We start from the raw sequence: 72,089 nt of genomic DNA, 5'->3' as shown, positions 1-72,089 counted from the left end.
AAACTGATGATGAGGATATGCCTCAGTGCTTTAAGTGTAAAGGTTTTGGTCATTTTGCAAATGAGTCTCCAAATCGGAAGAAATACATTGGGAACAAAGGTCTTGCTGCAACTCTTAATGAAATGTCTGACAACTATGATTCTAATGAAGACGAAAAATCAAGTGTTGCACTTCTTTGTGAAAATATTGATTTTGATAATTGTAGAAATACATATATCAATCTTGATATTCTTTATTGACTTTTCTATTGGAAACTCTCTGTCTAAATTTTTCAGGATCTACCTTGTGTCTAGCCGCTTGCACATCTCGGATTCTTGAATCATATTCTAGGTTGACATGTTCATATTTTTCACTCAAGGGGCATGAACTTTCAAAGTGTTACAAGTACAAACACAAATTGAGACATGTCCAAAAACTTCAACGAAGAGCAAATCGATTAGCAAGCAAGCTTAAAGTTGTTCAAACGACCGCTGAGGTATGTAAGATTTTATCTTCGTCAAATAAGTTAGTTTCCAAGAATTAGAAAGAAATTTTTGGTCTAAACACTATGAGAAACAAGGTTCTATGAATTCCAATCGAAAAGGATAAAATGGACAGCTTATTGTTCATCCCAGCACAACTTAAATCGTGTTGGATAGTGCATCTTATCTCATGTGCCTGTTAAAAGAGACAAGATTTTGCACATCTCAGGCTTTAGAAAAGAAAAAGATTTAGTTGTTTTGATTTTATTTTGTTTGATTTTTCTCTAAGAGCATTGTAAAGTCTGGAATTCATGTCGTTTTTCATATCTAATTGATTTTGGAAAGGTCTTCCCTGGTGAATCTATAAAAAAGAGGGTTTAAATTGACAATTCTGCCTTTTATAGAGTATGAGTTGTGCGTACGTGAATCATTTGAGTGTATAAAGGTTCTGTAACCCTACATTCCTTTTTCCTTCCATGAAACTCTTTCTAACTTAAGACTGCTTGTTGAAGTTAAATTTTGTTTTTTTCTCACAAATCCGTACGCTTATGGATACTCCAAGCATCATGTCTTCTGATGGAAAAGATGTTAATATGATTTTTAATCCATCAATCAAGAAGGAAATAAAGATCTTCGTTACCTCCAACTTTGAAAAGAAAAAGAAGGAATGTGAGGAAGCCAAGGGAAGTTCCTTCAAATTCTCAGAAGTTTTCTGATGTTCTTGAAGAGTTGAAAGAAACAAGGAAGGAGATTCAACAAATAAAGGCTTGTGTTTTGAGAACTCTTGAAATTCAGAAGGCCCTGGTTGGACATCTTTAGCCTAGAAGGTTTGTTGGAATTGACTTCTTTATTCACGAATCATATGCTCCTATGGCTGTTGACGACAAGGAGTTCGGGGACGATAAAGAATTTTTCAGAGGTCTCAATGTCTAGAAAACTTATTATGAGAATTTTATTCTTTTGTTTTTAAGAAGAATAACTAGAGTTTGGAATAGCCATTATTGTTGATTACATATAGCTATGTCCAACGATTTTCATCTTCAATGTTTTTAGATTTATTTATTTAAATTCTAAAGTTTGTTATGAAGATGATTTTGCAGTCTTTATGGTTTTATATATTGCAATATATTATGGGATATGTGTGTTTGCGTCCGTGAACTATGACTGTCCCATATATGGTCAAAAGTTATCTCTATTATGTCGATATGAAAGTATTGATAAAAGATAGAATGAACTTTTGACATTACAAAAGTTAAAGCCTTTTATGTCATTATTTGATGGAAGAAAGGATAAAACTTTTGTTTACAAGGATTATGTGTATTGTATGTCATTGTGCAAATAGTGATGGAAAATAAAATGAATCCTTGTTTATTCCACAGTATTGATCTTCCCTGATCCATATTTTTTATGTATATATTGTGCGGCTCCGTAAGTTTTCTTATGTTACGCATTTCCGATTAAAATAATCATGGGTTCTCTTGTGGTTAATTTAATTGAGTATTTTGGATACAAATTCATAATCTTATATGATTTGTGTTTTCCAAAGAAATCCTTCTTTTCTTGTGAAAGTAAGGTCGCTCTTGTTGTTCTTTCGGTAATGACATTTTACGGGGGAGAGTTCTTAATTGAACCTGTGCTTAATTTCCAAATATTTGTGGGGAGTGCAGTTGTGGAATATTATAGGGGTTATCTTGTATCTTTATAAACTCCTTGATAAATGCATTTAGCTTCGGCTATATGATTGCATCTAAAAAAATTGATATGTGCTTTCTTGTGGTAATGAAGTGTCCCTATGGAAATTTCATTAGGCTCCCACTAGTTTTCGTACCTTTGCCAATTTTACTGACAAAAAGGGGGAGAATTAATGTGTAGTTCACACTACAAATACATATGGTTTTCGGATCAACATGTAAGGGGGAGTGGTTTTCATGTGAGATGAAGTATTGACTAAGGGGTATTGATACATATCACCATAGTATTGTTGTCGAATTTGTGATACAATTGAACTTTGATGATGTGTAATAATACTATGATATTGTGTAACAATGATTGAAAGCTTTTGTTTTCTCATAGTTATGGCTATGGATTTTCAACAACGATGGTGATAAATTTACAACCTTTGGAATCATTGGAGTACTTGGAAGTGACGAAGATTTCGAGTAATGTTGAAGAACCAAGGAGATCATGCATGTGGAAGAGAAGCTGCACAGTTTATTTATTTTTTATTCCATATGTGTTGATAGTTTTGTCACTAAAACTGACAAAGGGGGAGATTTTTAGAGCACTGCTCGGTCGAACTCGTAAGCGTTGCAATCTCAATCTTATTTTTCAAGTTTAGTTGCCAAAACTATAAGTCTTGATTTCTAGTATAATTATAGCTAAGTCTCAGACTAGGATAGAAAATGTAGTTGAGCTCTAGACTCGACGGCGATCATCATACAAAGACGAAGAACTACTCAAAGAACTGGTGGAACTTCATCGACTAAAAGGTATATGGAGACTTGAACTTATATATCCCTCAAAATTCTATATACTCTATCTCCTATCTTGATACAAAAGTCGTATTGCGATATAGACTTCGATTATACACATTTGTTATTTCGAGCCGAGTTTATCTCGCTTATCTATTTCTCGAAATATGTGTTGGTAAGCTTTCGCTTTGGCCAAGTTCATCTTTACAAGTGAAGAAAGTCATGTTGATTATTTCAATATCTTGAAAATCGCTTTGATGAAGAATAGTGCGTGAGTAACCTCTATTTAACATCCTTTAAGAATGTTTCAATGATTGAGATGAGAGTTTAGAATATATAACCTTGAATGGATATAAACATTTTATGAGAACTCATACGTGTGTAAGTACAAAAACCTTGAACCAAAGTATGCGTACTTTGCTGCTTAGGATAGCCGGAACTAAAGTCCACGTCCCTGTACGCGTATTGTCGGAAGTTCATGTCCCGTGAATTTCTGCTGGAGTTTCTGAACTGAAAACAAACTTAATCTGGGTACTTAAGTATGTGTATCGATATGCATACTTGAGTAGGTTATTTTCTAAAAACGGTTTATTAGTGAACTTAAACTTATATAAACTAAGGAATGCAAATTAGCAAACCGTGGCTATAAAGTTCATGAATTGATTCGAGTGAATCAAAATCGTTTTCGCTTCGATTGTGTCTTGTATACTGATTTTATTTTTAATTGTCGTTGTAGTAAATAGGATTCGAACTCTAAGACTTGTAAAGATTAAATTTAAAGGTTTAATGAAAATAATAAAAGAGAGAGTTACTGGGATTAGGAGCGCACCGAATTCATATCATAAGGTTCAATTATTTATTCTTCGGCAATTATAGCTCAATAAATAAAATATACTAACTCTTATTTTTGCCAAGGTAGATTCTCACAATATTAGTTATAAATCGTAAGCATGGGACATCAAACATTTAAGCAAGTATGATCCATCGAATAAAATAATAACTAATTAATTCAAATCATAAATCAATTTAAAATAAGTGAAAAAGTCATATAGAGAGTAAAATAGTTTTACATTGTATGAAATTCGGCTTCCTCCGTCGTCCCAGTGATGGGGTTTAGCTTCTCATGATGAAAACACACTCAAAATTTATTTTTTATTGCTCAAATGGTGTTTACAAAGAAGAGAAAAGGATAAAAATTAAACGCAACTATTTTGCTCTTCTTAAACTCCCCCTTCTTCGGATGCCTGTTTGGTCTTATTAGCACCCTATGTATACACAACAACCCATTACTCAAACATCTTTTCAAGATAATCTTCCATAACTCTATTTTCTAGAATAAAATCCTGGGGATATTATCTTTTTTTATTTATAAATAAAACCACAGATTTTCTTTCTCCTTTTCAATTAAAACAAACTCATCAATATATTATCTCTTTTAACTTCAAGATATGAAAACTTCATGTATAATAGACAAGAAGATATATTTTCCTTAAATCTTTGAGATCTCTCATAAATTATGTGAATATGTTTCAAATGAATAAGAAGAGTGTGCCTCTATCCATTTGTTGGGTTCCCGTATTTGAAATGATGGGTGCCTTTATCAGTTCCTCTGGTTGCCTTTAACACTTTTTCGAGTTATTTTTCCAAAAGAGCTTATTTCCTTGAAAATACTTAAAACAAGATTATTAGTGATAAAATGAGTCACAGCTAATGTATTTATGGGTGAAAATGCTTCGCACTTTCGTGCTCATCATATACTAGTTCTTTTGAGTCATTTTAACTAGTTATGGTGAAGATGAATATGGTTGATATGAAAGTGCTCATTTGGCTAACCATTTGGTTAACTACTGTGGAACCAACTAGGTGTACACGTTTAGGTACGGTTACACAAACCTAAATGAACGTACATTTCGTTTGTGTATAATAAGCTAAGTTCGATCTAACAGTTGAAAGATATTATCTTGAAGCTAATTTGGTTTTCATCTAACGGTGAATATTGAATGCTTTGCTACCAAGGTAACTTAGATTTCAAACCCTGATTTGGAAGATTATATAAAGGAGAACTCTAACAACTGGGAAACCTAATCCCCACACCTCATGTATGATACTAGTTGTATAATCTAGAGTCGATTCTCCTTTAACCTTAGGTTTCTACCAGGACCTTGTAGGTTAACGACTTGAAGACTTCATTGGGATTGTGAAGCCAGGCCCAACTATTTTATCTGTAGTTCCATGATCTGATCTTACTGTTTCTATCATATTGAGTACAATTTTAAAATTGGCTCGAGATTAATTTCTTCGATAGGCAAGATAGAAAAGTAGTCACAAACATCTTCATCTCATAGTTTGTGATTCCACAATATCTTGTTTCGCTAGTCGATTAAGATTATTGTGAGGTGATTGATAATTCTAGGTTGTTCTTCGGGGATATAACTCGTAGGCTGTTCTAGTCTGTTCAAATGGGTTATTAATTGGTTCCTGTTCACCTTGATTTATCAAAAGACGGAACAAAACTCGTAGGTATTTCTGTGGGAGACAGATTTATCTATTCATATAGACTTTTCTGTGTGATACAGATTTGTTTAATAAAGTCTTCGACTTTGGGTCGTAGCAACTCTTAGTTGTGGGTGAGATCAGTTAAGGGAATCAAGTGTGTAGTATCCTGCTGGGATCAGAGACGTAAGGAGCACAACTGTACCTTGGATCGGTGTGAGATTGATTGGGGTTCAACTACAGTCCAGACCAAAGTTAGTTTGTAGTAGGCTAGTGTCTGTAGCGGCTTAATACAGTGTGTGTTCAATCTGGACTAGGTCCCGGGGTTTTTCTGCATTTACGGTTTCCTCGTTAACAAAACTTCTGGTGTCTGTGTTATGTCTTTTTCGCATTATGTATTGTAATATAATTGAAATATCACAGGTTTTGCGTTGAATCAATCAATTGGGAAATACGACCTTTGGTTGTTGATTGAAATTGATTGATCCTTGAACATTGGTCTTTGGTACCGTTCAAGTTAATTTGTCTTGTATTCAATTAGACTCACGGATTTCTATTTGCTTGAGTAAGTATTGAATCGAGAAATTGAGATATAACTCTTTGATATACTTTTTATTAAGATTGAGTCTGACTGTCTAGTTGATTCTCTAGAAAGTATATTGGAGTTAGTCCATACAGATTGCTAAGCAAATTATTGGGTGAGGTTGTTGTACCCCTACTTTTTCAGGTAGGAAATAAATTGCAATATACAAAGTCTAGAAAACCTCAAAATCCGGTCTTATGACTCCCGAAGAGCAACCTAGACTATTATTCACCTCACAAGTCGAAACTTGTGGAATCACAAAAGTCTGAGACGAAGATACTTTGTGATTTCTATCTATCTTGTTTGAGTGAGAAACCTAACGATCAATACAAGATCATGATACACGAACTATCAAGATAAATATAGTTGGACATAGCTTCACGAATCCTCAGGTGAAGTCTTTTTGGTCGCTAAACCTAGAAGGGTTTATAGGAGAGGACGACTCAAGTTTACAACTAGGACACACAAGAACGTATCAGAGATTCAAAGATCCCAGTTGTTAGAGGTTCTCCTTTTACAAACTTTCAAGATCAAGGTTTCTTTAGGTTTAAGCTAAGATCGCTTTGGAACCATGAAATAAATAATCATAGTTAGATGAAACACTAGAGATTAACATAGCAGAATATGCACTCTGGTTAAGATGGACCGTAACCGAACCACGTTGATGTAACATAGCAGAATATGTATAGCAGAATATGTATAATGACCTGTTGATGTAAGTTAGCCGAAACTATCCAATTAAACTATATACTTAACCATTTTCATATAACACTTTAAGAATTTTCGTGAATCACACATATGATAAAAAAAATGTCTAGATAGTGTTTTTAGAGAGTTGATCAAATGGAGATTATCTCATAGAAATAATTTTGATGCATCTGAAAATATTCGACAGAGTAAGTAAGTATACCTGGTACGTGTGTTGTACCTGTTTGTGAATGTCTTTGTCATGGTACGTGTACGTGTACCGGGTATGAATACCCTTAATACAATAAACAAGTTCAGGAACTCATAGATCTTTTATGGTTTGCATACCGGGTATGCGTACCATTTTCGGTATCAAAACCAACAAATATTTTCCGTTTTGCATACTGGGTATGCGTACCGTTCCTGGTTCACGAGTCACATACTTTTTGTGGTATGGATACCGGGTATGTGTACCACAAAGTCGGCTCTGAACTTATAACAGTTCTCCCAGTATGTGAACTGATATGCATACTATCCTGTATCCAGATTAACAGTAGTTCTATATCTCTCTAATAATCTATTTGAAACATTCCCGAATCACATCAATACCACATATCACTGTTCCTGTCTATTTTCAAATGATTAAATCTTGAATCATAATTCAAGTCATGAACAACAAATTGCTCTTAAACAAATTCATCAAGTATGAACAAATGTTCTTAAGTATAAGTACTCATATTTCAAGAATAATATTTACGATAAAGTTGACTCGAAATTTCTGTTATGCATGTGCTGTTTAATTTAGTTATGCGACAATGTCTCATACACAGAAAGGTGAAAACTTTGAAAAATAGGTGGTTCAGTCTTCACTTAACTTTTGATGTTGAAGTTATCCAAAGCTCTTGTTGATCTTCGCCTTCAAACGATAGAACGCAGTGATATCCGATTCTCAACTACACACTTATATCCTAATCCGGGACTGACTAAATATAGACTAGAAATCAAGATATAGTTTTGACAACCAAATTTGAAAACAAGCTTGAGACAAAAACACTTGTGAGTTCGACCGAGCAATGCTCTAACAATACTAGCTTTCCAGATTAGTAAATCTTCTTCATAAGAATTGACTTTTACAAAGCGAATCTGATCACAAATATTCTTTTCAAAACCATAGTAATTAGGAAAAGCCCAACCTTCCTCAGTGATAAAATCAGCAACACGGTGCACACCATATTGACTCACAACATGAATTATAGGAATAGGAACCCAGTCACACAACCTACCCTTAGGATGCCAGAAATCAAATAAAAAGCTAGTAAGTTTACCGAGTATCTTAAGTGCAGAAGATCTATCTTTAGCCATACTATGCTCGTGATCGAAGGTCTTTAAGTTTCTAACGAGACTGTTTCTGGAAAGAGTTTCAGGTTATTCCCTTCCATGATGACATGTTTCTTAGATTCGTATCTTGCTGGTAAAGATCGGAGAATTTTCATGATAGTGTCATTTTGGGGAATGATCTTCCCTAACGTATAAGATGCATTAACAATTCCAGATACTTTTCTATTAAATTCATCAAACAATCTTCATCAGACATACGAAGATTTTCCCAGTCAGAATTTAGGTTTTGAAGCCTAGCTTCTTCCTCCGAGGTATCTCCTTCAAATGCGGCTTCTAAGATATACCAATCATCTTTAGACGTAGTGCACGATGTCACATGATGCCGAAGATCTGGGCTTATGGCGTGGATAATATCATTTAACCCGTCAGAATTATTCTTTGCAACACTTATCTCAGATTCACTTATTGACCTAATAGCTTCGCAACAAAGTGTTTCCGTGTCTAATAATTGTTGTCACATCGTATCCAATAACGACAAGTTTCCATGTCTCAAAGTCACGGTCTTGTAAAAATGAACGCATAAAATTTTTCCACCATAAGTAATTTGAGCCATCAAATGCTGGCATACGCTTATCGAGATTGCACTCTTATCCATATAGTCAGACTGCTTCAAACACAGACTTATTAGGTCTTAACGTGTTTGCCTGCTCTGATGCCAATTGAAAACGCGGGGGTGCCAAAATACACCACCACTTTTTTCCTTGATAGTTAAAATCAATCAAGGAATATTATATAAATTTATATCTCTCTCTTGCATTTATAACGTTTACAGAAACAAATCCGTGAACCTAATCACAAAGAGATAAATTGGCGGTACCAAAGACCAATGTACAAGAATCAATCAAGTCGTCTCCAACAAACTAGGTCGGATGTATCTACTATGATTGATCAACGCACAAACAATGATATTTCAATTATAAAGATAAACAATATAATGCGGAAAAATAAATAATACAGACACCAGAATTTTTGTTAACGAGGAAACCGCAAATGCAGGAAAACCCCAGGACCTAGTCTAGATTGAACATTAAACTGTATTAAGCCGCTACAGACACTAGCCTACTACCAATTAACCTTGGAATGGAATGTAATTGAGCCATAAAATGTATCCCACCGATTAAGGTACAATCGCGCTCCTTACGCCTCTTAAATCCCAATAGGACTCCGCGCAATCGATTCCCTTAGTTGACGTCACACCAACTAAGAGTTGCTTCAACTCAATTGAAGGCTTTAAACCAAATCTTCATCCTACATATTAAGCCTATATATGATTTTCTTTTACAATCAAAATAGTTTTGATCAAAGGTTCCGAAATCGATAGAAATAAACAAAGTCTATCTAACCTCAAAATCCGAACTTATGCAACCCGAAGTGCAGTTTAGATTATTATTCAACTCATAAGTATAAAACCCATGGACTCAACAAAGTTTGAGACGAATAGAAATTTGATGATTTCTATCTATCTTGATCAAGTGAGTAGCTCAACAATCGATCAAGATCAGGATACACTAGTTATGAAGGAAAGATAACTGTACTTGGCTTCACGAATCTCTATGAAGACTTTGTAGTCGCTAAACCCTATAAGGGTTAGGAATACGACGACTCTAGATACAACTAGGAAACACCAAAAAGTAGTGTCGGGATTTAAAGATCCCAGTTGCTTGAAGTTCCCATTTTATAGACATTCAAAACATAGGTTGCTTTAGGTTTAATCTAAGATAGCTTTGGAACCAAGCAAACAATATCTATCGTTAGATGAATATTTGAATCTGATTCACATAAACAAGATATACACTCTAGTTAGGTGAAAGCGTAACCGAACCATGTGCAAAGACTATGTTCAACATAGTTAGCCGAAAATAGCCGGTTTGAACTTAAAAGTTTAATATTCATTTTCACGAACACATAAGACATTATCTCTGAGTCAGAATCATATGATCAAATAACTAGTATTTTTAAAGAATTAATCAAATGCAAATTATCTCGTAGAAATAATTTAATCGCACTTGAAAATATAATCGACATGGTTAGTAGGTGTACAAGGTACAAATACCATTGTCGTTCGTGAATCGGTTCAGTCACATTACGTGTACCGGTTTGTAAACATTTAACCAAACCAAGTTCTGGAGTTAACATAACTATTTAGGTTTGCATATCGGTTTGGAAACCTTAAGACTGTTACCTTTTCCGGATTTCACAGAAATTTTATAGTTTGCACCGGTTTGGGTACTAAACTGAGTTCGGGAACACATAATTGTTTTATTTGTGTACCGGTTTGGATACTCATCCTGGTTCTGTAACCACAATTCCAAAATGGTTGGCATACGAGTATGCATACCGATCTGGTTCACGAGTTTAACAGATTTTCACATGATGTGCATAAAAATATGCGTACCACAAATCTGTAAGTCGATATATAGATACTCTATTACATGTAAGTCTGATAATACTATCTTGTATCCGAATCTGTAGTAGTTCTATATTTCTATCTAAATCGATTCGAGATATTCCCGAATAACATCAATGACACATACCACTGTTCCAGCCTATTTTCAAACGATTAAACTTGAATCATGATTTTGATTCCGGACAATAAATTTTCCTTAACCGAAATTCATCAAGTATGAACAAATGTTCATTAAGCTTAGTCATTATATTTCGAGAACTAGTTATCAAGATAAACTTGACTCCAAATTCTTGTCTATGCATAATAGTCTAATTAGTTATGTGACATCTTATCAAATTATAGAAAATCGAATGTAACTTGAGATATAGGTGGTCCAGTCTTCACTTACCTTTTGTTGATGAAGTTCTCCAAAGGCTTCGTTTGATCTTCGCCTTCAAACGGTAGAACGTAATGATGACTGCCGTGATCCAATCCACTATTTCTCAACTACATATCTATCTTATTCCGAGACTTAACTAATTTTAGACTAGAAATCAAGATATAGTTTTGATAATTAAATTTGACAACAAGCTTGAGATAGCAACACTTGTGAGTTCGACCGAGCAATGCTCTAACAAACATTGATATTAAGTATCATTATATTCGAAAGCTTGTCAGCAAAAAGGAGATAGTTGTTGAGTATTGTGAGAGTGAAAAAGAAATAGATGATATCTTCACAAAGCCATCGAAGTCTAACATTTTTCATTAATATGCGTGGAAAATTAGGAAAGATAAGCCAACAGAGTCTTGGTTTGATGGAGTATGTTGGAAGATAAAACAAACCAAAACTCTGAGTTTGGTAATTTGAGTTATATGAAGAAGCTTGTTCTTTGTTTAGAGTTTTCTGTTTAGGTTGCTTCGTTAGAGTTTGTCGAATATTCTAGAAGAAATTTATGTTAGGAGTTTAAGTTTTATTAGGAAGTTGTTTTACTTGGTAATCAAGTTTCTCTGCATATTTAAATAGGTTGTTAAGCCATGAGAAAATTTACAACAGAGAGAACTCACATTTTAGCAATACAATTCTTATTCGACTTATTTTTATTTTTAGTCTCTGACATCATATTTTCTACATGAACCAATAAAAAATATTAGTCTTCTGATATATGTCTAACATGATAACAAGTCGTTGAATGTTAATATCTACGCATGATCTGGCATGGAATCTTCAATATTTTAATTTTTTTTGACTGATCTAAAAGCGAAGAAGGATGCTATTTTATCAAATTACCTTTCAACAAGTTCATATTTGATTTGTACATTATCACACCTTTAAACACAATTAACGATAATTTTTGCTTGAAGGAAGCTCTTTTTACAATCAAGTCAATGGTTCACCTTTGGCTATTGAGTACGAGGGACAAAAAAAAATTTACTTTTTTTGGGAAGAAAACGTTATTATATGATTTTTGTTTTTGCGTGGTCCTAAAAATTTCTAGAGCAAAACAATGGGGAATCATCCTGATTCTCTTGTGAGTAAAAATGTATAGTTTTTGTTAAAAACGTTAATAATTTTGACAATACTGATTATGAAACATGAATCGGAGTAATTTTTTTTGGATAGAGAAGTATTAGACGATTAAAAGGGACTGATGTTATCCCCCCATAACAGGAAATAGATAGTCATTTGCAAATTGTTGAGGAAACAACCAAGATTATTTGCGTAATCCTTACTCTCCGAAAATTGAATAAACTTGAAGCCAACTTGCGTAAATCTAATCAAAATTAAGCAATTTTTGCATGACTACAATCAATATGTTGAAATCTATCAATTGTCTGTTTGGTCTTATTAGTATCTTACTAGCCTTATTTGGGTAGTAACACAAGTATTAGTATCATCAATATAATCATTTCTCTTTGTATGATCATCACCACCGCTCTCATAAGAATAACTGTTTCGTTTTAATCCATTGATTGCTGACCTTGATGCACCAACTTTTGGATTTCGTATGGACTTAGCGACAACTCCGCGACTGACCTTGATGTATCAACTTTTTGATTTTCGTACGCAACTACCAACTTTACAATTAGGGTGTCCTAGACGGATTGAAAATATGGGACTTTTTTGTGGGTCACCAATTCAGGAAGAATTTTAGTTTAGGAGAGATAAATCAATAATTGGGAACCCATCTATGTGGCCGACCCAATTTTTTTCAGATTTTTTGGTTAAGTTGTGGGGTATAAGCATGTAACTTGTCATAAAATACCCCCAAAATGGGTTATTGATTTCACAAAATTAAGACATTAGTGGCCCTTATAGGTGTTACATGGTATTTAGATGCATTTATAACTGTATCAATTTTATGAAGTGAATAGCTGTCGCAAAACGCTTGATAACATTTATAAGTGTCACAGTTTGACCATAATAATCAAAATAAAAAAAAATACATAAAAATAAAGCATTGGGCCCCCAGTAATTTGGGGCTCTACGCATCCGCCTATCTAAGATCGATTTTTTGGGACCATGGTTTTTTTTGGGGGACCATGGTCTTATTAGACCGACCTCCCTATACTTATAAGGAGTATTCTAAAGTTAGGTAAATACAAATTTACCCTTTACTTTAATTTAAATTAAAACTAACCTAATAACTATATAAATCTAATCATATATATCTAATCCAAATGAATCTATTAACTAAAATCAAAATCAAAATTGGAGGGGAATCGAAATTTTTTAGTTTTGAAAAAAAATATTCTCTTCTTCTTCTCTCTTTCATTGAGGTTCCTCGTTCGATTGAAAAACCCATCAATCGTTTTTAATTCGTTTTTTGATAAGGTAAATTGAGTAGAAATCATCAAATGATTGGGTAAATTGAGTAGAAATGATCAAAATATGGTTTAAATGGAAGTTAAAGTGGCATGTTCGGTTAGGAATAGTTAAAAAAAAAAAAAATTTGTAACCGAAAATTCTGAAACCAAGAACATGAAGAACACTTCGGTTATCACGAATTTATTTTTTCGTAACCGAACTCGGAGTTCGGTTGGTTCGCAAAAAATAGTTTTAACCGAACTCCTCATTGAAAACCAATATATTGTGTTCGGTTGGTTCGCAAAAAATAGTTTTAACCGAACTCCTCATTTAAAACCAATATATTGTGTTCGGTTGGTTCGCAAAAAATTCTAAAACTAGTTAGTAACCGAACTCTACCCATAAAAAAAAATGTAACCGAACTGTGTTATTTTTTTTCACTATGTTGAGTTATGATTTAACCGAACTTTGCCTACTCTGTTCGGTTTGTTCGTAAAAAATCCTAACAAACCGAACTCTTCACTAGTTGCATACATGTGGAGTTCGGTTAGATATGATGTTGGATTAAAGTTTGCGAACCAACCGAACATTATTCTGTAAATCCTATAAACAAAGTTCGGTAACATGTCTGTTTACCGAACGACTAAAACCTCTATTAAAGAGCGAGTTCGGTAACTTGCGTGTTTGGAAGAAGTAACCGAACTACACTTTCAGATGAGTTTGGTAACCTGTTCTTCACATAAGGTAACCGAACAAGCACCAATCTAATCTAAAAATTTACATTTTTTTGAAAATTTGGAGCAATTCAACCAACATTATCTAAGTTTGAAGCATACCTGGGTACCCAAATACCCTTCCTCCGGTTGTGATTGGTAAAATCCATCGTTTTTCATGTTTTCCTTCTTCATCTTCTCTAACTTTACTCTCTCAATAATTCTACTTCTTTTAAAAAAAAAACCATCTGATTTTTTAATCTCACTAATTATCTTTAACTTAATCATCTCACTAATCATTACACTAACTATTATTAACACTAATTAATCATTACCCAAAATTAATCAGGAAGGTAATTTAGGTATTAATATAAATATCAAGATAAGGGGTGACCTAGATTTACTTCTAATGTCTTTACCCAAAATAAAACCATGGTCCCCAAAAAAAACCATGGTCCCCAAAAAATCATTCCTATCTAAGACGGCCATCATCACTTATTATTTGTTCATCACGTACGTTCTCCGTCCCTTGGCCTATCAAAATCTTCGTCGGCGCTTATTATTTTTCCGTTCTCCGTCACTTGGCATGTCTTCGCCATCACTTGTTGTTTCTTCGTCACTTGTCGTGTCTGTATCTTCGTCTTCACTTGTTGTATCATCCCCATCATCAACGTCGTTACCATCACTATCCTTGGTAATAAATTCTTCAGTATTAACTTCTAGATATACATAAACGAAAAACCATTTCATAGGTTAAGTATTTGTAATAGCTTCCTTAGCAGTCTCAACAACAAACCGTGAAATCTTCTTTCGGACGACTCTGTCTGAAGGAACATCCAACCCACAAAGCATATCAGATACTAGGCTTAATGCATTGTCACGCAAACACAATTTTTTGATTTGATCATCCTCTAGAGCGCTATCGAATTCAGGGTCTCCATGGACGGGTAGTGGTTCTTATTAGGAAACATACTCTATTTTAAGTTTATTACGAGTTATATTAGGAAGATTTCTCGTATTCTGCAATTCTTGTGTCGTGCTGACCAAGTCATATTGATGTATAAATATCTTGAATATCTAATGAGAAAGGCAGAACTTATCGTGAATTTAACATGGCATCGAGCCATGTGTGGTAAGTGGTACAAGAATCTGTCAAATAAAATTATCTTTGAGTGAGTGTAAACAAAGTAAATCTGAAAATGTAGTTGTTTATTTTGGAAGACTAAACAAGTTGTGGGGTGACCTGGTGGCATATATGAAAATACCACAATGTAAGTGTGGTCATTGCACCTGTGATATTGCAAGTCAGGTGACTACTTTGAGAGAAAAATATTATCTTCATTATTTTTTGATTGGTTTAGATAGTGTGTATGGGTCACTACGTGAACAATTATTAGCAAGAGATCCTTTACCATCAATAGATGATGTGTACCAGACGATAGTTAACTCCGAACGGTTGAGAATGGGAGATGTGCTTCTATCTAAAGACGTACAGGAAAACGTTATGGATTTTAAGGTACAACCTGAACAAAAAGAAACCACAAATACTTATGATGCTTCAAAGTTTTGCAGGCATTGTAATCGAGAGGGACACTGTGATGATGGGTGTTATCAAATAATTGGTTATCCTGAATGGTGGGGAGACAAACCTCGTAGTGGTAGAGGATATGGCAGAGGTGGAAGAGCTAGTGGTAGAGGTCGAGGTGGTTTTGCATCTGGCAGAGTTGGCAGAGGATATGGCATCACCAATCCTGTTCGTGCAAATAACTTGAATATACCAGCAGCTCAGCAGTCAAATACGACATCTATAGATGGAGCTGGCTTGACTGGTGTGACAGCAGCTCAACTTCAATAAGTACTTGAGTTTTTGAGTTTAAACAAACCAAAAATTCAACTAGAAGGTAAACAACATCGGGCTTCCTGGATTGCAGATACAGGAGCTACGAATCATGTCACATGTAATATAGATGACATGATGAAGTAAAAGATATTAAGGCATGCTCAGTAGGTTTTCCAGATGGAAAGTATGCGAACTCTGATAAAATTGGAACTGTGATTCTTCCTGGTGGTTTAAAACTTGATAATGTGCTTTATGTACCTCAGATAACTTGCAACTTAATCTCGGTCACACAGATGATCGCTGAGATAGCTTGTGTTGTGCAATGTACTAACAGTTTATGTCTTATACAGGACCAGTTGACGAGGAAGGTGATTGGAGTGGGTGAGATACAAGGTGGATTATATCTGTTTCGTGGTGTACCTCCAGTAAAAGTGCTTGCAGTTAGTGGGGATTCGTACGAGCTGTGGCATCAAAGATTGGGACATCCTTCAGAAAAAGTATTGAAAAAGATACCTGCTGTGAGTTCGTTATCTAAGAAGAATAATAATGCTTGTGATATTTTTCCACGAGCAAAACATCGTAGAAGTAGTTTTCCTAATAGTCAGAATAAAGCCGGATGTATATTTGAGTTGGTTCATTTGGATTTATGGGGGCCTTACAAGACACCTTCGTCTTGTGGAGTTCATTATTTTTTAACAATAGTTGATGATTTTTAAGAGGTGTGTGGATTTATTTGATCAAATCTAAAACTAAAGTTGAAATGGTATTTCTTAATTTCATTGCTCTCATTAAACGTCAGTTTAGCAAGGAAATCAAACATGTTAGAAGTGATAATGGAACAGAACTTAATACTTTGCGTGGATATTTTAAGACTAATGGGATAATATTTGAGACATCTTGTGTTGGTACGCCCCAACAAAATGGGAGAGTTGAGAGAAAACACCAGCATATAATGAATGTTGCAAGAGCTTTGAGATTTCAATCTAATTTACCAATACAGTTCTGGGGTCAGTGTGCATTAACTGCGGCATACTTGATAAATCGAACACCAACACCTTTACTTGATAACAAGACTCCATATGAAATTCTGTTTGGAAAGCAGCCACCATATGATCAGTTGAAAGTGTTCGGGTGTTTGTGTTATGTACATAATCAAAACAGTAAAGGAGATAAGTTTGCAAGTCATGGAAGAAGATGTGTATTTCTTGGTTATCCATTTGGTAAGAAGGCATGGAAAGTTTATGACTTAGACACAAAATAATTTATCGTGTCAAGAGATGTGGAATTTTATGAACACCAGTTTTCATACATGATGGAAAATATTGGGCAGTCAAATAATATTGATCCATCCAATAATAAAGTATGTTGGAGTGATGATGAGGATAGAGAAGAAGTACAGTTACCTAGTGAAGATATTGGATATAAACCGTTTGAGCTACAACAACAACAAAGTAATGAAGAACCACAGCTTGATATTGAATATGAAGCAGAATAATTAGAAGGAGGTGTTCAAGAACATCCTAAGGAGAGTATACATGATGCTCTCTCTGGTGATACGTCAGCTGGAGTTGTGGAAGATAATAGAAGTGAGATGGGTAAAGGGAAACGTCAGAAAATTCCTTCTAGCAGACTCAAAGGTTTTGTGACGCATACTGTACGAGAAAATAGTCCACCTTCCACTCAACCTACACAATCATCTTCCTCGGGTACACCTTATCCTTTGACATATTATGTTAGTTGTGATCGTTTTTCTGTGGCAGATAGAAATTTTCTTGCAGCTATAACAGCTGGAAATGCGCCTAAGAACTTCAAAGAAGCTATGAAGCATCCAGGATGGAAAAAATCCATGGCCGAAGAAATAAAGGCTCTAGAGGAACATGGGAATTGCCACCAGGTAAGAAGGTATTAGGAAGTAAATGGATTTACACTGAGAAGCATGATGAAAATGGGAATTTGATACGTCTCAAAGCAAGATTGGTCATATTTGGGAATCATCAAGTTGAAGGATTGGATTATAATGAGACCTTTGCACTGGTGGAAAAGATGACAACAGTTCGTACTTTTCCAGCTGTTGCAGCAGTTAAGAATTGGGAAGTGCATCAAATGGATGTCCATAATGCATTTCTTCATGGTGATCTGGAGGAAGAAGTGTATATGAAGATACCTCCGGGATTTTCCAAAGGAAATTCTAATATGGTTTGTAGAATGAAGAAATCATTATATGGCCTAAAACAGGCGCCTAGATGTTGGTTTGCAAAGTTATCAACAGCTTTGAAGAATTATGGCTTCAAACAGTCATATTCAGATTATTCTCTTTTTACTATGACAAAAGGAAAAATGCAGTTGAATGTCTTAGTTTATGTAGATGATCTGATTGTGGCAGGCAATGATCTAGTTGAACTTCAGAAGTTTAAAACTTACTTGGGACAATGTTTCAAGATTAAGGATCTGGGAAAGTTGAAATATTTCTTAGGTTTAGAAGTGGCTCGTAGTAAACAAGGTTTCTACATATGCCAAAGAAAATATGCATTGGATATTATCATGGAAACATGACTATTGGATACAAAACTTGCAGAGTTTCCAATGGAAATGAATCATCAACTAGCATTGGCGAAAGGAGCTGTACTTGGTGATGTGGAAAAATATAGAAAACTGGTAGGTCGTTTGATTTATTTGTCGGCCACAAGACCATATCTTGCTTACTCAGTGCATATTTTATCACAACTTATGCAACAACCAAGAGTCGAACATTGGGAAGCAGCGCTTCGTGTTGTAAAATATTTGAAGAAGAATCCAGGAAAAGGAATTTTGCTGCGCTCTGATAGTGGTATTAGTTTAAAAGGATGGTGTGATTCAGATTGGGCGAGTTGTCCATTAACTAGACGTTTATTAACTGATTGGTTTGTTCTTCTTGGTTTTTCTCCTGTGTCTTGGAAGACTAAAAAACAGCATACAATCTCTCGTTCCTCAGCAGAGGCAGAATATAGATCTATGGCAGCAGTAACATGTGAGTTGAAGTGGTTGAAACAGTTACTTGGTGATTTGGGAGTTCACCATATGCATGGGATGAATCTATTTTGTGATAGCCAATCGGCACTATACATTGCTCAGAATCCAGTATTTCATGAGCGAACAAAACATATTGAAGTGGACTGTCATCTTGTCAGAGATGCCATCATACGCAAGATTATATCACTCTCCTATATTCCTATAACGGTGCAATTGGTTGATATCTTCACAAAGGCATTAGGGAAAACTCAGTTTTAGTTTCTTTTGTCCAAGATGGTCATTTATGATCTCCATGCTCCATCTTGAGGGAGGGTATTATGAAACATACTCTATTTTAAGTTTGTTACGAGTTATATTAGGAAGAGTTCTCGTATTCTACAAGTCTTGTATCGTGCTGACCAAGTCATATTGATGTATAAATATCTTGAATATCTAATGAGAAGGGCATAACTTATCCTGAATTTAATAGTTCTACATCATCTGGATAACGTATAGTCTGCTTCAGATGCTTCGTTACATTGATTTGAATATACCCTGTTTTGTTTTCAATTCTTTGTTCTGGGGGTGGGGGGTTCTGTTCTTCTAGACACTGTATGATAACATCAGTCTTTCTTTTCACCATGGTTAATTAGAAATTTAGAATACCAGAGCAGAGGGAGGAGAGGAGAAGGAAGTTCTTCTTTTTTTTTGTGTGTGTGTCCAGTTATGAGATTTCTGTACATATTTATAGAATTTCGCGACTTCCAAACCAGAGTGCGAGCAAAATATAAATCACAAAAAAAAGGAAATATTACCTTATTAGTGCATCTTACATGTATTGGTTTTTAGAACATTCCAGACATGAGTTCTTTATTTCCTAGTGCTAGTACGCTTCTTAATATTGGATTTCCTTTCTTAGTTGCTTGGTTTATTTCTTTGTACAGGTTGATTTCCTTTTTCTAGTTACGCCTAATACAACATAGGCTCACAGTAAGAAACCTTATGAAACATGAGTTTTGTTGGGAAGCCTCCGAACAGAAGCCCTGCGAAAATTGACAGAACAAATAGCTTATTCTCAGTTTCTTGCGACTCCCTAAGACAAAGAAATGATGCATATATGAATTTTCATAATTATTCGATCCAATCAGTCGTCGCAACGGGTAATCATCATTTCATACATTATTCGCTTTAATATTGACAAAGACATGATACTTGGAAGATGTACTAGTAGTTACAAACAACATAAACCAAAGCAAACCTTTAAGGCACCTTAAAACAAACCAAACACAAACTGGAGTATATTCCGACCTACATATACCGACTTCCCTATATATCACACACTAGGTTGTACGTACATGTAATTTAATGAACCTAGATAATTAAGCAACAACATTAACCATTTCACTATCCAAACTAATCATCTCATCACTATCGGATGATTCATCATTAGGTTCCAAGACTCTGTCAAGAGTATCAACAAACACATTAGTATGAGTAAGTTGAGGGAAATGTCCATCAGCTTCAATAACTTCAACTGTGGATTCCGCTTTGATTTGCTTTTGCATATGGTAGGCGACTGACATCGGTACAACGATATCATTTGTCATCTGAAATATTGTGCATGGAACTTGATCAACTTTCTCAAGTATATCTCGATGATCACTTAAGAAAACTGTTTTGGCAAGTGAAAGTATAATTTCAGGCTTGCTACTCGCTAGACATTTCTCAAACTTGTCTACTGCAACTGGATCATTTGCATCCACCACCACTGTTGCGAAATATGAAGCCCATCCATGAAAATTCGACTCAATGTTTACGAAGATGTCTTCGATTTGTGTTTCCTCGAACCCTCCTTCATAATCTTCACAGTTAATGTACCTAAAACAAGTGTGAATAAATAATTAATGTTCCGCTTCTTCTATTAAACATAAATAAACAAACAAAAAATATTAGTCTTCTGATGTATGTTTAACAAGATAATAAGTAGTTGAATGTTAATATTTACGCATGAAATCTTTAATGTTTTGATTTTATTTTATTTTTTTGACTGATCTAAAAGTGTTGAAGAATGCTATTTTATCAAGTTACCTTTCAACAAGTTGACATTTGCTTTGTACATTATCAGATCTTAAAACAAACTTAATGGTAATTTTTGCTTAAAGGAAATTATCAGACCTTAAAACACACTCAATGGTAATTTTTGTTTAAAGGAAGCTCTTTTTACAATCAAGTCAATGGTTGAGTTTTGATTACTGAGTACAAGGGACAAAAATGTTTTTTTGGGGAAGAAAGCGTTATTATACTCCCGACTATGTTTTTTTGGGGGAGAAAGCGTTTTTCGGGAGTATGTTTTTTGTTTTTGGAGGGAGTATGTTTTTTGTTTTTGCATGGCCCTAAAAATTTCTAGAGCAAATCGATGGGGACCTATCATGATTCTCTTGAGACTAAAAACGAATAAACAACGAACAATTAATTAATGCTGCTAGGCCCTCTACCATATGTAAAGACCACTAGTTTATGTGTGTCGATGATGAACACCCGACTTACACTTCCGTAATAACTAATAACGCTCCGACCACTATAAAATAAGTAGCTTTTAGTGACATGCTGTTTTTTCAAAACCGTCCCTAAAGAGGGTTATTTGGAACGCTCATGGAATACTCGTCCCTATTAGTAATCAAATTTTTAAATTAAGACAATGATATGATCGTCCCTAAAAGAAATGACGACCAAATAGTATTAGTGACGGTCAGAAAAACGTCACTAATATCTTCTTGGGACGGATTTGGACCTCTTGGGACGCTTTTTAGCCGTCCCAACAAACCTTTTGTTTTGTAGTGGACATTGGTGATTTTCTAGCACTTCCTTTTTTTTAACAGAAATACACTATCTATATATATATTTTTTAAGGGAAATACGCCATCTAAATTTTTTTGTTGAAAACGCTAATCATTTTGACACTGCTACTGGTACGAACCATGAATTAGTACTAAACTTTTGGATAGAAAAGTATTAGATGTATCCCCAACTGCAAACAGCGTTACAGCCTAGCAAGGAATAGATATTTATCTGCAGATTGTTGAGGAACCGGTCGGGACAATTTGCGTAATCCTTACTCTCCCTATGATTGAATCAACTTGAGGCCAAATTGCGTAAAGCTAATCAAAATTAATTAATTTGTGCATGACTATAATCAATCTGTTGAAATCTAGCCATTGTCTGTATGACCAGTATTAGTCATCTTACTAGCCTACGGCTTTGGAGTAATTTAAAGCTGTCCTTAAAGAGGTTCCGCGGGAGAAAAACCAAGATTTCAATCACGTTGCAAAATTAATTTTCCAAAGTCGCAAAAAAAAAAAAAAAAATCCAACTTGTTATTAGATTGATGAACAACAGGATTCACCGTTCTGCGGAAATATAAATTAACAAGAAGATACGGCAACTAGAGTTAAAGAATAAGTGCAATTTTGAAACAAAAAATTATGAGTAAAAACAAGAAGTATGGCAAGATTAGTAATATACCTAGGAGAAGCGCCAAGAAGTATAAGCCTCTTGAACAAATCAGGTCTTTGAATTGAGGCCAAACATCCGATCATACCCGACATAGAGTGTCCAACAAACACTGATGATTTCAATCCAATTTCATCCAAAAGATCGATAAGATCATTAGCGAAACCATCGAACGACGAATGCTTCACCGGATCAAATAAATGATTTGGTTCTGGTATCGAGCCCGAGAAACACCAGTCGAAGAGTAAAACTCTATAGCGTTTAGTGAAAAACGGTATAGTCTTATCCCAAATGGATTGATCAGTTCCAAAACCATGAGCAAAAATTATGGTGTCTTCGCCAGAACCTATGATTTTTGCGTTCATGGATGCTGAATGGGTTAGTGGTAACACTGCTACCATGGTTGAATTGAAGAGAAAGAAGGGAATAAGTGAAGAGAGAGAGGAGGGAAGAAGGGGGTAATAGTAGTGGTGGTTTTTGTTAGTTGTGATGGTTAATGGGATGTCTATTTAAAGATGAGAAAGGAGAGTTTGATTAAGATAGGATATACTTAATTAAGACTTAATAGTGATATTTATCTGGAAAGTAAAAGTTTCACAATAATTCATCACTCACAAGAAGAGAGATACCGTAGAAAATCTTATAAATGATCTCAATAACTGATGGAAAAACGGGGGAAGTCTACTATCCATGACCATGACGTTCTTATTTTAGATCCCATTCTATGGAGGCAAAATACGAGTGAAACGCCAAATATAGAGGATTTTGTACGTGAAAGTGTAAATAACACTTACACAAGTGGAAGCAATAACAACAGGTGAGAAGCAATTGTTGTCGCTTGCCCATGCATAGGGAAGAAATTATAAAGGAATTGGTTTTCCATTCATTTTTATGGGAATAAAACTTTTCACCACTCCACTTTTGTATCAGGGAAACATTATTTAAATATCCTTCAAAATCTACGCATCCTGCACTTGCAACAAAATCCACTTATGTAGATGGTGTTATGTTTTACCGGAAGTTCAAAACTCGAGTTGTTGCCAGAAAGTTGATCAAGCTAGCTTGAGTTCAAAACTCAAAAACCTATTTGACGCATATAAACATTTAAGAAAGTATAAAAAATAAATTTGTTCTAGCTATAGCTAGCTAAGTAGCTACTTTCGGTGTGGATTAGGTGTGAACTACGTATTTCTCCATTGATTATTGCTCGAGGATTTCCATGGCAATCACCTTCACCGAGTAGGCCTTTTAGTTTTGACTTGTTTGGATTCTTTGAATGTTAATATAGGTATATTTTCAATATATATTTTAGAGCATGAGATTCTTTACATATGCATTGCATATCCTAAGCCATATGTTCTCAATGGCGGCTGCCGAAACCCAGTCTTTCTTCTCGTCTACCAATCTCCAGAAATTTAATTAGACGATTTAAATTCCTTGGGACGGAGATGTGGTTGGCCTCTAAAGTACACCTCTCAGCATATACGGTAATTGATATCAGAAATAAGCTTGATCAACGAACCATAAACATGCAACGCAAGAACCGCACTTGTGACAAGTGGTTTCTGTATGTACTACCGTGTCAACAGAGGAGACCTGCTAATTTCTGATGCATGTGCTCACTTCCATTATTTCATGAAGAAGGAACTCGGGTGGGTATAAAGATTTGCTAGTGGACAAGGAACGGCCATTAATTTACAATCCAAAATAGATGCATGACTACTCCTATTGTTGCAGACATCATACGTCGTTGTATAATTCGCACTCAAAAAATTATCTTCACACAATTAATTTCTTTCTGAAGAAATGACAAACAGAGAAAAGACCAAACAATGTAACAACTCGATGGATATCGGCCAAAATAAAAACGCAACAACTAACAACTACAGAACCAAAGGCCAGACTACAGAGATGTGCTGACAAACAATTCCCTCCAGAGATGGAAAGACTGTCCATGGAAGAGACAACATTTGGTAAAAAGGCAAAACGCTGTCCGTAATATAAATTAAATAATTATTATTTCTTTAGGTTAATTAATTACAGGATAAAACCTAAAAAGTAAGGTTTTGTCTTATTATTGTGGTCATACATCCCTGACCAGTGAGAGGTGGAATAGTGTCCTGACGTTGCTATCTTATGCAGTTGGATTTGGAGATAAAGTCCAAGATCTACCTTTTCTCCTTAATTATAATGAACTCCGTGGGTCTCACCACGTTGTCCGTTCAACAAAAATTAAAGGATATGGTTTTCATTTTAAATTTTATAAAATCATAAGATAAAAATTGATGGTGATATCGAAAAATGATGTTGATATATCAGCTAACAGATAACAAAGAAAACAGGCAAAATGAAAAAACCGAATTAAATGTATCCAACTAAACCACCTATAACAAGAATTATCGTTGTTGCCTCAGTTATTAGAGGTATACAATACGGGTGTCTCATCTCTTGTCTCAAGTTTTAATGTTGTATGTATCTCCTAATAAACGCTATATTGTCTGCTGAAGAGCTTAGTAGCTTATCATTCTTGTGAATCGATCGAAATTCTGTGGTGTTCTTTGACTAAATTTGTGATGGTTATTCCATCTCTCAAATTTTGTCTCAATCGGAACTTTTAGTGGTTATGTCGTCTTTCTAGGGAAAAAAGTCTGAATATGAGCTTTTAATGGTAATTTCTTTCTTTATCTTTGGGATTTATTTCTTTCTTTTACAATAGAGTAAAAAAAAACTCCCTAAACCAAATAATTACATCTAAGGATGTTCGTAGTCGGTTTCGGCTCGATTTCTAGCCAAACCAAAACCGAAATCAATACTACTGGTTTCTAAAAATTGAAACCAAACCAATCCATTAACCATTGGTTCGGTTTCTAAATGGTTTTGGCCGGTTTCGGTTTGTTCCATTGGGTTAATGGAAAACCGACTGTATCTCAGTTTTCTGAAACTGCCAGCTCAAATCTTTAAAAAAGATAACACAGTTGAATTTTTTTAACCTACCTGCAGAATGTAATTAACACACAAGCGTAGTTCATAACTCAAGTTTTATAAGCATATTTCAAAGCATAAACATTACATACTCAAAATACATAAACTCCAAGTTCTGCATGCTCCAAATTCCATATTCAAAGTGTGAGATGGACGGGGTAGATTAAATCTATCTGATTTTAATCAACAGCCTATACTTATCGGTTTTCCATTGGTTTTTGGTTCGGTTTTCAAGTGAAACCAAAACCGAACCAGCAATGTCGGTTGTTAAATTTTTTACCATAACCAATCCTTTAGTAAATGATTTGGTTCGGTTTCTTCTTTATCGGTCTGGTTCGGAGGAAAACTGAAACCATGTTCAGCCCTAATTACAGCTCAAAATATATTGTTACAGAGCTAAAAACAAAATTTTACAGGATCGAAAATTAGTTATCTATAATCACCTTCCAGTGCATGGTAAGGCCTCGGAACGGTCTTATTCTGAACCATTTGTTTTCTAAACACCAAATGAAAATAGACGCTTTACTTCATTAATGATCACCTTCTCCAGTTTTGGTCATTTTTTTGTCATAACTCTGATATTCCTTTTTCCCCATAGCACCCAGACAATCGCAAAGATAGAATCGACCATATTTTCCTCCCCGTGTCCCCCTTCCTTAATTTCCAAGCCATTACTTGCAATGCAAGATGTTTTAGTTGCACTCATTTTAGATTGAAACAAAATAGTTCCAAATAGAATGAGAGAATTTGCAACGTAAGAACAAATGACTTACAATTTCTTCTTCAACATTACATAGGTAGCAGATGGTGCTTAGTAGTGTGCATCTCCTTCTTGTGAGGTTATCTAAAGTTGTAATTGCATTCTGAATAGCATTCCATGTGAAGAACTGGAATTTAGAGGTACTGACTGCATCCAGATATTGTGGAGATTATCTTTGAGATATAATAGGGAACTTTGTGCTTATTTCTTGTTAATTATTCTCAAGACAAGAATAGCGTATACTACCTAAATTTTAAAAGGAAGCTAAGATAGCTACATCCTTCATTGTGTTCAAGAGTCAAATCCCAACAACTAGTCCAGTCTCAGCCTCATCCATAAAAAAAATGGAGAAAACGGAAAATCCCTTGCTCCTGATGGGAATCAATCCCTTACCTCTAGTCAGTATTATGGATAAAAAGGAGGTTGGTAAAGATATTAAAAGTGTGCCTTTGGTAATAAAAATGGTGCCCTTTTACATTTGACGTTTTAGGATTTACGACCTGGTAAATAGCAAAGCATTGCTCTCTGTTTGTCTCTTTATGAGCTAGATGAGTCTGGGTATCATTGGAAATTGGATATTACGAGAAGGTTCATCGAGCGGTAAAATGGTGTGGAAAAGTATTCTTGCATGCATTTGTTGGAGTGCTTGGCTAAAGAGAAACTCGATTTACTTCAAGGGTAAGAAACGTCCAGTCGATGCCATTATCATTGACCGTAAAGTTAGCTCTTTTTATTGGTCTTCCGTCAAGCTCAGATCCATCTTAAATAGTTTGTATCTTCAGGATGTAATTGTTAACTGGAACTTCTTGTTTTTGGTCCTCCTTGGTAGTAAGGTTTTTGGAGTTTCCTTATCATCAGTGTTTCCCTTTTTCCTTTGCTTGGCGATCTTTTTTTTTCGCTTTCTGTAATTAGCCTTCTTTCTTCGTATATTTTCTATTTACCATGTAAAAACAAAATAAAAAAGATGATATGATAAGTAAAACATATTAAAAAACCAAAAAGATTAACTTAAATATTTTGCATGCTTATAATATTTTATACGGTCTCAAAGGGAAATTTGAGTTCCAATTTGTATCCTCTTTTTCATTTTCAAAAATATCATTTTCTTGGAAATATGTTCAAAAACTTGAAAACATGGCAACGTATCATTATAAACACGTAATATACATTCTTATAATGAGTTAACGAAATAATATTAGTGTGTTATATATTAATATGAATAAGAAAAATGATATTAGTGGATGCCAACATTATAATTGTTTTGCTTTTGCCGTAATTTAACATTGTTTTTCTTAAATCAGCAAAGTAAAAAAATTTCCATTAGCTAATAAACAAGCAAAAAAATTTATACCACCGAATAGTAAAAAAGCGAGACATGCTTCAAAAAAAGAAAAGAAAAAAACAAACAAGAAAAGCAAGAAACAAGGAAGTTGCAAGTATACGGTCTCCAATTATCAAAGGCATAATCAAATGAGACCTGTTGAAACTCAACAAACATAGCACCCAAGATTAACATTTTAGGCATCTATAATTGTAAACTGCACATTTTATTTTATTTTGATTCAAAGAAGGAATTCATTACTAATAATAACTATTGCATTGTTGTTATCTTCCAACAACGCATTAACAATAAATATGGAGGATAAAAATTCCAAACAGTTAAAAATTTAAAAATCCTAACATGTCGAGCTCATGTCAGCTGATTATTGCAATACCTTCTAATAAATTTGCAAATCTATAATGGATGGCTAGTGATAGACACATTTTGTACTTATTATGGTATTTTATATGTTTGTAGGTGTTTTTGGAGAAATAAACTTTGTGGGAAAATTGGCTCGAAAAATGGTATTTACACACACATACACCCCCCTAGAAAAATACTGAAGGCACCCTGAAAAAGTGTTAAAGGCCCCCGAAAATTTTACTAAGCGAACCCCTGAATTACTATTTGCACCACAGTGGCTAAACAGACCCCCATTTTGGATAACTCCACCAACTTCACCTTTTGAAACTAGAAATTGGAGGGAAAATTGGTTTTTACCGGGAAGAATTAGGGTTTGATTTTTGGACGAGCTTTGAAGAGATTCAATCGCATATCTGTTGGGTTGGACTTGATTGGGCTAAACAAGGATGGTATGGGTGTTGGATTCAATTAAATTTGGATGTATAATTGGTTAGAGGAAAACAGATAAGTATTTTTACATATGAGATATTCACGGGATTTGATGTCCTGGTGTGTGTCTCCAGCGTGTTTAACCTCATTTAGGATGTATACACAACCAGTCGTGTTTGAATGAGTTTTGACAGCTGCGGACACAGACGCATGGAATGAAGGAAAGAAAATATTCTCGAGTTAAAGCATTTGTTGTGAGAGGATTTGGGGGTTTACTAGGAGATTTGATGGTCATGTTGGGTATATATAAGGTACTGGGGAGTCAGAGAAGAGGGACAGAGAGTTTTGGGAGAAAAGGGATAAAAGTTGAGTTACAGTGATTCACTGTTGCTGTTGTTAGAGGAAGAACATCAAGAACATTAAGCTACACAAGACTGTCGTTAATAAATCGTGGTCGTTTCTCAACATAGAGATTGTTGGTTCTGCGACACTTTTCTTTTATTATTTTCTGTAACGGTGGGTTTCAACGCTTATATAGGTTGGAAATCCCCGGTTGTATTTACTTTATTTTTTCATCATTTGTAAACACTTTGATCCATCAATCAATATTTGAGAGAGTTTACGCCTTGATTAGCTAATTCCCACGTAACCAAGGCAATAGAGGAAGCTATTTACGCATGATTGATGGGTAATTATTTATTTTCTCTAGTTTTAATTTAAAATTCACTTAATCACTGTTTTGGCAAAGTGTTATGTTATTTGCATAATTTTCCTAATTACTTGTGACTCAATTTGATAGGTTATACTTTATTAAATAAACTGATAATCTATGTTTAGTGAGTACAATTAACATTTGAGAATATGCCTGATTATTAGTGAATTTAGAAATAAAAAGAATGAAAAGGTGAATAGGGATTTGAATATTTATAACATCATTTAATCAAGTGCGGTAGTGGAATCTAGTGTCTTGGCCATTTTTAAAATATTGAAATCAATTTTCAATTGAGTTCGTTTAATAATCAAATGTTTACAAGTCTGAGCAGTGAATCCTTTTTCTTACCACTATAAAAATCCGATCAACTAGCTAATTTAGCCTTAATATCTAACATAATAGACTGATTTTTCGGGGATAGTTTTTTGTAATTTCCAAAAACTACCTCAACTAATCTCATATTTAATTTGAAACAAATATGTTTAAGACCACGCTCTTCCTCCCACATCAAAACTTGCAATAAACCTTCACATTCCTTCTGTTCTACCTTCTGGTATCTATCTGCATAACTGCATCTAGCTTGATCATGTATAGTTCTTAAAGACTAGACAATTTCAAATTTCGTGAATAGTTATTTTTTTCTTCAAAAGAAGCATCACAACAAAAGAAACTTGCAACTCCATATATAGTGGGAAGAAACGGGTAAGGTTAGACAATATCACCTTGCCTTGAATTATCCCTAACTATTCAGCTTGAGTAAGAGCTTTGTTAACTCCATAATAAGAAGAAACATGTAAGGTTAGACTGGATTACCTTGCCTAATACATCTTGTCGGTTTAAGAGGCTTGCAACATGATCCATTTAGCAAGATTTGAATTTTTGTAGTGCTTACACATTCCTGAATAAGGTTGCACCATTTTTTGTTGAAGTCAAATCTCTTCATAATATTGTCCGACAAAGACCACTCCATAAGATCGAATGACATTGACTTATCTAGTTTCAGATCCATAAAATATTCCTTTGTCTTTTTGTTCTTGATACAAAGGATTAACTCATGAGCTAAGTAATGATGTCTTCGATTTATCTAATTGGGCAGATACCACATGCATGGGGATATAGTCGTTTCCAAATGTGGCTTTAACCTGGAGGCTAGAATCCTTGAGATAAGCTTGTATATATAATTACATAAAGCTATGGGCATGTAATCACTTGGAGAATGTGGGAGATTGTTTTTGGGATGAGACATAAGTTAGTCTTATCCATCTTCTTTGACATATTCCCCGAAGCAAAAAATCTTTGAACCATGCCGATCACATCATCTTCACTGTCTCCCATTGAGTTCGAAAGAATCCAAGTGGGCAGACATTTGGCTCTGGTGTCTTCTATGGTTACATGCATTTCAGAAGTTGCAATAATTTCTACTTCATCAGGTACCTTTGTAAGCAGTCTATTATCTTCATCACTTATGCATACACTGGATCACATTGAGCACATATTCATTTGGAGAAGGCTTTGAGATACCATGTATCTCTATGTATCTCATTGAAATGCGTGTTCAACAGAGATTTAAGATTTCTTTTACCACTACACCAATTTACATCTTTTCCTCTAATGGATTCTATTATGTTTCTTCATCTATTGGTGTACATATGGAATTGTTTTCATCGCTTCATTGAAAAGACTATCTCTTGATTTTTTTTTCCTATAAAGTTTCCCCTCTCTTTGATGTCGGTTACTTATCTATTTTTCCACATCTTGCACCATCTGAGTATTTTTGATGGAAGCATTTGATTGTTACAGATTATTGAGTTGTTATTGTAGTGACCAGAGTCTGTCGAGATATGCATTAACTCACAGTTTTAGATATTATATTGGAACATGCATATATATGTTTATTTTATATAAATTTTTCAGAAAAATTTTCACCTTCTTAATATTATCTTTTTCTTTTTTCTTTAATTAGGAAAATATTTAGGCTAACTCCTATGGTCTTCTAATCTAATAGCTAGATTGGTCATCCACGTCAGCTAGGGAAACCTCCTAAGCCCTATGGTATGGCGAATCTAACAGATAGTCGCTGAAAAGAACAGCGCTGGGCGCTAAACAGTAACGCGTTGAAAACTCGCGCTGAACTGAACAACGCTCACACAAAAAAAATATCATTTTTATTTCCATCTTTTCTCTCTTCTCTCGAAGAGAAGTGTTTGTTGCACAAAAAACCTAACATAAAAAAATACATATATTTTTGACCAACTCTAGTTGTTGCATAAAAAAAAGATTCATCGGGTAAAGTTTGTTGAGTAATAGGCGTGAGGTGATGACACATCGTTAACACATCTATTTTACTACTTAAAGTAATGACATGGCCCACTTGTTTTCTTTATTTGTGGCATTATGAGAAGATTAACGTTGAACCGTTCAACGTTGGGATCTTTTTTTGAGCGCTGAATCATTCAGCGTTTCAATCTCGCTGCTACTTGAACTGTGAGCACTTGCTAGAAGAGAGAACTAGCAAGTACTAGTGTTAACTTTTTTCTCACACATTTTTTCTGATTTGCAACACTTTTTGACCAATCAAACAGCTCAATATGGCCTTATTAATAGTTTCAGACACCAGAAAAATAATATTGATGCAAAATGAAAATTTTAGTTTCGGAATATTTGCACAAGAAACCAATATATTTCAAGAAAAATCAATTTAATTAACAGAAAAATCATTTCACAAATATTTTAGTTAAAGATGTTAAATTAAGAAGAAATGCATAGTTTGAATTGAACTCAACTCACATACAAGCCATCACAGCCTAATGATAAAAGACTGATGATAATATGACGTTAAGTAGTTGATTTCGTAATAAAGATCTTGGGACCATTTTAGTTCGGATAGGTGTTTATCTGCCTGCCCATGGCTGCTTGCGTGTTTCATAACTCCTTTTTAAACTCTTGAAGAAAATAAAAAATGGGGAAATTTTACAAAAATAATAATTTCAAAAGATCGGCAGAACACTGGTTTCACCTCGGCCTCCAACGTGGTCTCAACCGTGGCTTTGCCTGAGGATTTGGACCAGAAGAGCAGAGATGCAAAATAAATCAAAATAAATTCCAAAGAATCTATAGTAGTACTAGGACTAGAGCTGGCAAACAAGCCAAAACCCGCGGGTTTGCCCGGCCCGGCCCGACCCGTGAAAAACCCGCATCCGGCTCGGCTGGTGTCTAAACAAGCCGGGTTAGAGTTGGAGAAATGCCGGCTTGTGAGTAAACGGGTTAACCCGTCCCGACCCGTAAATCCGCGGGTACAACCCGTAAACCCGTCCATATTACCTTATTAATAAGTTTTACGTAATCCTGACCGTCAGATCATCTAGGTTTCATCTTATCCCTACGTTTAAGGTATAAATGCACCAAAACCCTAGCAGAAAATAATCATTTCCTTTCGTTTCTTCTTCCCCTTTCTTTTCTTTCTCTCCCCACACCCTACTGTACTGTCTTCTCCTGCGGCTGCACCTCCTCACCATCTCCATTTTTCTTCTTCTGCTTTGCTTTTTTATTCTTTATCTCTGTCTCTCCTACACATAGTTGGTACTTTAACTTCATGGTGATGATGATTTAAGGCAATAAATTGACAATTTTAAAACTAGGATTTAGTAATATACTAATATTGGTTTTGCATGATTGATTGTGCAGATTAATTTGAGGAACTTGAACTTCTGTATTATCAATTGTTGAATCAATTTCTGAATCTGGGTCAATTTTTATTTTCTTATTTAGATTTTGTATGTATCCTATTGCCTGATTCTATAGGGAACAGTAAGTAAGAAGCAATAATGGGTTAGTGAAGTTGATTGAACTCGGGAGACGAAGGGATTAATGTTGTTGTAGTTGAATTGGAGAGTTGATTGATGTTCTGAAGACTTAGAAGATGAACTATGGATCTATTGATAGATGAAGAATCATGGGTAGATGTTAATTGAAGCTTTGAAGTTGATTCAATGACGAGTCTTTGAAAAGGTAAATTAGGGTTTCTGTCTAATGTATATTTCTTATGTTTTTTTGATTGATAATTGAGTAATTAGTTTTGGGTTTCTTCTCAATTGAAGAATAGTTAGATGCTTTGCGGTTAAATTCAGTTTATGTAGGAATTGAGTAAGAAATTAGGGTTCATACTATTTAGGGTTAGTTGATTTGGAATTGGGTCTGTGGGGAAAAAAATTGGAAATGGCTGCAGTTCAGGTCATGTTGAGACTTGAGATACATGGGATGTGGAGTTTAATTTTGAATTGAAGTGATGGTTTGAGCAGTTATAGAGTGAACTGGTGATGGGGTATATGATGGAGATGAAGTTGTTTAGCTGGTGATGCTGAATTGAGATGCAATTGAATGTTAATTTAACTAGTAGTTAGTTCATTTTGATTATATAATATTACTTGAGTGAAACATTTGATTAACTGAACAACAATGATTCGACATGATTCGTATGTATGGTTTTGATGAAGATGCAGTGTAGTTGTGGTTCAACTGATGGAGTTATTGATTAAATTGCAATGTAAACGGGTTAACCCGTAAACCCGCAAGCTTAACCACTACAGGCGCGTGTTGAAGAAATGACCACCCGTGAAGAATATCGACCCGCGGGTTTTGACCCGTGTTAACCCGAATCCGTGTAACCCGTAACAAGCCAGCCCCGCCCCGCCCGTTTGCCAGCTCTAACTAGGATTATCTAATATTGAATTATTGAAAGAAAACAACAAGAGAATACTTTTTGGTGGTGTCAAAAACAAGGGATCTTCAGTGTGTTTTGGAGCATAAACAAGTGCCACGGGAGACTATTAGGACACATGATATGACAAAACAATGAACCCTAGAGAACGAAAATACAGTTGGTAAGAAGAGTACTGTTCCAACAACATGTAGACAATATCAGCTTTATTAATTTAAGACTTAAGAGCTCCAAAAAAATATGTCTTCAAAAGGTTCTTCCAGGTTCGATGTATGTTTTAAAGTTTAGGCCTGTAGTTTTGTATTTGTAGGACGAATAAATGCGGATGGGGACTGTCTTCATTTGATTTTATCTTCTCTGTTTCCACCGAGCATTTTATGGCATAGGTGAGCCTATCCTTGGATATTTGTCTTGTGACATAACGTGAACGGATCATTTATCCAAATATTTTTAAAACATCGTTCTAATCATTTTTGTTCAAATAATATACTCCGACTTAGCTGTCTATGGCTTTCTCTCTTTATGACTCTTATCCAACCAAAAATCAAATAACGTTATCTAATTGGTGGAAAATTTGAGGATTGAGCACCCATGATGTCTGCTCTAAATCATGGTCCCTTATTGCTCTTGATGAGTTTCTTTGTTATATACGTCAAATTTGTAAAGAAATCGACCTTTTGGCGCCTATGTCACACTAAAGCATTAATAACAAATTGTTTTCTTCAAAAGTGATCAAATAATCTTGATTCTTGACAATCCAAATCTATTTAAACTTTTAAAAAAGATCATGGACCATGTCTACGTTAATTAAACTAGGTTTGAGCAAGCTGTTTGATTTCCATCATCTGTAATGTCTACTTTTTCTTATGAGATCATAGTTTCAATTAAAACATTAGTTTTTATTTAAATTATCTTGCAAGTATATGTCTATTTTTTCCGAAGGAATCTGACCCATTGTTTTCGAATTCATATATTCCTTTCAAAAAAAGTAAATTTAGCATTCTCATTTAATTGGCTAAGTAACGGATGGTTCCACTATGGACGGTGCTAAAAATCTCGTCACTCTTTACGTAACTCTCCACAGGAAGAGATTGAGATATTTTGTGCACACTCTAGCAGAGATAATTGGACTCATCCTCAGATGCTGGCCGATCGTATTGAAGATTAGATCTTTGATGTAGCTAAGTGCAGCGAGCTTCCCCAAAGGATACTTCACATGTCTCACCAACATACAAAATTTAGAAAAGGCAACTTTTGACATTTATTGGTACACTAGACACCAAACCACTTTCTCTGACCATGTCTTTCTCCATTCATTCAATGCAAACCAAACACTGTCATGTTCACCGTGTATGATCCATTCTTTATTAGTATTTTTTGGAAATGGCCCCGAGACTCTATCTACTTGCAAAGCTGAACCCACGAAACTTAAATCTTAAGATTTTGTTTGTCAGTTACCTTGATCTCAAGGCGAATGCTGAAATCTGTGTGTTTTTACTTCCACCGCAACAGGTACGGATCACGAAGAGAAATGAAAATCAGCAATTTTCAAATGCGATCCGTTAACATCGGCTCCGATATCTAGATTCTATCCTGATTTACCAATTTGGAAAAAGACTATGACAAATTCGAAGCTACCTGACCTGAAGCATAATTAGTTTTTCTGCAGGTGCACGTCTCATCAGAAGAGTTTGCACACCGTTTAATTAGTATGGCAAAGAAAAACAAACTTGAGATATGCCAGAGCATATGTTGGAAGGTTGGTCACTCCAGTCTCAACCTAAAGGCGTATGTACACAAAAAGAAAGAAAAAGGTATTAAAAGACCAAACATGCAAAGAAGGGTCTGTTGAGGTGCTCATGTTCAGGCAGTTGAAATAAGCGCATCCAAGTACACAGTACCTAGAGGGAAACGCATCATTTCAAACTGTCGATTGAAGAATATGTCAGAAAACGAAAACAGAAGTAATAAAGAACAATTTACATGATGTAGTTGGCTGATTTTATACAGCTGCTCTTGTTATCTAACAGTCTTTAAAAACTAAGAGAAGGGTTTTAAATGGGTGGTTTTGTTTAGCACTGGCTTTACTACTCATGGACACCTGAAGGTCCATCAATGTCGATATCTCCCATCCCAGTATCTTCCTCTTCACTATCGTCATCACCATCAACATCTGCGTTTGATTCATTAAGTTGTTTCATATGTTGGGCAAGTAGGTTATCATCACGCTCGCTCACCTGCATTACAACCCAGCTCCATGCAGTCAACATCAATTTCATAATTAATAATAACTAAGAATGGATAAAATGATCTACACCATAAGGTATAGTAGCACAAGGTTCTGAAATCAATAGAAAGTTGATACTTACCGCTCTTGGTGCCTCCTTTACTACCAGTTTCCCCTTGTGGCCATCTATCACTTCAGTGCAAGCTTGGATTGCATTAGTAAGAACCTGTATCCCTTGCTCCTGTGTCAACCAAAACAAGCGCAACGTAAATTATCTAGTGCTTGATAGAAGGTACGGCAAGGATGCAAAATAGAAACATCCAAACCAATGCACATTGAATCCCTTGAAAATAAATTTGGCTTAATTCCAAACAACATCACAGACTGTAAAACAAGCTACTAGGATTCTCACTATGTACACTGCTTTGGGTCAAGATCATCAAATAATTTGAATAAAAGTATACTGTGGTATCTTGTCCTCTAAGGTTTCCACTAGTGACCAAGACATGCATGAGCAGGCTTACGGACAGATGGTTGAACACGAATATCACCTGTTAAAAACATAAACTTGTACTGCACCAGTATCCTACAAATGACCAAGGCATCACATGCCTCAAACCATGCTAAAATCAAACTTTTACTTGCAAATAAAACAAGAAACATCTTTTACTTGCAAATAAAATAAGAAACATCTATAAGCCTGGATGAAGATTTCACTCGGACAACATTCCCAGCCTCCATCATATGTGAAACATTAATAGTTGAATTGGTCTAAATTTTATGGCATATGCCCAACTAACCTTGTCAAGAGTCTGAGTCGTCAGAACATAGAGAGGAGGTGCCACCAGTTTAATTTTAACTGGACAGTCATCATTACCAGTAGCTTCAGCTTTCCTCATTGCTTCCTGCAAATAAAACAATGATACAAATTTGAATCTTGAATATTCTTAAGCTATACCATATTCAAGAACTATGCACACTAATCACCATGTCAGTTAACAATATCCCAGAGAAATAATAACAAAGTTAAAAGGATGCCACCATTACCTTGATATGGAGAACCCCGTCAAACTGAAAGCATTTCATTTCAATATCTGCACGAATTTTCATTGGCTGAGGAGTCATACGCCTTTTGATGTTCTTAATCAAAGCATCTTTAACCTCCTCTGTCAGAGCAGGTACCACTTTAGTCACCTATAATGAAAAGATTGACAAGTTCCCATCAGTTCCAAAACCAACAATAATGAAATTAAGCAAATTACAATCTAACCAGCTTTACCTCTTTTCCATCGGGGCCAGCTTCTTTAACTTCACGTGTGAGGGAATCGAGAATGGTATCAGGATCAGCAACGATTAACTTGAAGGCCTAGTAAACAATAAAATGTCAGATCAAATTAGAACGCAGATTAAGAGTAAAAAGTAAAGACCCTATATAAGAGATTATCCGCAGTGTATTACCTCAAACGCGTGCCCATATTTTCGATATAGAGGCCAGCCAACATGGATATACAGCTCCTGTCAATGGAAATTATCATCAGACAGTAGAATTAGATGTAGATTGAACCATCTCGCATTAATTTCTTCAGTGAAAGAACGTATGTAATGGAATCCTATGTTCAAAAAATATGGGTCACAAGATCACCCCTATCCGTCTACCTCCCTATTTTAGTATTTTACAATATTATCAAGATTGAAGACAAAAAATTGCTTCATTTCATAGGCATAACCAACACCCTATCACAGTAACGGTCTCTTCTCGTCCACTAAAACAAAATGTGTCATATTGACCGATTCTAGAGTAGTAATGTTACTGTTAACCAGGTTAGAGGCAAAAGTAATTTAAACACAAGAAAATTCATCTGTTTTGATTCATCTGTCTTAATTCGATATTCATCTGACTTGCCAAGTTTCTAGCATCAAAATCGTTCATACTTCCCTTAAAAATGTTTGTAACCTCACGACCGTCTAAACAAACCTACTTAAAACCAAACAGATGTAGAAATGACATTACAGAACATACAACTTTTAGCTACTTTAATATAGAACTCACCATGACAGTAAGTGGACAAAATCCAAATGTTATCTTAACTTATAAAGCATGTAATCACTAAGCTGACCATCCATTTTTGCAACAATACCACTTTGGATTACAAAAACAAAATGAAAGAACCATCGCCCACAAACACCACAACATGACTTGAGACTTAAATTTAAGAATCAATTTCACATTCAATTAACACTACAACACTTCAATTAGTCTTTTGTACACTAGATGGAGCATCAGAATTAAGATTAAAGCATACTCAACCCTAGAATTATCCATTTAAGTAACAATTCCTCATCTAAACCCTAACCTTAATTGCCTTATAAACAAACATCGAAATCCAAATAAATCAATAAAAAAAAAGGGAAATGATAATAATTATACCTCCAAATCGAGTTGCATAGTCTCAGCAACATGCCTCATGATAGAATGAACAAGTTTACTCTTATTATATCTTTCTTCACAAGTAGCAATATCTTCTTCAGCAACTCTTCTTTTACTCAAATCAATATAACCTTTCTCTTTATCAACCCTAAGTACCATAACTGGTTCTTGTCTTCCAACTTTGATCAAACTACTAACACTTCGAATACGTCTTCGTGAAAGCTCACTGAATAAAATCATACCTTCGATGTTATTGTATTCGAGGAGGGAGACATAGGCACCCATATCTGCTATGTTCTTCACTTGAATCATTACTGCCATATCTACCTCTGGATACCGAGCTTCGTACATTCTACACTCCAGATTTGGAGTGTTCGACGCCATGACTGAGATGCGGAAGACTGAAACCCTAGCTTTTTCTTTTTAATGTTTGGGGGAAAAAACGTAACTAGAGAATTAATCAAGGAACGGTATTGGATGTTTTTCTCTATGCCACGGCACGTCTTTCTTATATAGGGTAGTAAAATGCACTTCAGTGTACAGTAAAGAAGAGGTGAAGTAGGGTAAAAGTGCGAGAGCAGTTCCACACTCACCGATTTTTTGTCCGGAGTTTTATCCCGATAGCCGATAGGGGATCTGACGGACAAAAAAAAAGCTCTCAATATTGGGATTAGTAAAGGTAAAAGTGGTTCCAGTGTTTGTGTGTGTTGCGGGATTAAAGTTCGGATTTCTTTTCGGTCAACATAATTTTTTCGTAGGATAGAATGCGTTATGAGTACGATGAAAAAATCAATCGCCAGTATAAGAGTATTTTTTATTTAATCCCGAAAGAATGACCGAGATTCCATCTGAATTTTATAAAATCCAAGCCACAAAAGTTCAACAGCTACATTGAAACACATATCTTTTGGATATTTTGTGAAGGCTTTCGAAAAATACTTCACTTAAAGGATGGAGTTTGAGGGAATTAGTGTATTTTCTGCTTTCATAATGGAAGTAAATTCGACGAAACTGCTACACTGCTTCTGCTCCCCATAGCCCCTACTCTTAGGACTAGGAAAAAAAATTAACTAAAAAAGATAGAACGTTTGACCAAGTCAAACACATGTAACTTGGTCGATCGTATGTCATACACCAGGCTCCCTTCTTGGAGATAACTTTATCAGATTTTGGCATACGAAGGGGAACATCATTGCCGACATTAAAAAAGAAGATATATTTGACGCTGACGACTGAGATTCTATCTGAATTTTATAAAACCCTAAGCGACAAATAGGCCTGTCAATAACTGTCTGATATCCTGAATCTGTTTCCAGGTATTCGAGATCCTATAGGATTTTATTCGTTTTATCGGATATCGGATACCACATCGGATATTCTATCGGATATTTCTTCCTTAACATATTGAAATCGGATTAGGCTTCATCTGAATTGTTAATATCCGATATCCGATAGAACAATGACGTATTTGTGATTTATCCTAATCATATTAGAGTTGAGTAGAAGATTAAGGAAAAATACGATATCCGATATGAAATGTCTGAGAAATTGAATTAAATTTCAATTATGAACATGTTTTACAGGGTTTTTAACATTTTTATCAGAACCGGATATTATCGGATAAATATCTGATATCTGATACCTTTGCCTTTCGGAATCGATATTTGATTTTAATATCCTATAGGATAATATCGAATATTCGATAGAGCTTACCCTATCGGATACGGATATTCATCCATTGACACCCCTAGCGACAAAAGTTCAACCGCTGCACCAAAACGACATATCTTTGTTAGTTACTGAAAACTCTCGAATAATACTTCACTTGAACGAAGGGGTTTGAGGGAATTAGTGTCATCTCTGCTACCAGCCTACCATAGTGGAAGCTAATTTGACAAAATTTGCAACACTACTTCTGTTCTCCAGAGCCTTTACTCTTAGGACTAGGGAAAAAAATCAACCAAAATAAAACCAAGAAAATAGAACATTTAACTGATTCAAACACATATAACTTGGTCGATTGTATGTCATACACCATGTTCCCTTCTTAGAGATAACTTTACTAGGTTTTGACATACGAAGAGAAACATCACTGCCGGAAATAAAAAAGAAGATATCTTTGACGCTGAATATGCCCAATTTTCTTAACATACTCATTGTCACTGTCTTTTCTTAATATGCCCAATTTTCTTGTACTCAATCTTGTTGATCACCAACTTCATAAGATCAAAACCAACAAAGAATATCAACATTTAGCTTATATATGTCGTTGGAAAATTTTAAGTTCTTTTTTAGCGTATAATGCAATATTTGAAGGGATTCAATTATGTGATCAACTGCAATATTATAACTAGGGATAGATGATAAAGAAATGAGATTAAACATCTCGTAGTATCCAAAGAATAAATAATTTGAAAAAGAAGCATACCCGGTAGACTGATTAGTTAGCTTGAGCGGGAGATGAATCCCATTTCCGAGGCTTGTCAACAAGTTAAATTTTCCATGTAAATGGACGATCTCACAAAATGTTAAATATGTTATAGTCATGACATCCATAATCTTCTTACAAGGAGAAAAGTATCATCTTTGGGGATCGATCAATAACGGTGAAAACATGATTAGAGATAGTTGAGTTCTCGGGAAAGATAGTAAAAAATATATTGATGAATCTTCAAAAAAAGAATTATTTGAAACTAGAAGATGAATGCGTACACTTGTATTTTACAGATGGCCTTTACTTCGTTGGAAAATTACACAGCGTCGTACAAGATCTTTAACATCCTTTTTGAGAGAATGTTAAAGGTAACGAGCTTGCATAAGAGAAATAATCTCATGCCTCTACCTGTATTTTATAGATGGCCTTTACTTCGTTGGAAAGTTATACAAAGTCGCACAAGATCTTTAACATCCTTTTTGAGAGAATGTTAGAGGTGATGTGCTTGCATAAGAGAAATAATCTCATGTCTCTACCAAAACGGTTGGAAAACCCATTATTATGTTATTCCTTAATTAGGTTCTCATGAATTGAACAACTAGGAATGTGTATACAAGTGATTGTGCATATTTAGAGCAAAAAGTGTGAGTACCTTACTGTTCAGGTGAGCATTTATGCCATCAAGTGGAAAATCCATGATCGGTAGGTTACAAATTCTTAAGGTTTCAAAGGTAATTACCTGAAAACGAAAATTGACAATGAAAAAGACACAACCGACATGATTAGTAAAATAATTAAATGCATCGACAACCTAACTGTTCAAACCAGACTTGTGTTAAATGATATATATGTATATATATATATGCAATAAAGTGATCTAACCATCATCCATTCAATTGGGTGCAGATTAATATTGAAGAATTGAAGTTTTGGTGATCGGTATACAAGATAAACTCATTATGTACTAAGTAATGTGCATTATTTTTTGTTTTTCTTGAATCTCATTGTAGAATTCCAACAGATGAGCACATGAGCATTACATATTTACGCATATATTTATACTAGCTAGTACTCAACATTTGGCAATATATTTTGTTTTAAGCTTTTTACTATAAGTACAAGTAATATACGATCATCAAATGGGAACGATTAAATATACATTGTTAATGAGAGGTCACGGGTTTTGGTTTCATCACTTTCACTCCACACGTGTCTGTGGTAATATATAAGGAAATTGAGGGTCGTGATCAAGGCACTTGACAACTGTATTAGGATTGTTGCACACAATGAGGAAGATAATTAGCGATTTAAAAGTCACCAAGGTGAATGACACCATGAAAACATTACTAATATTACGGTATACGAAAAACAAATGAATTTTGATTTTGTTATTTGTAGATGCTCCTAAGAATGTTTCCTAATTCATGACCAACTTAGGCTCCTCACCATTAACATAGTCGTTAAACATGTATAATCTCAAAAGTGTTGATTAATTAGTAATTACATATTACATTTTAATTTAATTTCAAGAATTTTTCTTTTTCTTTTTGTATGTTGTGTCGTGTATTTTTTCTCCCATCAAAACAAATGGAAACACTTTAAAAATTAATTAGTAAGTACATAGAAGAAAGAACATGAGGAATAAGGTTAAACCTATTACTTTCAATGAATCCCACGTGACATACTTGTACAAATATACTATAAATTATCTATTAAATCATTGATTAGATACACTTGTGTATTTATGTTATGGTTTAAGTTAATCGCCAACGTTTAACAGTTCAATAAATTTTGAATTTTGAATCTCAAACAAAGCCAATTCTCATATTTGTTTCCAAAGACCGTTCCAAGAAAAAATCGTATTATTTGGAGAAATAAGAACATGAAAATACTCACAAGCTCTTTAGTTATCCAAAACAAAATTACAAGGGCTTCGAGCAATAGTTTATCCGAACCCGGTTCTAGCTGGTTGTGGATTTGTTTATCGCAATAGCAATAGTTTGGTTGTTTGTTTCTCAGTGCAATCTATTTGTGTAGATAATTCAGTCTTTCCTGAGTTTTGAAAAGTTATTTTTGCTATTTTTATTGGTTGTTTAAGGGGGTAACTCGTATTGGTTTAAGTGCGACTGAATGCATGTTATTAGAGCTCTTTCAAGTCCTACTTTGATTATGTGGAGATTAACTGTGCATTGAAAAAATTATCTGACATTTATCTTTGTTATAGTTCAGATATTCTCATATATATAGGGGGAAATATATTGTAGATGATTTATTGGATAAATGGGGAAATTCTAGTGGCTCTCAATGGTGGAATGACCCGTCATATTTTATCCGTACTACTTTGAATAACAAATCTCGTTCGTCTTCTTATTGATTTAGATATTTTTCATGTTTTTATTTACTTTTTATTTTTTTTCTTTCAGGGCTTTGGCCTATTCCTCCTCATTTTGTTTTCTTTGCAATTTTTCAATAAAAGTTTTGTTCGTCAAAATTAGGGTTTCGAGAATTCGGTTGTGTATGATAATGGTTTAGCATGTAATTAAAAAATATATCGAAGTTCTGAATATAGTTAATCGTCTAAATCTTCACATGAAACTTATAACCCCAACAGGTAGACATGAGAAGTCAATCATTTTTTTGGCATTGAGGATATGATAGTTAAAAGAAATCTTGGGTTCAGATCTGAGTAAGACCTCTTGAGAAACCAATACAAGGTGATGTAAAAGGATATGCAATTTTTGTCGTCTCTTAATACCAATCTTAAATCAACATATTCCTGGTTTAACCACAAAAAATGTGTCATCTTTCTTTTCTAGGTCCATGTATTCATATACGAAGAAGCTTGATATCGTTATCAATATCTACACAAAAGCTCGATTTTCAGAAGTATGTTTAGTAATATTGAACCATATTGTTACTACACTAGCCCTAAAAAAACCATTTTAGGTGATGATACTTATCAAAGTCTGTATTTATTTACTTTGTGGCCTTACAATAGTAACCAAAATTTAATTACATGTCAATTGAAAAACACAAAACAATGTAATCTTGAATGTCATCTGGGACCTACCATTATAGACCTTTCGGTCTCATTCATTATCATCACGATAAAATGTCTAATTTGCAAATCGTGAATCAGTCAAGCCAAAAATAAATAAATCAACATTAGGGTTTTTCTAATTTGTATATCGATACACAATTTAATATAAAATCATTATCATGAACCGACTGAATGGTGGCCTATTATATGGTGACTAAAATGTAATGTGAGACTAACGCCTCAAAACCAAATTTATTTCGATTTCATTAAAATTACATCACATTAGACCATTTTTCATAAAAAAAATTATGAATTGCTTTATATTTGATACAATGGCCTGATTCAACAAATTGGAATTTCCAATTTCTTCAACTCTACTCAATTTTTAAAATTTTAATCAAATTCGGTCGAATTTCTTGTCATTTCTTTCATTTATCCTGTAACTTCACCATAATTTGTTCCAATTCCACTATAATACCACTCTATTTTATCATGTTTGGATATTTTTTTCCCGGCCCAAACACCATTAAAACACTCATTTGGTTAATTTCTAAGAAAATTATTGATATAAGTATATTAATTTTCCTGTGAGGATCAAAACATATTTACCACCTTTTCCTTTTATTAGATATATATCCAATTGTCTACTAACTAATTTATTTTTTGACTGTCTTCTATCGATTAATTTATAAATATCTCATAGAAAAATCAATATACAACTTTAGTCACTAATTTCCGTTTATAAAACCGACCAACACTTGTTTATTGTAATGTTATCTTATAAAGCCGAGAAAACTCGTGCAATTATCGTTTATAAAATCGACCAACCACTACACCAAATTCCCGGAATCGTAACAACGATTCGTAACGGCTTATGGGCCGTTACGAATTTCCCGTTACAAACGGCCGTTACAAAAGATTCGTAGCACGCCGAAGCCGTTGCTAATTTTTTTTTTAATTCGTAACAGGGGTAAGCCGTTACGATTTTTTTTAGGCGTGCCAGTTACACGCTTGGTCACACCAGGGTAGTAACACCTTTAAAATGTGTGTGTGCCATTCACATGCGTGGCATTATATTTCCACCCACGATGAGTTATACGTGAGGATATTTCCTACCACGCGTGTGCGATTCACATGCGTGATTTAGAGGATATACCTTGGTGAAATCGAGATCGAGTTTTCATTTCTCTTTTTTTTTTTTCTCTTCGGCTCCTGCCTCTCTTCCCTTCCTTTCAACTCCTTCCTCTCTTCCCTTCCTCTCAAACGATGAGTCGATGAAATCATCACAGAAATCTCTTCAATCGTTAACCTGTGTAAGTTCATCGATCTTTTCAATAACTTTTCGATTTATAGGGTTTCTAAGTTTTTCAATCGTCTGGTTTTTAGGGTTTCGATTTGTTTCAAATACGATTTTGTTGATCCGTGAATCTGATACGATTTGTTTCATCTTAGTTTCGATTTGTTAATCTTCTTCAATTAAATTTAATTCGATTTTTTTTTTCTGATTTCATGTTAGGGTTTGAAGAACTGGAGAACTGATTGTTAATCCAACTTAAAAGGTATAAGTTTCAACATATGAACTGATTTTAGGGTTTTATGTTAATTTCTATTTTAGGGTTTGGAAATATGAACTGATTTTAGGGTTTTTTTTTAATGATTTTAGGGTTTTTGTTTCTCATCAAAATTAGAACTTTGAAGAACTGTGTAAGTGTTCATCATCATAACTAACTGATTGGATGTCCCTGTTTAGTTAATTTTCATTGATTTCAGAATTGTTTGCATTTTGATGAGCAATTATGTTTTCTGTTGAGTGTAGTTGGGTCATTCAGTGTGAAGGGTGGGAAAGTAAGGGGTGTGAACTTGGGTAATTGTTTGGTTGTTGAGAGATGGATGAAACCTGAACTATTTGATGGCATTTCCAATACGGATATGCTCGTAAGTATTATTTATGGAATGAATTTGTTTTTGGTTAAGTTCTGTAATTTTTGGTTGTTGTGTATTTATCAAAGTTTATAATGCAAGATGGAGCAAAGGTTCGTTTCAGAACTCTGAAGTTAAATAAGTATATAAGTGCAAAAAAATGGAGGAGGTTCAGGTGTCTTTGTGGACCAAGAAAAATCCATTGATTGGGAAACCTTCAGAGTAAGATAGTCATCGATCAAAATTTAATACTACTTCATTTTCAAACTTTTTATGTACTCCTTAGTTATGTTGGAGATGTTTGAGATCATGCAACCACTCTCTGTTACAGTAATGGAGGGAAAACCGATCGGAATATCAGTTTCGTGCCTTCACTAAACAGTTTTCATCTTGTACTGGACAAGGGGCCTCTGTCACTGCAACATCCAGATCACCGTCAAAGACAGAAACATTTACTATTGAAAGAGGGGAGGACAAGAAAGTTCGTTAAGTGTAATTGATTTAGCTTAGGGCAATGTAGATGATGAAACCAATCATGTTATAACTAATCATGGTAAAGTTGCGGCTTCATGGTTTCAGTCTTTGTGGTAGTTGATGGTATTTGTTCTCATTTTTTCCTTCATTGCAACTGTAGGATGGTGTTGTTCTTGGGACAGGTACAAGGGCAACATAAGGATTCATTATTTGTGACAAGAACTGTGAAAAGATTCATTACATGGCACCTAATATTTATTGATGTGGAACATGAACTGTTGCGGATACAGAAGCAGTCACAAGTATATTTTCTCATTTTACTCTTTTGTAGGCCGAGGCTGTTGGTTATTTATGGATAAACAACGTTTTCGTCATACAGTTTATATGTATGAAAGTGAACAACAATTTTTTTTTTTATATATAGACATGGTCAGCTCCCAACTTAACCTACACTGTTATGCAAGTGGTTGTCAATCAAGGGTTGTAAAAGCTCTTACACTTTTGAAGACTCACCTTTTCAGGTATATTTGTCTTTTGCACTCAGATGTTTTTGGCTTTGCATAGTTCGAAAGAATCTGGATAACTGGAGGTTGTTGCACTATTTAAATGGAGGTTGTTGTACTCAAATATTGTCACTGCTATCTCCTTTAGTTTTTTCGTTATATGTGTTCGGTTTGTAACTGGAAGTTGTTTTTTGTAGATCTACCCACATGGTTCAACTGATAGTCTTCCTTATGTCACAATGGGTTCTGGTTCTCTTGCTGTTATGGCCATGTTCGCATCACAGTACAGAGAGGGCATGACTGGAAGTTGTCACACTGTTTGGGTTATGTTACTCAATTAGATAATTGTGATAACTTTTTAGTGTGTAGTTACACAATTTACCTTTTATGCTTCTTTTGTTGGACCATTGGGAAACTTCAGCCATTAGTCTTGAGTTATGCATTTAGACAAATTCATTTTCCCTTAGTTGTTATTGTTGCTTCTCTTTTTTCCTTGATCAGATCTTCTTCTTTGTGTTTTTGAGTCTTAGTCTAGAGAGATTATGTCAAACTTGTTGGAAATGTTACATTTTTCTATAAGTATGTACCGTCTTGGTCGAATATTCAAAAGATAAAGACGATTGAATAACTTCGTCAAGTTAATTAATTTGAGCATGTTCTTTTAGGAACCATCTCATTGTTACCATGGCACATGGATATAAATATGATGAACTGGATTCAGATTTTGTGTGCAGTGTTTGTTATGTTTTGAAGATCTCATGTTATAGTGCCGCTTTCCATCCTAGTTGAGATAACTTAGGTTTCCCAGGACCTGTAAAGTGATGGAGGAATAATTAAGCTCATTCCATTCGGATGATCCACCTCAGTAGTTATCCATGGCTGTAAGTTTCTGTTGTATGTGAAGAGAATCGGATGGGGAAGAGAAAAATGCTGATAACCAACTTGTTTCTCCTCAGTCCTCATTTATCTGGATCGCTCATGCTTAAACAGTTATTGATGTAGCGGCTTGTTTGTACTGCTGGAGAGATTCCATAAACTGTTCGATTTTGCGATTTTGTTGGTCTGTTTTATTTTTTCTTCTTCTATTGTTTCAACTCACATTCTCAATGTTGTCATTCACTTGAAACTCTAATAGTCCCAGGTAGTTACAGTTGCTTTTCCACATGTATGTTGAAACTTTATGTTTGGGCCGGCAGTTTATTATCTGTTTGATGTATTTGTGAACCTCATCTACCAAATAACCAGACATCGTCGACTAAGCACATCAGTGAATTCATGTGTGTCACTTTTTGTTAATTCATTGTGAATACATAGTTGTTTTTCTTGGTCCAGCTATTAACTCTTTGCAGTTCCTCCATTTTCTAACCGCATGTATCTTTGTCCCCTGGGAAGCTGCAAGAAGATCAATGGTTATCCTGGTGACTGTTCGTAAGTTTCGATACACTAAATTGAGGTGTTTTAGATTCATGTTCATTTTATGTCTCCGACTATTAGTAATTTGGTAATGTGCTTATTTGATTCCAAGTTGGTCATAAAAAATGAATTATTCGAGTGAGAATGTGGACGGTTATTTGTCTTACAACTTTTGAAGCAAGAAGAAGTGTATTGTACTGATATTAATTCTAGGTTCAAGCTATCATCGTCGCAGTTTAACAGTTTCTTGTCAGCTTCCTTACCAGGTTTGTTTTTTTACATCAGACTCGGAGCAGCTCCTGCCAATATTATAATGAACAATTTTGCAGCCATTGCTCAATGCAACGTGGGTGGATTACACTAGGAAAAATGATGTTGTTCACCTTCTGTGGCTTTATGGAGGTCAGCTGTTAGTATTGTCCTTATTACTGCAATTTAACATCTTTTGTGAATTTAAGGACTTGGGTTTGAAGATTTTATGATGTGGGTGTTGTGGTGCTTGTAAGATGAATGAAGAAATGTTGTTTTTGTAGGTGTATTCAAGCCTTGTTAGGGGCCTTCTTAGCTTTACATATTTTCCTAAATAATTTCATAGTAAGAAACATATAATACAATAACTTGCATCCTGTGGTGTTTTTCCCGTAGAGAAATTGTGTGCCTTAGTCTCTTGGGGGATGCATTTTGGTCCTTCAGCCTAATTACTACAGTTTCTTATGTATTGTTTTTTTGTTAGTTGATTCATTCAGGTGAATGGCTGAATAAGGAGCAACAACAGTAACAACAAATTCTTGCACCGCAGCAACATCAGCTTCACTTGCAGTTGCAACCTCAGCATTCTTCACTACAGACACATTCATGGAGCCAAATCAGTTACCACAAGCAGGTAATGTTTGTATTCTCTAAGTGAATTTTCCTCGTCTCTCAGAGACGGCACCAATCTCATCACACACTGTTTACTTCTTACCATGATGTTTTCCTTAGCCGTACTTTAGTTCTCTTACTTTCCGGCAGCAATAACTTCATAACTTCTCCATTTTCATATGGGATAACTTGCTCTATATATTGCTTACATCCAACATCTAAGTATACATATTTTTTATGTTTGCAGGTTATTTGAATGATGCTTTATTTGATCAGAATGGGTTGAGAACAAAGCAACTTCAAGTTTTATAAGTTTCATGTATTCATGTTTTGTAAGTTTTGTAGGAAGTTAGTAAGTTTGTATGTGTTCCCTTAGAAATTTGGAACCTTCCATGTATTCCCTTAGAAATTTAATACTTGACAAAAAAAAAGTTTGGTACTTAGAGAAATTTCAGTTCTTTTATTATGTGAATCTGATATGAATTGAATATATATGATATGAATAGATTGAAGAAATTATTGTTGAGTGTCGATGATGAATGTATTGAAAGGTGTATGTAGGGTATTGAATTTAGGATTCCGACTTATTTTCGGAATAAAATGAACTGCCGGTCAGCATTGACATGGTCAATGTTGACTGGCAGTAATTTTCTTGCTATTACGAAAAAATTCGTAACGGCTATAAGCTGTTTCAAATTTCCACGTAGTAACGGCTCTAGCCTGTTACTAATTTGCCACATAGTAACGGCTGTGGCATGTTACGACCTTGTTGTTACAAAAAATCGTAACGGCCCTAAGTTGTTACCACGTGGCAATTTCGAAACGGCTTAGAGCTGTTACGAGGGCCGTTACAGCCAAAATTCGTAACGGCAACACAGCCGTTACATAAAAAATGTAACACCCACTTTTGCAACAGGCAAGAGCCGTTACAACCCGTTTGAGTAACGGATCATTTCTGTTTCTAATCCCATAATTTGGTGTAGTGAACACTTGTTTGTTGTGATGTTATCTAATAAAGCCGAGAAAACCCATGCAACTTATCTAAATGACTGCGATAAGCGGATTGGCGGGGCACAATCTGAGAAAACTCTTGCTACTTGACAGAATGATCCGATAAGCGGAGACGCATGGGCACAAACCGAGGAAACTCGTACATCAAGATAAGTTATTTGATTAATATATTGAAATAAATCCTTGAAGTTGTATTCTCTTGTTGTATGCACTTTGATTGATTGATACTTTCTTTGTATCTATTGACAATGAAAATGCATTCTATTGAGTTGTCATCTTTCCTCAATTGACATTCTTGTAGATTTGACGGAAGGTGGAAGTGAAATCTAGGATGTTAGCTTACTAGTTGTATTTATTGAAATGTGATTTGAGTTAATACGTTTGTTGAAAATGTCGTTAAGGATGATTAACGAATTCATATGTTTCAATTCATGCTATATAAAGTTCAATTATGCTTGATATAATAAAAGTAAATTAAGGGAAATATATAAGAATAAGTCTCGTTTGGACCCGTAATACCTTGAGTTCGGATATCCATATGGATTTCACCCTAGTCCGGAGCTCGGGATGTTACAATTTCCGTTTATAGAACCAAACCGTACATGTGTACAGTAGTGTTATCTTATTAAACATCTTTATTTTTAGCAAAATGTTATCTTTTAGCGTGTGAATTATTATAAACGAAATATATATAAAAATAAAAGTTATACTATCGAAATATATTTTGGCAACATTTTAAATTTTCCAAATTTATTGTCTCATAAGAAGTTAGCAAAAGAATAAGTGCATATCTTTTTTTCAACAGAACAACTGTAGGTGTTAATATAAAAACCGTTTAATACCGTTGTAACCTCTTTTCTGACCATACTACAGCAACAATGTAATACGATCAATAATACTGATAGATGAAGAAAAAACTGGTAGTACTACCATTATCACTTTTATTTTAGGCAATGACTAAATACAACCCAATGTTTGGTTAAATACAACCCACATACTAAAACCAGAATTTTTAATAACTTATTTGAAATGGATATTTAAAACCCACCTTTCATCTTCTTGTTATTTTCTTTTTCTTCCCTTCCTAAATCATAATTTTCCTCGAATGTTGTTCAGCTCCGCCATCATCATGATTTTTAACGATCAACCATTTTTCTTACCTTCCTAAATTAATGATCGTTATCATTTTATCAAATAATGACATATACGTACCACTATAATTTTCCCATATGTACCACTATAATTTTTCGTACCTTCCTAAGTCAGACGAGATCTCATCACTAGCAATAAAAGACAATGATAATGATAAATTTTAGTTCAAAATTTTATAAAAAAAAATCAAAAATCAAATTAGGGTCCCAGTTAGATTTTTATTCTATCCCTTCAAATGGAAATAAGCTTTTGGTTTCGTATAGGTGAGTAATAAGTGTTGCGAATCAAAAAATTACAGAGTTAATGGCATATGTGTTCTTAAAATACAAAATTAGGTTAGGGTTCATGAATGTGCAGTGTCAAACATAATTAGGGTATTCATTACCCACATCATCGTCAGTTTATTAGAAATGTTTTTGTAAGCATAGGTTGCATTTAAACAAAATAAGGGTTGTATTTATTCATTGCCTTCTTCTAAGCAACGTGGATCACTTTCAATCTTAATCTTCAACATATATATACCAACCTTGTAACCATTAAGCTCAACCGGGTCCAATAAATGCCCAGTAAGCTTCCGGAAGTGTTTCGACCATGTAATCGACATGCTCCTACAATAACTCTGGAGATGCGAAATCGAGGCGAGCTTTCATGCGGCGCAAGGTGTGTCTCAGAGAACAAATTTGTGAAGACCCCCTCACCCCAAAGCCTGAACGGGTAAGAGAAAAATTGGATAACAGAATTTCCACTTTGGTTAAGTAAACACTAGTAGAGGTGTCCTTCCAGGAATATGTCAGAACTTGCTGAGCAGCTACGTTTCTGCCACCTTAATCTCATCGTCTTTCTCATTTCCGCTCATATCAACGTCTTTCCCACTTCCAATGAACGCCATCTCTTTCTTTCTGTGTTTAGGGTTTCTAAAAGAATAAGTGCATAATATTACTGACAAATAAATGACTATTAACTATTAAAATCTCATTTTATTTTATTTTTTAATTTGTTTTCGCATTTTGTATTTTTAGTTAGGTATATTACAAGTTTTATGGTATGGCTGTTTATATGACTATTAAATATAAAAATTATCTTGTGAATTTTTCTCCAGGGTTTACGATTACCCATCAATCAACAACGACCTTAGATTTAACTGTAAAAACATCAAGTTTATGTCAACCAAGGTTTTAAATAATCTTAAATCCATCGTATCTGAAGACACTTTTTATGCTTTTCGAGTCCCCTTGTTTGTAATTTTCAAATAATTGCTTTGTTTGTTATATTATTAATTGTTCTCAACTTCTTAGGAGCCAGTGGAAGCTTGAACATTGTGCATCATACAACAATAGTTGATACCCACATTCGAGCCATTACATATTTTGGACTCGTTTCAACGATGTGGTAGCACCTTGAGTCAGGTTTTTCAAAATTGATATCTTATCATTTTTATAGGTGAAAAAGTACAATTATATGTGTAACAAATCCTAGATTAGAATGTCAGTCCTGCAGGTTGGTATAAGCAGAACGGGAACTAGAATGTTCTTTGTGCCTCAATTATTTGGCATATACGGGAGGCAATGTGCGATAAAATAAAGGTCTTCAATAACAACCAGGAAACACCTTTAGTGCGGCAAAGGCTTATTAGCAGTTGTACTCAACAGCAACTAGATCATCCAGCCAAACTAGAAGAGAACTAATTGGGCTTAAATGAACAACTTAGATAGACTACTCCACCTTCCAAATGCCTAAAGATCAATATAGCAACAAAACGGAGCAAGGAAATGCAATAAGGACTGATTGATATTATTATAAGAAATTGTTCAGGAGTTTGCAGTGAAGTGAGTGTCATAGCCAACAAGGATCATATTGTGGATGACATGGAGATGGTTGCAGTAGTTGAAGCCATAAAGTGGGTCCACTAGTCCGGAAACATTGCAATCATCATCGAGTCTAGTTGCAACAACATCATTAACGAAATCTTAGGTGAATTGGCTCGGTTTAGCCGACAAAATCATTACGAGAAGACTTTAAATCATCCACTTTTTTGACTTACCTGCTAAAACTTTAATTTTAAGTATATAATAAAAAAAGGTAAATCAGGATGCTCTTGATTGGCACTCAAAACATATATAATTGCAATATGTAGTTACTCTTATTATCATCCTAGTTTTATTTTCGATGTCTTAAACAGTGATAATGTAAGTGCAGTTTCAGCACTATCCAAACCGTTCAAATTGTAGGCTAGTTCTATCCGGTTATTCTCTTTTCTTATCAAAAACAAAAAAACCTAGTGAATGATCACATAGTCTTTTGCAAATAAACTCATGTCTATGGAGCAATTGGCTCGATAAAAAAATTGAAGATTATCGTCATCTTAAGAAACTAGGAATGAAATATTTGAAGAAAAATCATTTAGAATAAAATTATCATGATGATACTAGGGCTCGCATTAATTTATTAAACACAATAACCATGGAGATGTGAGAAAATTATTGTGACCAAGAAAATGACAAATCCTTTACAAAAATAATTGGAACACCGTTGTACCGCCCAAAACAGATATAAATACGAGAAGGGGCAACAAATACAACTAGTTTTTAATGAATTAGAACAACACCAATAGATTACCTAAGGTTTTGAAACGCTATGGTATCTAGTGGTTTGGTGAAAATGTCAGCAAATTTTCATTCAAAAGAAACATAATTTAGTATAATATACCATCTTCAAAATATTATCCGATATAGTGGTAACGAATATCAATGTGTTTGATTGGAGATTACTCAACTGGATTTTCAGTTATTCAATTTGCATTTTATTTTCACGATTCGTTTTCATAGTTCCAATATCAATTCCATAATCAGAAAATATGTGTTTCATCTTTCAAAAGTTGAGTGCAACAGGAACCTAGTTGCGATATGTTTTGATTCACATGTTGATTGTTTCTTGTTGTGACATGCCATAAATATCATTCTGAAATGTACAGTTCCTATCTTCCATAGATCTTGCCCAATATGCATCCGAGTAAGCTACTGTGTTTGTTTCAAAATAGCAGGCTAGTCCAAACCAACTTGTAACATGAATATATTGTATAATTATTTTAACATCAGTGAAATGTGATTCTATGGGGTTCACTTGGAACCTTGCACAACAACTGGAGATAAAAACAATATCAGGTCTATTTGTTGTTAAATAGCAGTCTCCCAATCTTTGACCTGTATAGTTTCGAATACACTTTGTTTTCTTTAGGATCTAGTTGCGTTTTTTCTGTTGTGTACATAAGAGTTATCATTGCATAGGATTTCTGAAGACCGAACCTATTAACTAAGTCTCTTGCATTTTTTTATTTTAGAGATATTGATGTCATCCTTGAGAAAATTACATCTACGTATCAGTTAGTCATGTAATGCAGGATCGCGAACTTCATCTAGAGTTTATGGAAAATACCTGGTAACATTAGCAGCATTATGAGAAGAAAGACTTGGGAACTGTTACCCTTAAGCTGTGGTAAGCGTTGCAAGCGCATATAAGCAAAGGTAGGACGATTAATTAGGTCCCTCCATGTTGTCCACACTTCTTTGAATTATACGACTGAACCTGCGGGTAAGCGAGAAAGTATTTCTAAAGTAAGTTTAGAGGGGAGAATACACTCCATGCTTATATGCATCTCTTGGCGAAATGGTATGAATACATGCGACAGATTGTTGTCATTTCACAAATTAACTTTTTCTCTTTCTTATTTTCCTCCGGCTCTTAATGATAATTTTAGAGCAGTGATGTAAGAACCATTTTATCGTTATAAGACCGACATATTTCTATAAAAGAAAATGATAATTAGTGTATACAAAAAAAAAAAAAAAAAAAAAAAAAAAAAAAAAAAGATAATTAGTATGTAAAGATAAAAAAAAAATTGCATGAACTTTTCAAATGAGCATATCTGCCTCATGGGATTATACTTTTACGTGTTAAGACGTTCGTATCACCTTCCCATTAATAAAATTACCACTTATACATTTTCTTGAAAACCCTATCTGTGTAACTATTCAAATGTGTGATGTTTATGTTCAGAAGCAATCAACCAACATAATGTGCCATATCTATATACACTATTATGAATTGACAAAGGTATTAAGAAGAGGTAAACCTCACTCTAATTTAGAGACCAAGCACACCACTACAAACATACACGAGGTTCATATCTTGAAACTTTGAAATCTTAGCGTAATGTAATTTCTCACTGCGAGAAAGATTTTATCTTTAATATAGTTTTGATATATTCAAGTTGTTCATATCTTTCTAATAAATTCAAAATTTTATTTCTTTCTTTTCCGCGGTAAGGTATATGTCTTTTTTCTTTTTTTGAATAATACAATTTGATAACCTAATAAATAATAATAAAAAACGTGATAAATCAAAAGGAAAGGTTAATCTATGTTAACACTTAACTCAATATAAATTTATTTTGATAATATAATTTGATTGCGTAATTAAGAAAATAAAAAACATGGAAAATCTAACACGAAAGGTTAATCTAGGTTAACACTTGACTCAATATCATAATTGAATAATTATAAGAAGTTTAAGGAAGATATATATCTTTTAATTAACCAACAAAAATTATTTTTCTTTTTTAACAAAATAATCCCAAAATATCAAGTTGTTTTAAAAGAATGAAGAATTTCATCAAACACTATTCATACATTCTAAAATCCGAAGTTATTTCCTAACATAAATAAAATCATCCAAAATCGAAACATGTACAAATAAAATATGAATATAACTAAACACATACCCTCAACTAGGTCAATGCTCCAAGCTTCTTCTCCATCGTAAAATGTAGTGTTTTTATTTATAGAGGAAAAGTGAGGAAATATTATCACTAATTTCATGTTGTAAAACTAGTATTTGTGATTCCTAGATGCTCACACATTGTAGCCACCACATGAGGTAAATCAAAGTTGACATCGTGTACGTGTGGATTAACCTTAATTATCTCAATTATCATCGCGCATGTCTCACCACTAATATCAAAAAGCGATCCTATACCATTAAATCCATCCTTTTTATTGGCCAAAATCTTAGCTGTGCATGCCATTCCAAATAAAATCCAAAACACCGTGAAAACACTCATCTAGTTAATTTATAAGAAAATTATTGGATATATGTGTATTACATGTAAGAGACAAAATGTAACTGCGGAAAATCCCACAGTCACACCCAAGTATCAATTCCTAGATCTAAACATCATTTTTCATCTAAATATCAAATATAAGTGCTAGAAATGTAAGAGACACAAGATTTTTTACATGGTTCGATCAATGTGATCTACATCCATGGTTCTTCACTATAATTATTCTTGTGTTACAAGACTCAATTAATGAGTTTTGTGGAGCTCTAAATCTAAATGGTGGATGAAGAAGAATATAACAATAATACATCCCCCTTTCTCTCTCTGTGGCTTTTTTCTTAAGTACCTAGGGTTGTGAAATGGAAATTACAAATATAACCTTTGCTTACAAATGAAGAAAACTTAGACTTGGTAGTATGTATGTGATCCTATATTGCTAAGTTTCCTCCGTGATGTCATCGCATACCTCACTAGTGATGTGGTAGAGTTGTTGTTTCGCCCTTGCTGTGATTCTACGCGTTACTAAATGCTTGTCATACGTTCCTATTGGTTGTATGTTATTTTGTATGTATATTTTTATACTTACTCATTTTTCCTCTTATAAAATATACATCCAATTATCGACTAACTAATTTATTTTCTTACTTTTTTCTATCAATTCCATTATGGTTTATTTATAAAATATCTCATAGGAGAATTAATAAACAACTTTAATCACTAATTGTCGTTTAAGCTTCGTGGCACCGATCCCCGCAAACATTTTTCATCTCTTGATTTCTAGTGAATCCTTTTCCCATGTCTTTCTTGGTTGGACAAACCCAACCGGCGATTTCCGACAAGTCTTTCTTTTTGGGGGGGCAGCAGAGCGGTAAAAACCGAAACCAACACATGTTTATGGTAATGTTATCTTGTCATACATCTTTCTTTTAAACACAACGTTATATTTTAATATTTGAATGGCATAAAAATATAAAATCAAACCACTTCTTTTTCTCCTCTCTGCTACAATCTCTCTCACACATTTCCATTTCCACTAATAATAAAAATGCCTAGGAATGATCAAGTACCTTAATTACTTGATCCTATTGCAGCTGCACAAGTAAAAAAAGATCAATGGATGATGTAGATTCAATTGATAATACATCTTTCACAATGAAATTAGAAACCTAGATTGAAATAACAAGACCAAACTTCAAGGAGAAGAATCTGAAATATTTTCATGGTATATTAATAATGGAAGCGTCTGAGAAGTCGAGCTACTGAGATAGGATAAGAGAGGAGCACTAAGTAATGTTTGTAAGTCGAACATATTTAATCAAGATATGTACCACATTCACCTATAAGTGCGACACGTGAAAAGAGATGGGAAGATCAAAGACCAAATTTGAAAAGGGATACCAAGTGTTCAATGTCACTCACAAACCACGCGTGAAGTGATCAGAAGACCAGAATGGTGTGGGTCCCAACCACGTGAAGATTCGTGAGACAATATCTATTTCGGGTCGTGACATTTACTACATAGGATGTAATAAAAATATATCGGAAGTAACACACAAGAGAGTTTGAATCACATCCCCAGACAAGAAACAACAACTCCGACGTACATGTTTCACATTGTAAATTCGTTGTATGAATATATTTTTCTATGAATACTAGGTTAAACTACGAAGGATGAGAATTTCTTTAAGTGAGAGTGAAAGAGGAAAAACTAGACTAAGAAGTGTTCTTGAGAAACATAGCTTAGCCCTAGTAACTGTTTAATTATTATACACTCAATAAGAACAACTATTTCACCCCCATGGATGTTGGTTATCATGCCGAACCACGTATATCTTTATACATTGTAGTTATGTTCATCTTTATTTACTTTGTTTTGATGTTATTTACTCTTTAATGGTAGACATAGGAAGTTAGATTTTTAGCTACTACATTTTGGCGCTAGAAATAAAGACTGTAAAGCATATTGTTGAGTAACTTTGTGGTTAATATTTATCACATAGGAAGATCTAGAAGCTCCAATGTATATTTGATCTTTGTTCGAGCTAAGAAAAGTCTCTGGTGTAATGAAAGGGTACAACTTTTTGTGTTTGCAGTATTAAAATGTCTATACCTATTTTTCGGTTAAGCATATCTTTGTTGCTAAGTTTGAGTCTTCGGTTTAGCAAGATTTTCATATAAAAGGTTTGAGATTTGTTTGCTTTACTAAAAATGTTTCAAAACCTAAAAATTTCCAGTTCATTTCAATATTAAAAAGCGTTGTGATGGAAATCCTGGAAACTGTTTTTTGTTGTGGAAAAAAGCATTCTACCAAAGGGTTCATGAAACTGCACTTTCTTATCAAGTGTTTTTCGTGATTTAGACCTTCTTTTTCTATCCTTGTTTTCTTAAGAAATGGAAATTAATATAACAGATTACTACCGAGACGTGAACACCAGATTCCTTGAAAAGATAAGTTTTAAAATGGGAGCTTGAGATCATAAAGTGTAGAGCTTAAAAAAACAGATTTCTTTGCATCTTACTTATCAAGTTTTAGGTTATTCCGGTCACCGGAGCCGGGAAGGCGATGTCAAGTTCCCCGTGATTTGAGTCAGAAAAGATCATTCCATCACTAAAAGTTAGCTGAACAAAGCCTAGTATTTATTCATGATGCTCTTTTCCAAAAACCCGTGGGACCGCTAGGTAACTTTTAAGAGGACAAGAACTCTGCCAAACTGCAGAGAGAAACATTGTACAAACTGACAGTTGGTTGAGGACTGTCGGGTTTAAGATTAACGTAAGGGGGAAAAAAACCTTTAACATTATTTGCTTTATTAGCTAAATCAGATCAAACTGAGGTATTATTTTTGTTTCTGGACGTAGGTCATACTTACAAAAGGATATCCACGTAAGACCCGATGAAAAGTACTTCAACCCCGATCCCGGACCTACGAAGTTGTACCATGGCCGGCGCAAGATTGCAAGAAGAATTAACAACATCGAGCCAGGAAAGTAACCATGTCCCGATATAAGTAGTGGTCAGAAGCCGAGAGTTGATACACCACCAGTGAATGAAGAGACGAACACAATTATGCAGGATAACAACATCGAGCCAGGAAAGTAACCATGTCCAGATATAAGTAGTGGTCAGAAGCCGAGAGTTGATACACCACCAGTGAAAGAAGAGACGAACACGATTATGGAGGATAACAACATTACCTTGAGAAATGTCCATAATCATGAAGGGAGACAATATCTCAAAAAATGACCGACTTCAGACAACAAAGAGGAAGAAGTGTGACGAATTGTGCGCGATAATGAACACCGAGAAATGGTTGAAGTTGAACGACTATCTCAAGAAGAAATCGATAGAGAAGCGGAAAGGATACACTAGATTCGATATGGGGAAGAGACATCGGGTCGCGAGAAATGCCCATTCCAACAATTTTTAAGCCACGAGAGCACTTATGTGATTTTGGTCATGATACTAGCCAACCAAAGGAAGCACGAAAAGATGATTAAGAACCTAAAGTAGAGGAACTTTATCTTGGAACAGAAGAACAACCATCACAGGCAAAGAAATTCCCAAAGGAATGGAGAAATGAGGGAACATCCTAGTTGCGGTGAATGTAATACGTCAATACTCGACAACAAACAAACAACGTGTCTCGAGCGAATCTGAGTCGAGAACATACCCTTGAACAGTCTCTTCAGCAAGATCAGACCCCCGATACGGATGGTCGACCACAAAGATGGTACAGACGCACGGAGAGTTCAACTACTGAGGAATAACCTATTTAGGAGGGTAGACGTCGGGGTTAAAGATTTAAATAACAAGCTGAAACATATGGAGACCTTGGTCAAAAGGATAACTGGCGAGGGCGGGGATAATCAACTATCTTAAGTAATTAGAGAGTCACCGGTGTCACTGTACTATGGTGGTAAAGTTACTGGGTAATGATACCAGTGACCTGAGTTTGAAACTCGCCAGCACCAAATTCTTTACCGATCAAAAAAATAAGTAATTAGAGAGTCTGAAAGGGCCCTCTTCACCCAAGAGCTAGCAGAAGCATTGTTCCCACCAAAGTGTACTCTGCCGACTTTCACATCATAATTTGATGGTATGGGCATCGCAGTAGAGCATATCAACATGTATGGAATAACGCTAGTGCGATGGAGGCGAAACACGTAAATTGTTTCCTACAATTCTATATGGGGAAATGCGAACTTGGTTTTACTCATTTCTTAAGAGATCTATTGGTGATTTCGAGGAATTGACCGAGACTTTCCTATAAATATACATGCACAACAGTACCCAAGAATTTAGATTCAGGCACAAAACCACTTCAACACCACCCCCACCCGTACCAGAGTTTACAACTGTCAAGAAATCGAAAAACAAGTCGTTAACTTCATACGTATTCCTATTAATACTTGTACAAGAATCTTTAACTTCCACAACTTTCCCAACATTCTTATCAGTAGCAACACTATCGATCCCATCACCAACATCAACTTCTTTCTCAACTTTTTTCTTATCAACAACAACCTCTCGACCACCTTCATCAACAACTTTTTTGTTGCAACCACTCTCGCTGGCATAAATAGACTTCGACTTTTGAAATACCAAAGGTCAGACACTATTAAGGGAACAAATATGGGCAAGTAAATATGGTGAGAATGTGAAGAAGAGTAATATTTGGTACCTTGATAGTCTCTTCCCTATATTGAGGACCCCCAACCCTCTTTCGACTTTTAGAAGGATGCAAAAGTCATGAGAGCATAAAAACTGAGAACCGAGAACCAAAGTAACGTAGGATGTCCAGAAGCTCTAATGGTGAGGATAAAAGAAGTTGTAGAGAAACAAGAGTTGCAGAAAGGGAATATTGGGGATATTATTGAAGACGAATAATTATTTTTCCTTATAAAGGGGAGAAGAAATCGAGGAAGAAAGTTAACCGGCATAGAAGCTAGCAAGTCATAAAGCAAAAGAATGTGAAGGATGTGTAAATTACCTTGTGACGTGGAAGAGGTTACAAGAGTTTCTTCCCATCATACCCTTGGTACAAATGGAAAGTAAGGGGAAAAAATGTAGCAGCAGAACATGAATATATACGTGGAAACAAAATACCAAGTCATTTTTGTAAGTCCAACACAGTAATCAAGATATCTACCACATCCGCCTAGAATCACGACACATGTAAAGTAAATACAAAAATCAATAGCCAAGTCTGAAAGAGGATACCAAACATTTAAACACTGGCAAAGCATGCGTAAAGTTATCATAAAACCAGTATGATATGGGTCCCCACCACTTGAAGATTCATGAGAAATATCTAGTTTGGGTCGTGACAACTACTACATTGGGAGTAATAAAGAAGATATCGGAAGCAACATATTAGAGAGTTTGGATCGCATCTCCTGATGAGAATACAACAACTCCGAAGAAAATGTTTCACATTGTAACTTCATGTATGAACACAATTGTCTATAAATACTGGGCTAAGCTATGAAGGACGAGACATTTTTTAAATGTGTGTGAGAGAAAGAAAAAAAAAACTAGACTAAAAAGTGTTTTTGAGAGTCATAGCTTATCCATAGTTTTTTTGTAATCATCACACTCAGTAAGAATCAGTATTTCACCACCGTGGACATGGGTAATCATGCCGAACCACGTATATCTTTGTGCGTTGTAGTTATGTTTATCTTTATTCAATTTTTGTTGTTGTTATTTTCTCTTAGCTACTACAACTTTAATGATGGAGCAACAAAAGCTTATTGGAAACTGTACTCAACAACAACTAGAGACCCAGAAAAACTAGAAGAGAACCAATAGGTATTGACCAACTTAGATAGACTACTCCACCTCCTGGAGGCCTAAAATCAATATAGCAACAAAATAGAGTAAGGAAATGCAACAAGGACTGATTGATATTATTATAAGAAGTTATTCTGGTGTTCGCAGTGAAGTGTGAGTCATAATCAGTATGCATCGGAATGTGCATGGGATGGAGATGATTGAAGCAGTAAAGTGGGTGTCCAGTCCGGGGAAAAAAATGCAATCATCAACGAGTCCATTTGCAACAACATCATTAAAAAGATCTTAGGTGAACATTCCAGCTCATCTTAGCAGGAAAAATCTTTATGGAAAGACTTTAATTCTGCCTTTTTTATGACTTACCTACCAAACCTTTAATTTTAAGTATGTAACAAAAAAGGTAAATTAGACAACTCTTGCTTGGCATTCGGAATAAATGTAACTGCAATTTGTAGTTACTCTTATTACTCTTATTATCCTCCTAGATTTATTTTATTATGCAGTTCATCACTATCTAAACCGTTAAATTTGTAGACTAGTTCTAGCCAGGTTTCCCCTTTGCTTATCAAATTAAAAAAAACAAATAGAAAATGATCACATAATTATTTGAAAATGGGCTTATCTTTAAAGGGAATTTGGCTCGACAAAAATAAATAAAAATCATCATCCTCTTAAAAAACTAGGGAATGAAATACTTGAAAAACAAAATTTAAAACAAAATTATCATGATGATACTAGAGTTCGCACTAATTTACTTAGTAAACACAATATTGATGGAAATGTGAGAAAATTGTTATGACTAAGAAAATGATAAATCCTTTAACAGAAGAACTGGAACACCAAACTTTGATTGATGTTTGAAAATTGGGTATTATAATTGGGAGGATTAGTAGTACTATATACCGGGGATCCGTGCTTGATTTTCGAAAGGTCGCGTATTGTAATTGATTAATATCCTAATAAACATATTTTAAGTGGTAACATGGGTTTTACAGAACTCAAAATTATTGGAATTTTGTGAATTATGGTGAAATTGATGGGATTGAGTTGAATTTGTCGGATTAAACATTCTTACAATATCTTTGATTGAATTTTAGATGATCTTAAACATTAAAAGAATATTATTGTTTCAAGTTTATTAGCAATCCTGACATAGAGGTGAAGTACAAATGCATGTCAGTGAGTGTTCTTAATCAAAACTTTCAGTCACTGTTTATGTTATTGATGTTCTTGAGGAAAAGGTGAATGATAATGGTGAAAAGAAAATTGTGCATTATAATGTGCTTTACGCAAGGTTAAAGTTAAACCGAAAATGAGTTTCTTTCCATTTTTGTCAAAAAGGGATGTTTTCTGATCTACAAAATACCCCCATAACCTACCTGCGTAATCAAGAATGAAAATACTTATTTATTTATTTTTTCATTTTTTGTTTTTGTTGTTCTCTATATATATACCAGAAAGCATGTGAATTGTTGCAGTTCCAATACCTTTATACATGTAATGTGTATTTTAATTGCAAAATTATTATTTCCAAAGTTATAACAAATCCTATTGTATTAATGGTAAAGGGGATAAAAACATTAACGTTAAATATACATAAATCTACTTTTTATTTGTTGCAGTGGAAACATTCCGAGCATATACAAATGCAATGAACTATGTCTCATGAGATAAGGTCTCCCCTCACATGGGTTGTCATGGCTAAGATTGTCTTTAACTTGACGCTAGATCGTGAGCAACTGCAATTGTTGGATTCCATGATGTCTAAATTTGGCACTTAAGAGTGACATTCTTGACCTCTCCGAAGCCATAGGCAGGTATCAATTCATTATTAATTTTAGAAGCTACAAAGTTATGGGAATTTGGGTGTACTGTAAAATCTTACATTCATTAACCCACAGAAATCGATACATCATACAATTAAAGTAACAAATATGGTGACCGAGTACCGGAAAAACTAACCAAATACTTTTAGGTTTGAGGTTATTTCATTTGGCTTTTTCCATTGTTTGAGGAGGCAATTCTAACGCCTTATTTGTCATTCTTGGCTTTGTTGTAAACCATTGCAGTTAAAACTTAAAAGGTACATGATATGTTATTTGATGTGTCCTACTTTTGTCTTTTGAGTTCTGATATTTACTTTTGTCTTTTGAGTTCTGATATTCTAAGATGTTGTTAGTGGCTTTGTTTGTAAAGTGCTTACAGTTCAAAGATAACGCCTTATATGGATTTTACCATGCTTGGATTTCAGGATTTATTATTGAAAAAACGGGGGGGTCTAACAACCACACCCAATATTTCGCTTAACAATCTGTATGGACTAACTCCAATATACTTTCAAGAGAATCAACTAGACAGTCAAACTCAATCTTAAGAAAAGTATATCCAAGAGTTATATCTCAATTTCTTAATTCAATCTGCAATCAAACAAATAGGAATTTGCGAGCCTGATTGAATATAAGAAATAACTTGGACGGTATCAAAAAAAAAATCCAAGTGTCAATCAATTTAATCAACAATCAAAGGTTGGATTCATAATTGATTGAACTTACGCATAACCTGTGATATTTCAATTATATAGAAAATATAATGCGGAAAAGAAATAACACAGACACCAGAAATTTTGTTAACGAGGAAACTGCAAATGCAGAAAAACACCGGGACCTAGTCCAGATTTGAACACTACACTGTATTAAGTCGCTACAGACACTAGCCTACTCCAAGTTAACTTCGGAATGGAATGTAGTTGAGCCCTAACCAATCTCACGCTAATTATGGTACAGTCGTGTTCCTTGCGCCTCTAGAACCATGCCGGATTCTGGGCACTTGATTCCCTTAGCTGAACTCACCCACAACTAAGAGTTGCTACGACCCAAGGTCGAAGACTTGATAAACCAATTTGTCTCACACAGAAAAGTCTATTGAATAGATAAATCTGTCTCCCGCAGATATACCTATGAATTTTGTTCCGTCTTTAGATAAATCAAGGTGAACATGAACCAATTGATACACCGGTCTTATATTCCCAAAGAACAACCTAGTAATATCAATCATCTCACAATAATCTTTATCGTATGGTAGCGTAACAAGATATTGTGGAATCACAAACGATGAGACGAAGATGTTTGTGACTATTTTTTATCTTGCTTATTGGAGATTAAATCTCGAGCAAATCTTAGAGAAGATAGTATTCAACACGATAGAAAACAGCAAGATCAAAACACACAACTACAAATAAAATAGTTGGGTCTGGCTTCACAATCCCAATGAAGTCTTTAAGTCATTAACCTACATGGTTTTGGAAAAAACTAAGGTCAAAGGAGAATCGACTCTAGTCGCAACTAATATCACACAGGAGGTGTAGGTATTAGGTTTCCCAGTTGCTAGAGTTCTCCCTTATAGTCTTCAAATCAGGGTTTTCAATCAATGTTACCTTGGTAACAAAGCATTCAATATTCAGCGTTATATGAAAACCTGATTAGACTCAAGCTAATATCTTTCAACCGTTAGGTCGAACTTAGCTTGTTATACACAAATAAAAGTGACTTCATTTAGATATGAGTAACTGTACCTAAACGTGTACACCTTTGTTGGCTCAACAATAGTTAACCGAAGTTAGCCATGTGAATACTTTCATATCAACCTTGTTCATCTTAGCCATAACTAGTTCAAATGACTCAAATGAAACTAGTTCTAGAGTTGTTCAATTTTTTATATTCTCATAGAAGTATACAAGACACGATTGAAGAAAACTCGATTTTGATTCACTCGAATAAATTCATGAACATTATAGCCATGGTTTGCAAAAGATTGCATTCCTTGTTATATAAATATATTAGTTCATGAACAAACCGATTTTAGAACATAACCTACTCAAATATGCAAACAAGTACGCATACCTAAGTAGCCGAACTAAGTTTGGGTTCGCCAGTATGCGAACGAGTGCGCATACCTTCCAAACTCAGTTAAATCCCGGAACTTGAAACTCACGCCAGTACGCATACCAGTATGCATACTAAGTTCCCGGACTTTCATTAACCAACCAGTGCGCATAGGGGTATGCATACTATGGTTCCTGGACTTGGAATAACTTGCAACAGTTAGCATACAAGTACACATATTGTGCTATATCCAATCATGGTTATTTGTTCTAAACTCCCATTTCAATGATTGAAACATTCTTAGAAGACGACAATAGCTGTCTCACACAAACTATTAGCTTCAGAGAAATTTTCAAATGATCCAATTATCAATATGAAACATTTCGAGTTTACATCAAATAACTGTCTCACACAGATCATGTAAAATGTTACAAGGCGATTTTCACATGATCATCTTTTGACTTTCATCAAGAATATAAGATGAACTTGGTTAAAGCGAAAGCTTACCAACACATATTTCGAGAAATATGTAAGCAAGATAAACTCAGCTCGAAATATCAAATGTGTATAATTGAAGTCTATATAGCTATATGACTTTTGTCTCAAATAGGAGATAAAGTAGATAGACTTTTGAGTGATAGATGAGTTTAAGCCTCTACATACCTTTTGTTGATGAAGTTCCACAAGCTCCCCTTAGTAGTTCTTCGTCTTCAATTGATGAACACCATGAAGTCTAAAGCTCAACTACACTTTCCGAGACTTAGCTATAAGTAGACTATAATCAAGACTTATAGTTTTGACAACTAAACTTGACAAACAAGCTTGAGATAACAACGCTTGCGGGTTCGACCGAGCAGTGCTCTAACAATTATATGAAGAAATTAACCAGAGTTATGTGAAATTTGTTATCCAAGGTGTATAATAAAAAGGTATATATCTACTTAAACTCTTAGAGGGCGAAGGGTTAGGCCGTAAATCTGATTTCATATCATGCTTTATATGTTACTGATTTTCATTCCTTGTAGTATGTTTCCGAGATCAACTCATCAGACTTTTGCTCAAAAATAGTACCAGACGAACAAAAATAACAAGCACTTCAACAATTCTAAGGTATTAAAGATATGTGAAGCCCAATGGTATTATCTACGTTCACACAACAGTGATGACGGTGAACTTTAATTTTCAAACAAAGAGGTGAAGAGACGCTGATAGTGGACAAAGAGTTGGAGAATCGGCGCATACAGGTTGGTAGTCCAGATGACTTATAAGGAACTTGATAGGTTTCTCGCTGAAGTTGGTGTTTGAAATGGTTCATTCCATGTTGCATTCGGTGATGGAGTTTGCTAGATCTATCTTCACTTTTGAAGAGTTATTTTGAGGGCAAGGCTTTCAACAGAGTTTTTAATTACAATGAATGGACTTATGTATTTCAAAGTAAAACACTTTATCTCATTGAGTTTTGTTAAGGTTTAAAAGATTCATCTATAGTTTTTTTTTTTCCATTTTCTCTCGGGAGTCTTTGTACTAAGAAATTATCCAATGAAAAGTGAAAGATTTTGTTCTCCATTTCTTATACTATTTCCAGGTCACCATATGTACCGTATCTATGCATTTTAAGCATCAATGTTAAACACCGGTCACTCTTTGTGTCTTTATAATCTCTTCTTTTCTTTAACCTAATCACTTTTCACTGTTAAAAAAAATAAATGAAGCAAAATTTGTGTCCTTAGCCTCAATTTGGTTGAAATAAATTGTCAACGAAATTTTAATAATATGATTTCAGGTGAATTTCCTTTGTTGTGGTTAAAAGTTGAACAAAGCTCTCTTCTTAGAGCGTCTGGCCCACCAGAATATATTTCAGCCAATATGATCATCCTGTTTATTCACACCACCAACACTTGATCTAGGAACACCCCGAAAGTCACCAAACAGGGTGGGCTATCAAAACCCAAACCTGTACAACAACAAAAAAAAAACAACAAGGAGGTGAATTTGGGTCATATGATAGATAGTAACAAAGATTTACGTCCAGCGGATATCCTTATTCTCAATTGGGAAAATGACCAAGATGTATGTATGGATGTCACAGGGGTCTCACCATTTACCGGTGATGGTGTTCGTTCTTTCGTCCCAGGCCAGGCTATCTCTAGAGCAATTTCGCGTAAACGTTCTAATTATTTGGATGAGTGTACCTCGCATAGTTATGGTTTGGGTGTTTTAGCTTTTACTACCTTAGGGGAACTTAGTGAGGATACTATTTATTTTTTCAAGCGTCTGAAGAATTATTTAGTCAGTCATGACGCTGGTAGTGGTGTAGGTAGTTTTATTTTTCATAAATTGGATGTTGCTATTCAAAAAGGAGTTGGTGCTTAGCTTGTTGCTCGGCTACCAGCTAAAAACTCTGTTGTTTAAATTCACACATTTCAAAATAAATTATCGAAAACGCTATTCACCTCTCTACTCTGCTCCCTCCAATCTACAGCACACATCTAGGATTTGAATAACATTCGGGTACACATGGGGTTCACCATTTCGATGTGAACCCTGAAAAAAACAAAAACAAAAACAAAAAACTTTTCGTTCCCTAATTATATTCTCTCTCTTTTTGTTTCTTCTCGCCGTTTCGTTTCCCCTTATTCTCGATGTAAGCTCATGTTTTGATTTAATCTCCCATTCAATATTGTTTTACAGGTCGATGTAAGCTCATGTTTTGATTTAATCTCCCATTCAATATTGTTTTACAGGTAAAAGATGTCAAGGCAAGGTTTAGTCTTTTTGGATCAAGTTCTAAAGCGTTGCAAGGACACCTCAATAAAACAGGTGATTTATGCTTTTTTTGTTTTGTTTGTTCTAACCTAAAACGTGAATGTTTTTTGTTTTCTCCTCAATTTTGTTTTTGTTCTATTGGTTTTTGATTTAGTTATTAGTCGAGAGAAAAAAAAAAAGGAATGAATTGTTTAAATTAGGGTAGGCAGATTTTGAAAGTTGGGTTGAATAGTTAAGTCTCTTTGGTCATTTGGATGTTCAATTAGCCATATATAACTTATTTTTGATTATTGATTTTTGGTTTATCTCATTGTTGCAGGATCCTTTTCCCTTTCATTGTGTTCTAAAGTGAACCAAATGTCGTTTTCTCACACCATTGGCAGATTGCATAGCAGTCGGGATGAAAATAATGATGGTGGTGTCCTTTGTACACTCATGGGAGATAGCTTCAAAGGTAAATACAGAAACCCGGGCTGCATTTCTCCCTATGTACCAAAAATTCTCAACTTTAAAGGACATGATCTGTTGGCACTCTTTACTGCTGGTATGTAGACTACAGATTTGCACCCGCTGGTGATTAAGAGATCTGAGGTACTCTGTTCAGTATGTTTCCAAATTTTAATGTGATTTAACCTGGAACATATAGGTGTCAAGGTTTCGGATTGCATGGGATAATTATTTTTTTGGCCGACGGATGGAAATATCTTGATTCCCTTGCTGGTCCGTGGTGCACAACTATAGGTGTGAACAATCATCTTACCTCATATTGTTTTTTTGAATTTAGTCTATCAGCATTGAGTTGGTCATGCCTGGATAGTTGTACGAAGAGGTCTCGGGTTCGAATGCACTGACGCTGTTTATTCGAAGTTGGTATATCTGCTGGTGTCCAATAATTAAGTTGGTGTCCATCAATTGCTACTGCTTGATAGTTGTCCAGTATTAGTGCTTATATATTTTTCTGGGAATTTGTAGGTGGGAATGAACAAAAACTTGAATTTATAGTGCTGCTGCAGCTAACAACCCAGTGTTGGGAAACACCTCATTTGATAAACACCCTCTCAATGATTCCCTCTATATTATTAGTCTCTATTGACTTTCGTAGTCGTATTGTCATTTTAATTAATCTAACAATCTATTGTAATCTATTATTGCTACTGCAGAAGAAATTTCTCACAGCCAACACATTAAAAAGCAAATCGTAGAAACAGATGGAGTACGTGGTGGTGGTGGGCCTGGTGGCTTCTGATGCAACATTTATGACTCCTAACCGAATTGGGTTAGTGTTTCTACATCTAATGTTTGCTGTTTTGGAAGCATCTATGATTAGATGTACCAATACTAACCCAATATCAGTCGGAAAAAGAAAGAAGACACTACCAGTTATCTGTATGTTAGGGGATGGGTAAGTTGAATGTTATTTATCTGGAACGTAAAGTGGACGTGGGTGTTGACATAATTTGAAATTCTGTGCAGCTTAATGAACCTATTGAGGTTAGAATTGTGTAGAAGAATTCATGTGGTCTTTCAACAAGAACAGAGGTATGCATATTCTTTTCACTATCCCTGTAAATATCTATCTAATCACTTGCATTGCAAACTACAACTGGGCGTCTTATTGAAACTTTCATTTGACATGGTTTGTGTGCATTTGTCCGTAAAAAAACTAACAAACCCTCCCTATAATGAGATTAAACTCCGATTGAAATGTTAATCTTGGGACTTTATGTTTGAATCTTCGTTATATGTTAACAATTTGTAAACCCCATCAATTTGTGTCGTATCTTGAACTTCTGTGGGCCTTTGTGCAATGAATCTGATGGGAGAGTAAAAAATATAGCTTAATCTTTCTTCGGATTGTGTTTTTCAGGTATATTCTGGTGGAACAGGTTGGTATACCCTTCTTTCTATGTTGATAGCGCACTTGCAGGTAACATAACAACTTACCTTTTTCTATATTGGGCTGCTTTGCAACTATATTCTTAAAGGACACCTACGAATATGTGGCCACTGGCAATGAGTGTTTATTCTTGCTCTCTATATATTTTTCATCTGCGAATCTCTAATGTCTTCGAAAGGATTTTTATGTTGTTGGCAAGATTCTTTTTATTAAGCAGCCTTGCATCCATCACAGGTATATATACAACTATTTCATATGCAGCTTTAGTCACTGCACATATCGGTTTGTGAAACTCCGCGTCCCTCAGCTGGACCCTTTTGTTGGGAAGCTAGTAATTCGGGTTTTTTATTTTTCTTTTGGTATTATTATGGACTTACTATGCCTGTCTATTAACAATGTAATCGTTAATTTTCTGTTTCTCTTTATAGATAAATGATCACGAGAATTAAGCTTTTCCACTTTTGTGTAGTGCAAGCATAACTGAGGAGCTTTGTATGTGCAATCTAAAACCTTAGAGCTTGAATCCAGGCTTAGTTCTGTTGTATTAATTCGATTATGGCTTCCCTGATTTGCGTATGATGTGGGGTTAACTACTTAATCATATTTCTGGCTTGAAAATGAGTTATGGGTTATGTTCCAGGCAATTGACTATGATTGTAATTTATTAGAGATTTTGTTATGATTAATTACTGTTTCTTGGTTTTGTTTATTGGTTTGGTGCTTAATCAGGCCAAATATATGTTACACTGTGGACAATGTTATTGTTTACTTTACTCCTGAAAAATCTTTGACCTGTATTGTACTGAACAGTATATAAAACGGGTAGTCTTGCAAACCTTTTTTTTGTTTAGACTTTTGGGCAAATCTTATATGGAAATGTAGAAATGGGCATGAGATTTTGAGTACTGGAATCCTCTCACTTTTTTTGAATGAATTAGTTTGAATTCAGCAAAACGGTGAGTTTCCTGGGCATGTAATATGTTAGATCACAATATATGCAAAGAAGGGTTAGTTTGTGGAGCATGTAAGTTTTTTTTTTAATACAATGTGTGTATCGATTTCTCTTTGATGTGTTACATGGTGTTGGTGATAAGATCGTCTTTTTATTCTTCTATTGTGTTAGGATTATGACAAGCAATATTACCTATAAATTGATAGTGGTAGATGGAATTCATCTTCAGTTTTTACGAACACCCGGTTCTTTACATTACCTTTGATTTGTGAATTTTTGCAAGACCAAAGTCTAGGACTGCAAAATATTTATTCCTTAAGAGGGTTTGAACTGTATAAACTAACTTTGGAAACGTTTTTTTTTTACAGGTTTGAACTATAATACAAACAAGCCTTCGTCTTCGTGAAGATGCATAGTTCATAAGGCAACGAAATCGTCTAATGATGGAAACGTAGCATCCGTGTAACAGTCGGGCAGCTACCAAGTCTAATCGATGCAATATCACTTGGAAATTGATAGTGGTTTAATGTGTAGCCTAAATCATAAGGAGATGGTATTTAGCAGTAACAGAAACGTAGAATCCGTGCAACAGTGAAATAGCTT

General features: G+C 34.7%; 3 protein-coding genes and 1 long non-coding RNA gene across 15 annotated transcripts in view; 2 read left to right on the top strand and 2 right to left on the bottom strand.

Moving 5' to 3' along the window:
* Positions 1-19,968: 19,968 nt before the first annotated feature.
* Positions 19,969-22,816, bottom strand: LOC113303576 (probable strigolactone esterase DAD2). Its single transcript, XM_026552620.1, has 2 exons — positions 22,349-22,816; positions 19,969-20,704 (listed from the first exon to the last, which is right to left on the bottom strand). Exons 1-2 carry the CDS (start codon positions 22,735-22,737, stop codon positions 20,206-20,208), a joined length of 888 nt encoding a protein of 295 aa, XP_026408405.1. The 5' UTR covers positions 22,738-22,816; the 3' UTR covers positions 19,969-20,205.
* A 12,621-nt stretch (positions 22,817-35,437) lies between these two features.
* Positions 35,438-38,747, bottom strand: LOC113303575 (eukaryotic translation initiation factor 2 subunit alpha homolog). Its single transcript, XM_026552619.1, has 7 exons — positions 38,276-38,747; positions 37,306-37,362; positions 37,127-37,213; positions 36,895-37,041; positions 36,648-36,752; positions 35,990-36,088; positions 35,438-35,857 (listed from the first exon to the last, which is right to left on the bottom strand). Exons 1-7 carry the CDS (start codon positions 38,657-38,659, stop codon positions 35,708-35,710), a joined length of 1,029 nt encoding a protein of 342 aa, XP_026408404.1. The 5' UTR covers positions 38,660-38,747; the 3' UTR covers positions 35,438-35,707.
* Positions 38,748-44,944: 6,197 nt separating this feature from the next.
* LOC113303574 lies at positions 44,945-49,446 on the top strand. Of its 10 annotated transcripts, none has more exons than XR_003337590.1 (12): positions 44,945-45,062; positions 45,266-45,308; positions 45,413-45,453; positions 45,566-45,684; positions 45,772-45,891; positions 46,001-46,222; positions 46,304-46,445; positions 46,568-46,664; positions 46,844-48,074; positions 48,345-48,461; positions 48,793-48,942; positions 49,168-49,446. It is a non-coding gene; the product is annotated as an uncharacterized LOC113303574 (long non-coding RNA). The 10 variants fall into 10 exon arrangements; XR_003337592.1 differs by having other exon boundaries at positions 44,955-45,062; positions 45,275-45,308; XR_003337596.1 differs by lacking the exon at positions 45,413-45,453.
* An 18,971-nt stretch (positions 49,447-68,417) lies between these two features.
* LOC113304724 overlaps positions 68,418-72,089 on the top strand; it is a 3,830-nt gene continuing 158 nt past the window's right edge. The window contains exons 1-6 of one of the 3 annotated variants that reach the window (XR_003338347.1): positions 68,418-68,515; positions 68,616-68,691; positions 68,957-69,091; positions 69,284-69,378; positions 69,798-70,176; positions 70,505-72,089. The exon at positions 70,505-72,089 is cut by the window's right edge and continues 158 nt beyond it. Coding sequence is in view for 1 of the 3 variants with exons in the window: in XM_026553866.1 (XP_026409651.1) it covers positions 69,846-70,039; positions 70,111-70,176; positions 70,505-70,550 (306 nt within the window). In the remaining 2 variants the exon portion in view is untranslated. Of the gene's footprint in view, positions 68,516-68,615; positions 68,692-68,956; positions 69,092-69,283; positions 69,379-69,559; positions 70,177-70,504 lie in introns of those variants that run through there. The other 2 variants (XR_003338346.1, XM_026553866.1) reach the window with 2 other exon arrangements.

This window comes from Papaver somniferum, chromosome 8, assembly GCF_003573695.1.
Source record: "Papaver somniferum cultivar HN1 chromosome 8, ASM357369v1, whole genome shotgun sequence".
Classification (NCBI taxonomy): domain Eukaryota; kingdom Viridiplantae; phylum Streptophyta; class Magnoliopsida; order Ranunculales; family Papaveraceae; genus Papaver; species Papaver somniferum.
Note: the sequence above shows the minus strand (reverse complement) of the source record. Positions and strands in the feature narration are given on the sequence as shown.

What these genes read in the sequence shown, in the direction of transcription:
- LOC113303575 (XM_026552619.1), bottom strand. Translation starts at nt 38,659, where the DNA reads ATGGCGTCGAACACTCCAAATCTGGAGTGTAGAATGTACGAAGCTCGG. An exon ending in ACGGGGTTCTCCATATCAAG is followed by an intron (nt 36,753 to 36,894) that starts GTAATGGTGGCA and finishes TTTTATTTGCAG; the next exon opens with GAAGCAATGAGGAAAGCTGA. An exon ending in TAAAGGAGGCACCAAGAGCG is followed by an intron (nt 35,858 to 35,989) that starts GTAAGTATCAAC and finishes GTTGTAATGCAG; the next exon opens with GTGAGCGAGCGTGATGATAA.
- LOC113303576 (XM_026552620.1), bottom strand. Translation starts at nt 22,737, where the DNA reads ATGGTAGCAGTGTTACCACTAACCCATTCAGCATCCATGAACGCAAAA. An exon ending in CTTCTTGGCGCTTCTCCTAG is followed by an intron (nt 20,705 to 22,348) that starts GTATATTACTAA and finishes CACTTGTTTTAG; the next exon opens with GTACATTAACTGTGAAGATT.